General features: G+C 44.5%; 1 protein-coding gene and 1 non-coding gene across 2 annotated transcripts; both read left to right on the top strand.

The window, feature by feature from the left end:
* The first annotated feature begins 19532 nt into the window (after positions 1–19532).
* LOC144250242 (U6 spliceosomal RNA) lies at positions 19533–19638 on the top strand. The gene has a single exon (XR_013342427.1). It is a non-coding gene; the product is annotated as a U6 spliceosomal RNA (small nuclear RNA).
* A 21417-nt stretch (positions 19639–41055) lies between these two features.
* Positions 41056–46470, top strand: Znf703 (zinc finger protein 703). Its single transcript, XM_026404690.2, has 2 exons — positions 41056–42652; positions 43601–46470. Exons 1-2 carry the CDS (start codon positions 42404–42406, stop codon positions 45128–45130), a joined length of 1779 nt encoding a protein of 592 aa, XP_026260475.2. The 5' UTR covers positions 41056–42403; the 3' UTR covers positions 45131–46470.
* Positions 46471–72089: the final 25619 nt, after the last annotated feature.

Below are 72089 nucleotides of genomic sequence, written 5' to 3' on the forward strand. Positions count from 1 at the left end.
ACAGGCATGGGCCACTGCTCCTGGCCCAATCTTTTTCTAATATTAACACTGTTACCACATTGATATGTACATATAGATAGATAGATAGATAGATAGATGGATTGATTGATATATATATGTATATATATCAAGATATATATATATATATCTCAAAATGTATATATTGATATATATATTCCACTGCTAAAAGGTGGAGCATCTTCCCCAATTGTGGTCAGAGAGAGACTTAGCAGTAGAAGAAGAATCACAGAGATGCATTCCATCTGGCTTTGCAGAGAAGGAAGGGACCACTAACCAAGGAATGTGAGTGGCCTCTAGAAGCTGTAAAGGCAAGGGGATGGGTTTTCTCCCAGAGCCTGCAGAAGGAACACAGGCAGCCCTGCTGCCATCTTGATTTAGGCACTTGACATCCATGTTGGGCCTCTGACCTGCAGAACCCTAAGAAGAGACACTTCTGTTACGCCACTTAGTTGGTAGTAATGTGTTCCAGCACAAATATAAAAATCAAGACCAAAAAAAGAGAGTTAATACAAAAATATAGTCACTCAAATGAGCAAGTATCCAAAGACTATCAAAGAGGTGTGAAGAAGAGGCCAGTAGCCTGCAATGAAGGGAAGGGGAACACCTAATTGAGAAATTGCACCACCCGTATGGGAAAGATGATGGCAGAGCTGATTTTGAAGAAAAAAAAAATGTAGGTATTAGGCACAAGGAAATGGAGACTCCAAGTGCTGTAGCTGGAGGGAGAAACAAAGAGAAAAGAAAAGAAGGCAAAGGTCCTGAGAGCAGATGGGGAGGTAGGCAGGTGGGTTTCTTGTCAGCAGGGAGGGCACAGAGGAGGTCTGGGACACCAGAAGACAGCCCACCCTTGAGCCCCAGGTCTGTAGACTCTGTCTGGAGGAGAAGGACCCCATTTTTTTAGGAAGGCTGGCACATTCCTAACCCTGACCTTTGTCCCACAAACCAGACTCTGATGTTGTCCTGACTCAGTCAAGCCATCACGGAGAACCCCCCCTCCCAACACTGCCAGCCTCCAGATGGGACAGAGGAGACCACACTGGAAATGATCAGAGAACAAAACCAGACAATCTACAGCAAAAGAGTGAATATACAAATCACGGAGCGCCAAGTGTCCAGGTAGGAAATGCAGTGAGAGGTGATGGGGAAAGACATCACTGTTGGCTGTTTATTTGGGGAAAATCTTCTGGAGGAGATAGGACTTTAGTAGTGCCCCAAGGAGGGAGAAGTCTTCCTGGGAGGGGGGAAGGCAATTCAAGAAAGAGCACTACCATCCCCCAAGGCACAAAGGAGACAGTGACTGGGGACCGCAGGCCCTTAGGGTGTGGGGGAAAGGGCTATAGACTCCTTAGCCTGGAGGCACCTACCACTGTACTCCTTGTTCAAAAGGCAGTTGCTGCCATTCCTAGGGCTTCTCCCTGAAAAAAAAGGACATGAGGACACTTTCCAAGTCCTACTTTGAGCTCTCACGGTTGGCAGTTTCTAGAAGTTTGGAAAACCTGAGTTAGGAATGGTGTTCACCCTCCATGGTGTCCCCTGGGTGAACTAAGGGGCTGAAAGAGAATACCCCTGTGACCTAGTGGCAGCTGCCTCTGAGGAGCACATCTCCTTGGTTCAGTGTCAGAAGCAGCAGAGGAAGCGGTCTTAACATGGGGCACACAGGCTGCCCTCCAGATTCTGGATGTGGAAACAGGGAACCAACCAGAGGACCACCCCATGCCTTGTCTAGGAGGTTCCTTTGGTCCAGTCCCAGATTACTTGGCAGACAATACTAAGGGACACCCTGATATGAAGAAAAAAGAAAATTGCCCCCCAAAATTGCCCAGAAGGTGAGTTCATTCCAAGGAAGCAAGCCCAGGCCTACACTATTTGACCTGGAGTAGGAAGAAGGTAGGTGACTCTCTGCCATAGTGGTCAGAGATTGGTCCACAGATGGAACGCTAGATGATGTCCATGTTGGTTGAGTTCGACCAAAGTGCTCATGATCTTATTTGTTTGTTTGTTTGTTTGTTTGTTTGTTTTGGGTGGTGCTGGGGATTGAACCCAGGGCCTTGTACATGCAAGGTAGGCACTCTACCAACCCAGCTAAATCCCCAGCCCTGATTTTAAGTTTTTTTTATTTTCTGTCTTGATGAAAATGTTTCCATTTCCTATTTTGTTGTTGTTGTTGTTTACTTGGGGGTTTTGTTTGTTTGTTTGTTTTTGTATTTATACCATAATGAGATAAATACAACCATGACACAATACACAATGCAAACAATGATCATGTGCATTTGACAAGGCATGTGTCCTGCTGTAGTCATTTTTTCCCCCTATCTGGGAAGAGGGAGAGGAGTTGGGTTTCTTCTCACCACAAGCTCAGTCCTTCAAAGTCCTGTGTATGCCTCACTGGCTCTTCCACCCACCTCCCAGCCCCATCAAAGGGCAGTAAATCACAGAGGCTAAGCACCGGTCTCCTGTCAGCCCCTGTTGGTTCCCCGGAGGCAGGCACCATTAAGAGCTAAGACCAGCTGTACTCCAGGGCCCCCGCACACAGAAGGATGGACCCTCCGCCTTCACCACATGGATACATCCTCTCCCAAGCCTCCTAGAGAAGCTAAAACCCTGACCTCTGGGAAGAAGCCAGAGGACTACAAATAGAAAGACAAGCAGAGGACTGAGGGGAGGCTGAGGGGAGAAATGGAGGATCCAGCACATAGTGTCGTGTTTTAAACCACATGCCTTTTCCCAGACTGGGTTATTAAATTAATTCAGAACTTATGCTCACACTTAAAAGATTTCTGTCATATTTTATGAACACGATGATCTCAGAGTAATTTGCACTGGAAATGTGTCATATTAAATCAGGGGCACTAATAAACTTTATTACTTAAACTCCACATGGATCAGACATGGCAGATAAACCATCTTACTTTTGCACTTATATTCATGCCATTGAAATATGGCTCCTCCTATGGGAAAATATAAATAAACTTGATAACATTCCCTCTGCCCCACAGTAAATGTACCCATCTGGGCTAGAGGCATCACCAGCCTGTCCGGCTCTCCCACGTAGAAGCTTGATGAGAGGGTGGCGGGCATTGACCCAGGCAGAGATATTTCTTTGGGACTTTAAAATACTCTGACCTCCATGGCTTTATCACTTGCCAGTCACACTGGCAAGGCCTTTAAGCTGGGACAGTGTGTAACGGCTAAGAACTGTTTTACAGGTACCAGTGTGGTATACAAAGTACTGGATGATGAGTTACGAGATCCACGTTCTCCTGGTTCTGCTACCAGCTGGCTCTGTGATCCGAGCACAAATCAGACAAGACTGCGTAATCGGAAAAGCATAGGCATTGGGATCAGAAAGCTTCATTTCCATCGAACAGATGTTTTTTGAAAGCCTAGCATGATCCAGGCCCTTGGCAAGGCCCTAGAGATGCAAGAATGAATAAGAATTCAATTAGAATCCCAACAAGGTTATTTGGGAAACTAAGTTAAATTATTATAAAATATGTATAGATACATACCATTTTGCAGAGCGGAAATACTTCTGTGATATTTTTTTTTAAAAATTCATATTAAAATTTTCTGAGAATAGCCAAGAAAAATTAAGAATAGTGTGGAAGGATTTGCCTCATCAGATATTAAGCACAAATCCTATGGCATTGGCAAGCTTATGGGCTCATAGGCAAACTTTCAGCCAACAACCCTGTGGATGTGGGAATTGGGGTGGGGAAAAAAGGGGAAATGACTGGAAATCTGTGTCTGGAGGCTGTGGACTTCCCCGGAGCTCTCACCAAAGTAAGTAGCCACTTATCTTCCTATTCCTGGACACTGGATGTCTCTACTTAGAAAAAAAATTAGACCAAAAAGGTTATGTATTCAAGAAAATGGGTTCATCAGAGGACAGGAATGAGGCAAAGGATAAAGGTCAGGAATTGAGTGAAATCTCACACTTTCCTGAGTGGAAAGATTCCGGGTGCTTTTCAGCTATATTTTCAGAACAGAGCCGCTGATGACACCTTCATACACATCACCAAAATTTTGAAGCAGGAGCTGGTAGACACATCTCAGGTCAGGAGAAAAGACTCCTATGTCCTGACACTAGAGAACTGCAATGACAACCTGATGTCCCCAGTGAAGCCCCTTCCCCTCCCCCACACTCTCCATGTAAGCAAAGGCAGAGAACCCAGGCTCAGCAGAACCTTGAGGAAATCCTTCTCACAGAAGATACAATCCAAAAACAAACTCAAGGAAAAGGACCTGGAAGAAAAAAATAGACCAGGCAACCTATCCTCATAGAGAAAAGACGATTTCTCACCCCTAAAGCAAAAGTTACACGTCATTAAAAAGACACAACTTGAAAATAAGAGACAGCACTTAGAAGTTAAAATTGATAGCCAAAATAATGTAATTAAAAGGAAATAAAATGGAAAGTTAGGGAAATCTTCCATAAATTAGAAATAAATGACAATGAAACAGAAAATAGATGTAGAAAATATCTAAACAAGAATTTCATAGGGATAAAATAGAAGCAGTAAGAAGGAAATTGTTGATGGAAAAATTAAATAAAACTTCCCAGAATTAGCCAGGCGCAACGGTACATACCTGTAATCCCAGTGGCTCAGGAAGCCGAGGCAGGAGGATCACATGTTCAAAGCCAGTCACAGAAACTTAGCGAGGCCCTAAGCAACTCAGCCAGACCCTGTCTCTAAATAAAATATAAAAAGGGGGGTCCCCCACTGGGGATGTGGCTCAGTGGTGAAACACCCGTTGGTTCAATCCCCAGTACAAAAAAAAAAAAATCCCAGAATTAAAAGATATGAGGTTACTCCAAGTGATTAGCATAGTATAAAGAAAGGCCCATGCCTACCGTGGCAGCACACATCTATAATCCCCGCTATTCAGGAAGGAGGATCACAGATTCAAAGCCAGCATAAGAAATTTGGTAACACCCTCTCTCAAATTTTCACAAAGGGTTTAAGGGGTTGGGGGTATAGCTCGATAACAGAGCATTTGCCTAATATGTGCAAGACCCTGGGTTTAATCCCCAGTATCATCCCCCAAAAATTAAACATAGAATCACTATATGATCCAGCAATTCCAATTCTAGATACTTACCAAAAATAAGTGAAAGCAAAGAAACAAGTATCTATATTCTCAGGCTCATAGCAACATTTTTCATTATAGGTGAAAGGTAGAAGCAACCCAAGTGTCAAGTGATGGGCAAAATGTGATATATCCATACAATGGAATACTATTTCACAATAAAAAGGTGCAAAGTATCATTGCATGTAACAATTGGATGAATCACAAAAAATTACACTAAATGAAAGAAGGCAGGAATAAAAGAGTAAATGCTATGTGATTCCATTTATATAATATTTCTAAAGAGGGCAAATCAATAGAGACAGAAAGCAGATCAGTGGTTGCCTGAAACTGGAGAGTGAGAATGGAGACTATTAATGTGCACTGGAAGCCTTTTGGGGTGATGGAAATGTTCGAAAACAATTGTAATGATCATTGCACAACTGTATACATTTACTAAATTCATCAAACTGCGCATTTAATGGGGGCCAGTTTTATAGAACATAAACTATACCTCAGTAAAGTTGTCTTTATCTTTTTTAAGAAAAGAAGTTAAATTGATTGTTCTCTCCAATACTTACTGTATTACCCAAGAGCTTTGTTCTGAAATCCTGAAAGTGAACAGGAAGGCTTTTCAGGCCAAATGAAAATTATCAGATTGTCCACTGAAGTGCTTTCCGACACCAAGAAGAAAGGACCACAGGCTTTGGGAGCTGATCAAGAAGAGGCAGAGCCAGGGTGGACACAGGGTCCCTCCTCCTGCCATGGGAAAGCGCGCGCACACACACACACACACACACACACACACACACACACAGTCAAATCATGTACAGGCCCAGGAGATACACAAAATATAAAGTCCCATCACAATTCTATTGCACATTTTTAATTATAGGGAAAAGATAAGAAAGCAATATACTCAGATGCTATTCTTGGTTGGTTGTTAGTTTTTAAACTAGGAAATGAATGTTACTTAAAAGACAAAAATCTTGCATGTTTTACATGGGTTAGCCCACATGCAAATTGGCAGACAGACTACGTACAAGTAAAGAGAAATGCTGAAGTCAAGCTTTTGTGTAATGCAATTGATTTTAATATAAGATTTTAAAAAGGATAAAGGCAATCTCAAATATTAGTCAAATTTTATAGTTATTGAAAGAACCATTTGAAAACAGGGAAACAATTTTAAAACACTTTCATTGGGTTAAAAAAAGAAGAAGTTTTGACTACCTTAGAAATCATTTGTGCCTGGACAACAATCAGAGAGGATGATGGTTCAGCATCACTGTTTAGGATGCAAGAAGATGAGGAAGCCTGAGACCAGGGAAGCAAACTCCTCTGGGCAAATGAAAATCCTAAATATCATAGGTCCCCAAAGATCATTCTTTTGCTCATATTTCCCGAGTGGCCAGTTCCATATCAGATTAGCCAAATGTTTACAAAATTTCCACTTCCCCATTATGCCTTACAGACAAAACAAAGAGTATAGTTAGTTTGTATGGAAAAAGTTCATTGAAGTAGAATGTAATGTGAAGTCAAATGCCATTTACAGGTTATTGATCTATGTGTGTGCCAGTTTATGTGTTTAAAACATGGAGGAGAATTCCCACCTTGTAGGATTCTTTTGAGAATTAAATGGTATAATTGCTGACAATATACTTGTCTTAAAGAGGACATCCAGTGAATGGTATATCTTTTCCCTTCCATTCTACATCTCACCTATTGTTCATCACCCTGCTCATGCTCTCTGTCTCTCTCTGTCTGTCTGTCTCTCTCTCTCTCTCTCTCTTTCTCTCTCTCTCACACACACACACACACACACACACACACCACACCACACTTCACAAATCTTACTTTGAGAAGTTGCACTGATATATCCCATGTAAAAATTAAAGGGGACAATTTTCAAAAAGATAAAGGCCCATGCCAGGCTCAGTGGCACACATCTGTAATCTCGGTGGCTCGGGAGGCTGAGACAGGAGGATCTCGAGTTCTCAAAGCCAGCCTCAGCAATGAGGCACTGAGCAACTCAGTGAGACCTGTCTCTAAATAAAATACAAAATAGGACTGAGGATGTAGCTCACTGGTTAAGTGCCCCGGAATTCAATACCTGGTACAAAAAAAAAAAGATAAAGACCCAATTTTGCTCAAGAAGACTATAAAGGGAGGGAGCCAGGCACAGTGGTGCATGCCTGTAATCCCAGTGGCTCAAGAGGCTGAGGCAGGAGGATTGAGAGTTCTAAGCCACCCTCAGCAAACCAAGGCACTAAGAAATTCAATGAGACCCTGTCTCTAAATAAAATATAAAATAGGGCTGGGGATGTGGCTCAGTTGTCAAGTGCCCCTGAGCTCAATCCCCAGTACCAGAAAAAAAAAAAAAAAAGACTATAAAAGCACTTCTACTCCCAGGAAGAAAGAGCTGGTTACAAAGCAGCAATAGGACACCTATTCCCCTGCTCTCCCCGATATTCTGGCAGGAATACAATCTGAGAAGGCCAGAGTGCTTAGATCTGGCTAGGAATCTCCTGAGTGAAAGGCAGAGCCTGGTGAACTTGGCCGATGATGAGGTCAAGGTTGCATATTCAAGCCCCATAAGGAGATTCATCCTGGCCACAACATTTCCCCTAGTGTTGGCCCATTCATGGATATTTCCCACTGGACGAGAGAACTTTTTTATAGTCTGGAGAGAGTAAAGACTAAATATAACCTGTCTTTATTATAAAAACAATACTAATAAAATTTAAAAGATTAGTCTTATCGAGAGTGGGACCAGATGTCCTTTTCAAATATCAATACTTGAGAGGGATTGCAAAGAAGTAGGACTCTGGAGTAACGAGGAAAACTACATGAGAGGGAAAACATTCAGTTGCTATAACAAAATTCAGAGTAATGGTGGCTTCAACATGAGAGTTTATTTCTCTCTCACATAAGACTTCCAGTATAAATAATCCAGAGCAATAGAGCAGCTCCACAATATCGAGAACCCAGGATCCAGACAGCCTGAGCATTGGTTTCCACACTGCAAGGTAGCTGCTGTATCTCCACCATTATATATACATTCCAGCAGAAGCAAGGAGGAGGGAGCCAAGGAAAGGCACCACCCTTCCCTTCTGATCAAAGGCACAAGAAAGTCGCACACATACCACTATTAACATAGCCAAGATGTCAAATCAACACAGTGTCCATCAATGGATAAATTGACAAATTGTATGTAACATCAATATCTACATATGATGGAATTTGTTCTGCCATTAAAAAAGAATGATATCCTGTCACTTGCAACAAAGTGGATGGAATTATAGAATATTATGTTAAGCGAAATAAGTCAGGCACAGAAAGACAAAATACTGCATGATCTCATATGTGAAAGCTAAAAAAGTTGATCTTATAGAAGCAAAGAGTAGAATAGTGACCACTAAGGGTGAGAAGTATGGGAGGGAGGATGAAAACAAGGAAGCTGGATAATTCATACTAAAATGCAGTTAGGTAAGAAAAATAAGTTAGGCGATATATAGCACCAAGGGATGACTATAAGTCAGAACAGTTTGTTATATATTTTATGAAGAAAGGAGTATGGAATGCAACAAAATGAAACTGAATCCCTTTCTCTCGCCATGCACAAAAGTTAACTCAAAATGGATCAAGGAGCTTGATATCAAATCAGAGACTCTTTGCCTGATAGAAGAAAAAGTTGGCTATGATCTACATATTGTGGGGTCGGGCTCCAAATTCCTTAATAGGACACCCATAGCACAAGAGTTAATAACAAGAATCAACAAATGGGACTTACTTAAACTAAAAAGTTTTTTCTCAGCAAGAGAAACAATAAGAGAGGTAAATAGGGAGCCTACATCCTGGGAACAAATTTTTACTCCTCACACTTCAAATAGAGCCCTAATATCCAGAGTATACAAAGAACTCAAAAAATTAGACAATAAGATAGCAAATAACCCAATCAACAAATGGGCCAAGGACCTGAACAGACACTTCTCAGAGGAGGATATACAATCAATCAACAAGTACATGAAAAAATGCTCACCATCTCTAGCAGTCAGAGAAATGCAAATCAAAACTACCCTAAGATACCATCTCACTCCAGTAAGATTGGCAGCCACTATGAAGTCAAACAACAACAAGTGCTGGCGAGGATGTGGAGAAAAGGGTACTCTTGTACATTGCTGGTGGGACTGCAAGTTGGTGCAGCCAATTTGGAAAGCAGTTTGGAGATTCCTGGGACAGCTGGGAATGGAACCACCATTTGACCCTGCCATTGCCCTTCTCGGACTATTCCCTGAAGACCTTAAAAGAGCATGTTACAGGGATGCTGCTACATCGATGTTCATAGCAGCACAATTCACAATAGCTAGACTGTGGAACCAACCCAGATGCCCTTCAATAGATGAATGGATAAAAAAAATGTGGCATCTATACACAATGGAGTACTATGCAGCAATAAAAAATGACAAAATCATAGAATTTGCAGGGAAATGGATGGCACTAGAGCAGATTATGCTTAGTGAAGCTAGCCAATCCCTAAAAAACAAATACCAAATGTCTTCTTTGATATAATGAGAGCAACTATGAACAGAGCAGGGAGGAAGAGCAGGAAGAAAAGATTAACATTAAACAGAGACATGAGATGGGAGGGAAAGGGAGAGAAAAGGGAAATTGCATGGAAATGAAGGGAGACCCTCATTGCTATACAATATTACATATAAGAGGTTGTGAGGGGAATGGGAAAATTAACAAGGAGAGAAATGAATTACAATAGATGGGGTAGAGAGAGAAGATGGGAGGGGAGGGGAGGGGGGATAGTAGGGGATAGGAAAAGTAGCAGAATACAACAATTACTAATTGGGCATTATGTAAAAATGTGGATGTGTAACTGACGTGATTCTGCAGTCTGCATTTGGGGTAAAATGCACTTCAATCTAATGTATGAAATATGATATGTCATGAGCTTTGCAATGTTGTGAACAACCAATAAAAAAAAATTACAAAAAAAAAAAAGAAAGAAAGAAAGGAGTATGGAGATTCCTAACACAAGGAAATAATAAACATTTGAGAGGGGAATGTTAATTACCCTAATTTGATCATTACATGTTGTATATATGCAACAGATCATTACACTGTATCCCATAAAATGTGTACAAGCATGTGTCAATATTTTTAAGTATTATGTGAGAAGACGAAGTTGCACATATTCCTTGGGCTCACACCCAGTGACTAGAACAAATAACAAGGAACTTTGACACATAGCTGCAAGGGAAGCTGGGAAATGTAGTCCTTACTTTGGGTGGCTTTGTGCCTAGCACAATTTAGATGATGTGTTGGTTTCCTCGGGCTGCCATGACAAAGTAAAACAAACTGAGTAGCTTAAAACAACACAGGTTTATTCTCTCACAGTTCAAAATGCCAGAAGTCTGAAATTGGGTGTTGGCAGGGTCAGTCCCTTTTGAAGACTCTGAGGGAGAAACTCTTTGATGATGCTTTCCCAGTTTCCCATGGCTGCTGGTAATCCTGGGCACTCCTTGGCTCATGGCTGCATAAATATCTGCCTCGGTTATCACCTGGCCTCTGTGTGTCCACATCCAAATCTTCTTTTCCTTTCTCTTTTAAAGGCAACAGCCATTGGATTTAGCCACCCCTTTCCAGCCCAATACAGTATGATCTGCATACTCCAAATAGGGCCATATTCACAGGTACCAGGAGTTAGGACTGGACCCTATCTTGTGGGGAGACAATTCAACCCACCCAAAGGGGGTCATTTGCTAAAGAAAGAAGAGGAGGATGGATATTGAAGAACGCCCCCATCACAGGACACCAAGAAACGGCATCAGAAAACATCTCATGCCAAAACTCACACCCCTGTTCCAGGTTCCTGTAAGTGAACTTGGCCCACACCCCTCCTCCTCAGAACCTTCATGAAGAGTCCTCCAGATTCATCTGTTCTGCTCCTGTGGGTCCACATCTTGAAATGTCCTCCTATGCTCGCCTCCTTAGCCAAGCCCTAATGGCTTCAGGGGATGGCTACTCCCAAGACTTCTCTCTCTGCTCCAGCCCACAGCCACTAACAGCTTCCACCTTGAGGAGCAGAGCCATATTCTGGCTTTTTTGAAACCGAGGCACTTGCCTCCATGGGCCCTTTTCTCCAAACAAAAAAAAAAAGAAACAAACAATTACAAAAATCATTTAAAATCTTAGTTAAAAGCTGATCTTAAAAAGTACATTTTGTCATTTTGTACTTAAAACTCATACAAAATATTTTTAAAAGTACATTTTGTGACTGCATTTGTTCAAAGATAAATTTACTCATTTTTATACGAAAATATTCTACCTAAATGATTTTTTTCTTCATCATTAAAAAAAAAATTAAAAGGTTCTATGGATCCTTTAAAATGTTGTGGACACTAGGTGTTGTCCTACCTGTTTCCCAGGTACATTGAGAGGATGCAGAAAGCAACCCACAGAAAGAGTACCAGGCCACTCACACCCCAGACTTCTGAAGAGAGAACAGGGAGTGCTAAGTGTCACCTCTCCCCTCCCCCACAGCAGGTGCTCTCCTTATGTGCTCTCACCATTCAAGAATGTGCAACAAGGCACCCAACTACCATGGTTAAGTTGAAAGTGACAGCCTCCTCTCAGAGCTGCAAAATTAACATCCCTCGCCCCAACTGTGTTTGCACCATCCTTGGGACCCACAACATAGCTTGAAAAGAACAGCTGCTCATGTGACATGGCGGATGCAAAGCCTTTATCCAAGGGTGACAGAAACGTCCCATTCTTCAACACATGGACTATTCAATCCTTCCTCACAAGTCTTACAACTCTCAAAATACATCTCATCCCAAACTAGCCATCTTTATTTTATAACCCATATGGATGTCAAGCCCATGATTTCCTGATGCATTTCATTTCAACTCATAAACAGATTTGTCAGGCTTGTTTGCTAGGACAACCAAGTCATCCCAATTGACCCAGAACTTTTCTAATTTGGGCACTGAAATTCTTGCCCTTGTCAAGTCTCAGGCAAACCAGGCCCATTGATCAACCTATAATGATACCTAAACTTCATCCTCCTATAATGAATTTTATGTATTTAGACCAACAAGATGAAAAATCACTGAGGACATTTGTTTTTTTCCAATAACATATCCCTCACCAGTGGAAAAATTTTTAAAGTAGCGATTATAGCTCTGGGAAGTTCAACTAGGGTTTAATACTACAGGTCAGCAATATGAATATGGCACTAAAAGTGGCCATACCGAGTCCTCTGGCTCCTATAGCAACCCCAGTATGAAAAGGAACAGCTGTGAGTCACTTGGATACATGTCCCTCAAAGGTTCATGTGGTGAAGGCTTAGTCCCCAGTTGGCATTACTGGGAGGTGGTAGAAACTTTAAGAGGTGAGGCCTAGTGGAGGTCTGTAGGTCACTGGAGGAATGCCCTTGAAGGGGACTGTACAACCCGGTCTCTTCCTTTCTCTCTTTACTTCCTGGCAAAGAGAGTGGATCTGTTTTACCATGTACCGCCCCCTTGATGGGTTGCCTCTCCACAGGCCCAAAGCAACAGGGTCAATCAATCATGGACTGAAACCTCTGAAACCATGAACCCAAATAAACCTTTTCTCTTTATAAGTGATTCTTTCAGGTATTTGTTATGGTGACAGAAAGCTGACTAACACAGTCCATTGTGTTCTGGACTCACTGGAATGGTCTCTTTCATAAATATTTTAGATGAGTTATGAAAGGAGAAAAAGGAATCACACAATGATTCTCTAACCACAGTGCACTTAAGAAGAACCTGAGGGACTTGTTCAAAAGGAGATGCACTTCTGGGCCTCGGGAAGTTTGGCTTGGAGGAGTCCAAGAAGCATCCCTGTTCACAGGTGCTCAGGGTGGATCTTGATGCATGTAAAACATACTTTTCAAAACTCTGGATGGGGGTGGGGGGCTGTGAACTTTGCTTCATCTCTCATAGTAAGTAAAGCAGAACCAGACCATACCAGGAAGGAAGAAGAAACAGAGTACAGTAAAGAGGAAGACACTGAGTGTTAGGACTTGTTATCTAAAAAAGCACTCTTGTAAGTCTTGACATTGCTGGACTATCGAAAACAAAGCCTATCTGGGTTAACCAAGGCAGCCGTGCTTTGTCTACACACACATATACATGCTGTGTGGTATGTAGATCTACGAAACTATTATATATACAGAGATGATGGCAAAAATGAGATAACGGCCATCAAAGTGATTCGTATGTAACAGGCACTCATAAGTGTTTATTCATTTATATGCCATTGGAGTGTGTCTAATATATGTATATAAACAAATCAGTAGCCTCATTTTGGCTATTCTAAATCTGAGATGGCCAGAAGATAGCCAAATAGAGATGACAAATGGGAAGTTGGATATAGGAGTCCATATTCTTGAAGTCAAGTTAGGACTAAAGATATAGATTTAGGGAACTATCTGCATATGGCCTCCAGAGGATCAATAGAACATAAGCCACAGGGGTGAGGGGCTAATGCCAAATCAAGGTCATATGCCCCAGGGCCTTGCCAGCAAACTAGCTTCCCTACCTGCAACCAGAAATTGGAGAGTTAGCCGATCTATAAATAAAAATTAGAATGACTTTGTTCATCAGCTCAGAATACAGCTTCAAGGTCAAGTGTGGAATTCCCTCACCTCTCAAGGTAAAATCCCTAATTCAAGTTCACTCCATACAGAAATCCAGAGGCCACAAGTATAGCAAGCATGGGATTGTCCCCAGAGACAGGCTTTCAAAACCCAAAACATAAACAGGAAAACAAAAAAAAAATTCCCACATACAGCATCCCCAAGGGAAGACATACTCAGGAGGCCCAGACCACAAAATATGAGGAAGTCCAAAAGCAGCCAGGCAATTTACAAACCCACCATCACCTCTCCCAGAAAAAAAAAAAAAGGAAGAAATCACATGTCACATGTGTGGAGGTAGAGATAACAACACTCTGAATGGGACTTTGAGATCAGTGCAATTGGCAACAGAAAATCATTCAGTGATTTTGAAAAAAGGCAGAACATACTGAAATGGGTGTTTTAGGATGATCTGAGTGGCAATGACACACATAAAAACAGGGAGAAGGCTGAGAGTAGGGGCAGCAAGACCAGCCCAGAGGCTTCACACTCTCCATATGGGTGGTGTCCCCCAGCTTCTGAACCCTCATAAAATTTAACTGGCACATCTCCTATGCCCTTACGATCTCAATACTTTATTCCTTGTTTTATAGTTACTTTCACACATCTAATCCATATAAAGGAAATTGTAGAACTCAAGGCCCCTTGTAGGGGTTTTATGTGCACGCCCACATGCATGCACATATGTGGATATACATATATATGCATATACTCATATATATTTACCTTATATCATGTAAGCTTTCTGTATCCTCCATGGCACCTAACACAGTACAATGGGCACATGGAAGGTGTTCCATAAATCTCTAACAAATTAAGTAATCAACCAATGAATAAGAACCATGTCAAGATGCTCATTGATTGGAACCTTGCCCTGTGAAGCTCTACTTGCCCTGGAACACAAAACCAAGTTGATGGTACATCATTAGTTCATCTCCCCAGGACCTGAGAAGCTCCCTAAACTGGTTCTCTTCTTACCCTATGTGCACATCATCTGTCAGTGCTTTTAAAAGTCAACCAAATTCAGTGACAGCTTCAAGCCCTGTAGCACTGATGGAAATCCTCTGCTACATATGGATTTCCCTGGTGCATACTGCTGTATTACCTGTCTTCCTCTGCACATTGATTGTCAGTCTATGGGTGTTTGACTATATGTTACAGTAAGCCTTGCCCTAATCTTACTACCATACTTCTAATTAGGAGGAACCTTTTCCCCTCCCTCTTTGAGGATGAGGCCCTAAGCTAAGGCCTGAGCCTTGGAAGACAGAAATACCTTAATAACTTGCATAGAAACAAAAATGTGCCATACTGAATAGCAGAACAGCAAAAATTCAGGCACTCTTTGAGAGACCCAAAGCCATATTTATCTCCAGAGTTCTCCTACATGATGATGTTAACAATTGCAATATTGGTGGCAATGAAACAAAGATGTCTTTTATTGAATATCTAATATTACCAGGCTTGATCCAAGGCAGCTTTAGTACAATTTGGCATATAATCTTTTCAAGAATCCACTAAGTAAGGTTCTAGCATGACCATTTTGCAGATGAGAAAACTGAAGATGAAAGATATTAAATAAGTTATCCACTGTAAGCCCTTTAAATATCAAGGTCACAACTCAGACCCAGGTCAATTTAAATACTTTCTACCTCCCCGCACCATTTCCATTGCGGATACCCATGCTCCAACAAAACAGCCAGTAGCACTCAGCCACTTTAAATAATTGTCTCAAGGATTTCAGATGATGTACATGAGTTTTGGAGCTGGAATTTTTTCCCAGGAGATCATAAGCACACACAGGCACCCGCTTCCTGTGTTTTGATTCCAATCTCATCTGTGGCTTCAAGGGAAAGACTAAATAAATCCAGTCTTATCATGTTGCTTCCATCTCACTCTACAAGGAATGAGCCAGTCCTGCCCAGCTCCTGATTTTTGTGTCCTGAATGTAGAGTCAGCTACTTGCCCACATAGTCAAAGCAACTGCAAATAAATGGCACTGAAATATTAATGGGCTTCCTTGGGAATACAGAGTTAGGTCATAATAGAGAAATAGTATTCATAGCACATTCTAGAACCAGTTGAAATGCTTCATCACCAGTGAGGTCAAACACATTGTACTAGCTTGCTTTGTGAGCTCAAAATAACTACAGAATTAATTATTTGAAATGCTTTCAAGAAGCTTAAGATGAATGGCTTTTTAAAAAAATGATTCTAACAAACAGAATGACCTAAACAAGACAATGAGAGATATATTGTGGTCTGTTCCCACTTTGGAATATTATAAAGTAGTAAAAATAGATAGATTATGACTACTTGTAACAATGTGAGCGAAGCTTGGAAACATAATGTTGGGTGAAAAAGCAAATCCCAGAAATCTACCAACTATATGTAGCTAATTCTAAAACATGCTCAAAAATTCGTTGAAACCCAACCCTTCCAAAGGTGGAGACTAATTTCCCTCTTCTTGAATGAGAGCCAGATTTAGTGATTCATTTCCAGTGACTTTTGACAAAAAATATGGTATGTCAATCCAAGAATAAGTGGGGAAAAAAAAGAGCAGAGCCACTTTTGCCTTATTCTTGTGACCTTTATTTTGGAAAGCCAATCACCATCTTAAGGACATTCAAGAGCCTATGGAGAGGCCCATGTGGAGAGGAACTTAACTTTCCTGCCCATATCTAGCAAGAACTTGCCAGCCATGTGCATGAGCTACCTTTGAAAAAGATCTTCAGTCCCCCTGATATCCTGACTTCAACCTCATAAAAGATCCCAAGCCAAAACCATACAGTTAAACCATTTGCAGATTCACAATTCACCAAAACTTGAGACATCATAAATATTTATTGTCTTAAGACATCAAGTTTGGTAATTTGTTGTACAGTTATACAAAAGTAATACAACAATATGATACCATTTTTTATAAATCTCAAAAGCAAAAAGTTGTTTATACAAACTTATACAGATGATAAACTTTTTTTTTTTGCAGAGTTACAGGCATGAATTTATTAGGAGGGATAGAAAAGGGAAAGAGGGTACACTCTCAAGGGAAAGAGAGGGTCCTCTCAGAAAGGAGAGGGACACACATCCCTCATATTTTACAGTTCTATTGAGAGTCCCAGGGAAGTTTCCAGAGTCCTGCCCAAGTCCACCTTCTGACTTTCGACTGACAGAATAGGAACTACATGAACCGCCTCCAAGAGAGAATGGTATAAAACTGGTTTTTTGTTTTTGTTTTTGTTTTTGTTGTTGTTGTTGTTGTTGCTTTTATGGTGGTAGAGGTCAAATCCAGAGCCTGGTACACCCCCAGACAATAAAACTGCTTTTTAAGTAAAGGAATATCAGGCAAACTGTTAATATTGACACAGAGACACACTGATAACGAATACAATGTTTAGATTAAATGCATAAAACAACTGTGTAAAAGTATCTGAAAGAAACCACATTTGGCAGGAATGGTGGGACCAAGAGCACATAGGAAAGGGAAGTGAGATGAGATAAGCCATACCTTTGGCTCTGGTTTTTCCTTTAAATCATGGTCATGACATGATGTGGGGCAATGGAGTCTGAAGGCAAGGCAGCAGAGGAATCTGTAGCGGTCTCATTAGGTCGGGGAGTCAGAGATTGAAGTTCAAGTCCAAGTTCAAGTTCAAGGGATCTATTAAATACTATGGAATTTCAGTTGAGATCCCAAAAGGGCTGAACCTATAAGAAGTGACTTATGCATTACAATTAGGAGGAATATATACCCTAGGAATCTGGCAATAGGGACAATTTGGAATAGACCAACCACGACAAAGCCCTTAGACCAATCCTCAATGGCATCAGGAGGATTTATCCATACTCTATCACCCTCCCATAAGAAAATTAAATAATTTTTTGTAGGGCTGGAGATTCAAAAAAATCCTCTACCACTAGACTATGCCCCTAGTCTCTAAATAATCTTTAAAGGAATATATATATATAACATTACCCAGAGACTGTAATTTTTCATATATGATTTCTGGGTTTTACTTGAAAAATACCAAGCATGTCAATAAATAGGATCAAATGGCTAAACACTAAGAGAGGAAAAAAGAAAAACAGTGGGAAAAAATAGGAAAAACAGTAATATAGACATTAAAGTTTCAAACATGGACTTCAAGGAAATTATTATTATTAAGTTCAAGAACATAAAAGAAAGGATAGGTAATTTTACCATAGAATAGGAATCTGTTTTAAAATTGATAATCCAATGGAAATCCTAGAACTAAAACAATAAAATTATTAAAATTAAGAATTAAAGTTGGGCGCTGTGGTGCACACCTGTAATTCCAGTGGCACAGGAGGATTTCAAGTTCAAAACCAGCCTCATCAACTTAGTGAGGCTCTGAGCAACTCAGCAAGACCCTGTCTCTAAATGAAATATAAAAAAGGGCTTGGGATATGATTCAGTGATTAACTGCCTCTAGGTTCGATCCCCAGTACAGAATAAAAAATAAATAAAAAGAATCAAATAGGTGGATCCAAAAGCAGATTAGACATGTCAAAAAGAGGACAGTGAAGCAAAGAGAAAAAAAAAAAAGTTAAAAATGGAGTTGGGCCCAGTGGAATGTACCTGTAGTTCCAGCTACTCAGGAGACTAAGGCAGGAGGATCACTTGAGTCCAAGAGTTTAGGGCCAACCTGAGTAACATAGTAAGACCCCATCTCAAAAAAAAAAGAAGAAGAAGAAAAATGAAAGGTGGGGGGAAGCATAGGAGACATAGGAACATGGTTAAAACACCTAACATACTTGTAATTGGGTTCCAGCTGGAAAGGAAAGAGAAAATTACATAGAAGCAATTTTTAAGGAAATGCAAGCTGAGAATTTTCTAAATATGATGAAAGACATAAAGCCACAGAGCAAAGGATTTCTACAAATCCCGTGCAAGATAAATATAAAAAAGACCACACCTGGATATTTCACAGGAAAAATTGGTAAAAATAAAAAACCATGAGAAAAGTCTTAAAAGCAGACAAAAGAGGGAGGGAGGGGGAAAACCACATTGTTTTTAAAAGAGCAATAATAAAACTGAGAGCAGAGCAATAGGAAAAATGGAAGCCAGAAGATAGTCAAAGGCAATTGTTAAAAAAATTCTGAAAGAAAATAATTGTCAACTTAAAATTCTACACTCAGCAAACACAACCTTCAAAAACAAAGGTACAGCAAAGACATTTTCAGGCAAAAAAAAAAAAATGAATTTGTCACCAACATATCTACATTAAAACAAACACTAGAAGAATTTTTTCAGGCAAAAGATGATCCCATATGAAAACACAGTAATGCAAGAAGAAATAAACAGCACCAAAAATGTAAAATGTACAGATAAATCTAAGATAATACATACTGCATGTTAGCTAGGTGTGGTAATCCCTTGCGCCTGTAATCCCAGCGACTAGGCAGGCTGAGGCAGGAAGATCACAAGTTCAAGACCAGCCTCAGCAATTTAACAAGGCCCTAAGCAACTTAGCAAGACCCTGTCTCAAAAAAATAAAAAGAAAAAAAAGGGGGGGGGTAGGGATATGGCTCAGTGGTAAAGCCCTCCCTGGGTTCAATCCTCAGTATAATAATAATAATAATGTTAATGTCTATGAGAATCAAAATATAAACAGAATAAATTTATGTTAACACACCACAAATAAACAGGAGGAGGGTGAATAGGGTTAAAGCATTGTACAGTTCTTGTATTATTCAGTGTGATATTAGTACTAATTTAAGGCAGGTTATAATAATCTCTAGAGTAATCATTATGCTTATTTTGGCAGCAAATATGCCAAAATTGAAACAATACAAAAAAGATCATCATGGCCCTGAGCAAGCATGACATGCAGATTCTAAAGAATAATAAAAAATGTACAAAGAGCAAGCAAGAAGAGTAGGAAAATGGAGTAATGCATGATGAATCCAAAAGAAGGAAGACAGGAGAGCAAAATTAACAAAATCATATGGAACTTATAGAAAGGAAATTGTAAGATTGTAGACTTAAATCATAATATCTGTAATTACTTTAAAAATACATGAACCAGCTGGGCATGGTGGCACAATCCTGCAATTTAGGAGGCTGAGGAAGGAGGATCGCAAATTTGAGGTCAGGTTCAGCAAATTAGTGAGACCCTGTCTCACTATTAAAAATAAAAAGGGCTGGGTATGTAGCTCAGTGGTAAAGCACCCTGGGTTCAATTCCCGGTACTTAAAAAAAAATGTGAATCAGCCAGGCACCATAGTGCAGGCAAGGGGATTGCAAGTTCAAGGCCATCCTGGGCAATTTAGCAAGACCCTGTCTCAAAATAAAATAAAGGATGGGAATGTAGCCTAACATGCACAAGGCTTTGGGTTTAATACCTGGTACTGAAAAAAATAAAGATTGTGAAGCTAGACTAAAAATAAATAGCAACATACCTTAAACATAAGGATATAGAAAGAAAGCTGTGTGACAGTTTTAAAACATAGCCATACTATAGCTTTAGTACTCTCTCATTAAGAGGTTGGGTTTCTCTACTCCACAGTTTGGGCAGGCTTGTGGTTCCTTCAACCAATAGGATGTGACAGAAATAACTCTGTAGATTTTGATGCCAGGTCATAAAAGGCTATGCAGTGTTTGGTCAAACAGTCAATCTTAAAGTCACTGTATAAGAAGTCTAACTACCAGAATCTGCCATGCTATAAGGAAGCCCAAGCTACAGGGAAAGGCCAAGTGTTGGCAAAGATATAGAGCAACTGTTAACTCTCATACATCTCTGGTAGATATGTAAATTGGCCCAACTGCTCCAGAAAACTGCTGTGTATCTATTAACATGTACATACATATAACATAATAGTTATACCCCTGTTACACTCAATAGAAATGAGTACATTATGCATAGATAGAAAAGTTCATAGTAGGTTCATTTATAATGGCTAGAAAAAGGACACAATCACAAACATCCATTAACAACAGAATGAATGAATAAATCATGAACCTTATTCATAAAATGGAAAACCTGCCCAAGTATGATAAAGAATGTACTGATACATGATAAAGAACGATACTACTGATGATATATAATAACATGGACTAATCTTGCAATGAGAATGCAAACTAAGCCACAAGAATACATACTTACCAATTCCAGAGCTAATCTATATTGACATAAATCAGAACAGCAGTTATGTTGGGAAAAGGGGAAGGACTGATTGGGAAGAAGTGTGAGGGTGTTTCTGGAGTATCCAAAATACCCCATGCCTTAATCCAGGAATGGTTACATATATGTGTACTTTGTAATTAATCAAACTGCACATTTAAGATTTGTGCATTTGTCATTATATATGAATACTTCAATTTTTTTAAAAAAAAAGTTTTCTTTACAAGCAAAAGAATAACAAACACAAAATTCAGGTTAGTGGAGAAGAGACCAAGAAATGGGAGAGAAAAGGAACATACAAAGGCTTTAAATTTACATAGAAAATGCTTACCTCTGTCATATGTATCAAATATTACATTAAATGCTAATGAAAACATTATTTTAGTAAAAACAAAAATATTCAAATATTTACAACCCATGTACTGAACTCAGGATGAATTTTTAAAGTAAAGTTAATATAAACAACTCTCACCTATATATTTAAACACAGGAAGACAATTGCATGCATTTACTAAGTACCCTCCTTAGCATCACACTGATTGTTCCTTCATGAGACCACTTTTGTATGAGGTAGAGCAATAATCATGACAGGCATTATTGAGTACATACTATCTGTTGGGCACTGTTGTGAATGCTTTACATGCATTTAATTGTCATATAACCCTATGAGGCCAGGACTGTTATCACCCCAATTTAACAGATGGGGAAACACACACAGGGAGTTCAAGTGATTTGCCCGTGGCCTCACAGCAGGCAAGCAGCAGAGCCAACATTCGAAGCCTGGTTTTGAATTGCAGTCTGGTTTCAGAGCCTACTCACGCTGCCTCCTGTAAGGAGTGCACTTTCCATTACCAGTTCTCAACTATACCCCACACCTCTGACAGTTCCAGAGTGCTACACACACCTGCCTCATAGAGAGGGGTATAATGATGCGACCATAATTATGACAATGAATAACATTGGCATTACTGCCAATAACAAGAGACATTAAGCTCACAGGATATTATATTTAAGAGAATATTAAAAAGTTGTCACGATTGAACAATCACCATGTTATTTAATTCCAGACCTTTATAAAAAGGAATCTAGATAAATTATCCTCTCTCTCCCATCTTTTCCAGGTACATGGCACCTACCACTCTATACAATGCATTAGGGTCATTTAAGAGCTGTGACTTTTCTCTCCTCTAGAATAGGATTTGTTTCCGATTCTTTTTTGCCTCCTTGTGTATACATTACTTAGACATCGTACATGTTGTGTAAATATCTGTATAATGAGTGCCTACATGACAAATAAACAAAAATAAGAGAAATACCCAACATCTTTATAAAAGCTCCCACATATCCCTTGACCTCACTCACCGTATTCACTGCTGTATCCCAACAACTCAGAAAAGGGCCTGCAAGTTGTAAGTGCTCACTAGATACCAAATTTTGGTTGAATGAATGAAAGCAGGAGTGACGGATAATTCTTGCCCATTGTGAAGTATCTACATACTTCACCTCTGTGAAGGGTCTTGCTGACCCTGAGATGGGTCAATATGTCTCTCAACTCAGACAGATACAGAAAATGCAGCTGTACTGCTGGGGCTTGAAGACAGGATGAAGGAGTTTACAATGGAGTGAAAGGCAGCTGGCTTGAGAGAGACCCCTTAGAGAGAGTCCGTGCACGTGGTTGTGCTGGTGATGGCCTGTGGTATGGTTTAGATCTTAAATGTTCCCCAAAGGCCCAGATGCTAAAGCTTAGTCCCCAGCCTATGGTGCTGTTGGGAGGTGGTGGAACCTTTAGGGAGGTAGGGTCTGCAGTAAGGAAGTTAGGTCCCAGGGGCCATGCTCTGGAAGGAACCCCAGCCCATTCCTCTGCTTCCCACCCTCCACGAGGCCAGCAGCTTTGTTCCACCACACTCTCCCCACCATGGTGCTCTACCTCACCACAGGCCCAAAAACCATGGAGCCAAGCAATATGGACTAAAGCGTCTGAAACCGTGAGTCAGAATAAATCTTTCCTCCTTATAAATTATCTAAGACATTTTATCAGAGCAATGGAAAGCTGACTAACAGCCTGTCTGAAGGATTTGCAGCGAGCAGCTCTTACCATGCATGGGAGAGGATGGGGTTGAGTGTAAATGTCTCCAGGATCTTTGAGAATGTTCTTTTTTGGCTAATAAGAGCTCACTAGTCTGCGAAGCTGAACAAGCTCCCTGGTGGGGCGAGCAGAAGAGGTTCCCTTCCTCAGTTTCTCATGTTCCACTCCCAGCTCTTGTTTGCTTTTGAGACTTATTCCTCTAGCAACGGGGAAAGCATGTGATGGCCATTTTAAAATATGGAATATCCCAAGTCAAAGTAAGCTGTGTCTTGAGGCACCTCTGGAACAGCCTTTAGGAAAAGACTGGGTTTTTTCCTTTCCCTTCTTAAGCATGCCTTCACCTCCTCCCTCAGCCTCCTCTTCCAAACCTCACCTCCAACCCCAGCCCCTCCTTCAGGCCTAAGCTTCAAACTATCTCCCCTCCTTTTCTCCCTACTCCCACGTTTCTTCCCAGTCCACAGTGGGGCAAGCCAAAAGCTTGATCTCAGGGGAAGAAAGAACCTACACACCAACCCCCAGAGCCTAGGAGAACTGCCCTGGGACAAAGTGTTTCTTAGGGACTTGCTCAGCAGACAATCAGAACCTGACACTCTGGTCTGGTGTGTCTATTCATCTCCTTTGAGGGCAGAAAATCCAGTTCTGGCTATCATCGCTTTGGATGCCTGGTGTAGGCATCGCTTAGCAAACCCCTGAGTCTACCTCCTCCCTGCCACCATTCCCTTGGCTGTGTGGCACTTGGGGGACTGCCAGGAGGTGGGAGGAGAACTGAGGTAGCACCAGCCTGACCTTGATCACTCTGTGACTCTGAGACTCAGAACCTCGTGTCTCATCATTTCATCCAGAGACCTCCTTGTCCTCTAGAACCATTCATCCACTCATAATAATCCCAGTGAGTTTTTTATGGCACCTGCCTCAACACTTCTGTTCTCTTCCAAGTATTTCTATTCTGATCTCTCTTTCTCTCTCTCTCTCTCTCTCTCTCTCTCTTTCTCTCTCTCTCTCTCTCTCTCTCTCTCTCTCTCTCTCTCTCTCTCTCTCTCTCTCTCTCTCTCTCTCTCTCTCTCCCTCCACTTCTTTTCTCTCTGTCCTCATCTCCTGTCTATCTCATTGCCTCTCTTCCCGTGACCCTCCCAGTCTCCCAGCGGCTCCTGGGTCTCCGTCTCTCGGCCTCCTCCTCCTGCCTCCCTCCAGGGCACTCTGGGAAATGCCTGAGTGCGCCCGTAAGTTGCACCACGGCTTTCATCCCGATCCAGGTGGCTCCAATCCAGTACAGGATTTACGCTGCCCTGACCCTGAGCCGTCAAGAAGGAACAGCCAGATTAATGGGGTGGGCGGGCTGGGGTAATAATCGTTTGTTTGATGTGACAAGCCTGATAGGCGTTGATTTACTTACAGACTGATGGGCTTTTAATTGAGCACCTCCATCCCAGTCACTTCAAAGGCAGGGGAAGTTGACGAGGGGCCCCTTTCACGGAGGGTTCCCGGTGACTGACAGGCCCCCTCTGCAAACGCTCACGCTCGGACGAGGATTGGCCCGGGCAGCCCTTCCCCGGCCCTCTGGCAAAGTAACACATTTTCTCTGTAACTCAGAAATGGCCTTTTGTCTGCTGCCAAGGAAGGCAGGCCCTGCTTGCAAGGCCCAGCGTCTCGCAGAAGGGCCAGCGATGAAGAGGAGTGGGCGATGCCGAAACTGGTCCCGGGAAAGGACTAGAAGAGATGGGGCAGATCCAAGGGCCTCCATGTGCAAATGGCTGCTTTGTTCTTCCCTCCTTGGCTGGTCCAACTCTCTTCCACTTCCTTCTACTTTTCCCCATTTCTGGCTCTTTTCAACCCCCTTCTTTTTGCTTTACCCTTCCCAATGCTCAGGCCTCTTCTCCTCCTCTTCCCCTTCCTCCCACTTCCCTCCTCCCTGTCCTGGGAAGAAAGGCCAGACAAGGTGGAGTCAATTTCTGATGTCCCTGTTAACAGGAGTCCCCTCGTCCTGGACATCTGCTTTTCCACTCTCAGGCTGCTGGCTGTGAGGCCTACAGACCAGTATACCCTTGGACTTGAAGTCCAGGACCTCCAAAGTGGAACCTCCCCTCCTGTAGGCAATACTGCAGCGGTCCCCTGATCTTCTATTTCATTTTTCTTTCCGTGGTGTCAATTACCTGTGGTCAAAGGTATAAAAACATTAAATGGTAAATTCTAAAAATAATTCACAAATTTTAAATCAGGTTTACAGTATATTGTTATAATTGTTCTATTTTATTATAGTTTTTGTTGTTCATCTTTTACCATGCCTAGTTTATAAATGAAACTTTTTGTAGATAGGTCGTATAGGAAAAAACAGTACATATAGGAATCCACTGGGCATCTTGGAACTTGTCCCCTTTCATAAAGGGGCATCACTATACAATGAAGAGGGTCACACTGTCTTGCTTAAAGCCAGGGATTCAGGTCTGGTGGACTTGCTATACTCTTCTCATTTGGTCAAAAAAAATGCTTTAATAAATTAGGGTTTATTCTGTTTAAAATTTTAGAGATAGTTTTATTGGGGAAGTTCCATCAGAATGAATTTGCTTTGCTTCATTTGCCTTGTGAAGCCCTGATTTATTGACTGCTAAACTTTCCTTATTCATAGGAAAAGATAATGTGCTAACATCTCCTGCAATGTCAGCTTAAATTGAGTCCAGGACCTCACCCTTACAGCAGAGTCCCTGCAGTCTAGAGGTGGAATCCTCCAGAGCAGTCCTCAAGCTTCCTCACTAGGTCAGAGGGGGAGGGCCAGTGAGCCCCCCCAGGAGGAGCGGTGAATTCTAAGTAAAGCTCCTCGAGTGACTGCCTGAGACTGTGGAGAAGTCCCTTCCCCGCGTTCTTCTCTGTTCCCCTGTTGGAACTTTTCCAAGCACACAAAGCCAACACTAGGCTAGAAAGATGATAACAAGTCCCATTTGCATAGCATTATTTCATTTGGGAAGTGCTTTCACATCTATTATCTTAATTGATCTAAGTAGGTAAGTTCCATGTTATGATGCCTATTAGCTAAATGATCAAAATTGAGACTCCAAAGGATAATGTGCTCATAAGAAGCAAAATCGAGTCTCAAACCCAAGTATTGTCCCTCTAAGTTCAAGTTGGCTCCTTCTTTTAATACCCTTTGTGGGCTCCAAAGACTATTATTTCATTCTTTTTTTGGGGGGGAGGCAGTACTGGGGATTGAACTCAGGGGCACTCCACCACTGAGCTACATCCCTAGCCCTTTTTCATATTTACTTAGAGTTTATTACAGAGTCTCATTGAGTTGCCTATTAGTGCCTCACTTTTGTTGAGTCTGGCTTTGAACTCACGATCCTCCTGTCTCAGCCTCCATAGCTGCTGGGACTACAGGCATGCACCACCACAAGGCTTATTATCTCATTTTGTGTGTGTGTGTGTGTGTGTGTGTGTGTGTGTGTGCGTGTGTGTGTGTGTGTGCGAGCGCGCGCATGCTGGGGATTGAACCCAGGCTTATGCATGCTCAGCACATGCTCTGCCACTGACCTATACACCCTATCTGTCTTGTTCCTTTTGGAGCTACATTTTCTTTTGTTAATTTCCCTTCCTCTTCTTTCCCTTTGCAGGTTTTTCCCTCCTGTCTTGAGTGTCCAGAACAGAGCCTCCAACCCTAATATGTGGAGGCAAACCTCTCCCTTAGTCTCTGCCTCAAAGGTCACTTCCAAACAATACCCAGGAGTACCAGCCCGATGCTTTCCTCTACCACCCATAAGACTATAGGAGAACCACCTATGCTCCGATTCTCTCTGCTATTGAGAACATGTCCACTAAGGGCATTCACTGGCTGCCACTTGAAGATCCACTTGCCAGACTCACCTCAGAGCCAAGAAAACATGTATCTCTCCTGACCTGCTAGAAGGGCATTTACTACTACAGAGCTAAGCCCCACGGCTAAAGTTTGGGAGAAATTAATCACCTCTCCCTTTACTGCCCCTGTGACTTGAATATATCTCCACTGATGCACTTAATGCCTTGAGATGTTACAACTTGTTTACATGTTGGTCCCCTCACAGGAAAGTCAGAGCCTTTGGGAGCAAGTACTTATCTTTTCATCTAATGTCCCCAGTGCCCAGCAGTAAAAATTTTGGCTGAAAGGTTGGTTGCTGAAATATTTTTTTGAAGGACAGTATGGTGTCATTGTGTGGTCAAAGAGCATACGATCACAGTCTTAGCTCCACTGCCTGTCAACCTTTGGACAAGTCATTGAAGTTTTCTATGCCTCAATCTCAGCTGTAAAATGGAACAAAACATATTACCTACCTTATAAAGTTATTATGAGGCTCAAATGGGTTAATAACATATTTCTTCTAATTCATATTGCACCATTATTTTAGGTTCCACAAAGAAAGAAAAAAATGGTGCTAAATAATCAGTGACACAATGCTTTTTTTAAATCCATGTCAGAGATGTTAAAGATGTGAAAAAATGCATCTTAGAATTGATTAAAGATGTCTATGTAAAATACTTAGAACTGTAGCTGGCACACAGTGCCTGCCATGAAAGCGAGAGTGAGTGTCGCTACGGTTGGACCGAGTTCTCCCAAGAACCCTGTGATGAGCAAGTTAATCCTTGTTTTACAGATGAGGAAACAGAAATTCAGAGGGATGAAGTGGCTTGACCAAGCTCACACAGCCAGCCAGTCCGCAGCAGGCATTTAAATCTGCCTTTGAGGTACAATAATCTATAGTTATTACAATAGCTGGCAGCCGCCCACCAAGCTACCCTGGAGTTCCGAGCTGGGTTTTGTTCTCAATTGCATTAGCTTTCTTTAATCTAAGTTTTTTCCCCTCTGGTATAATTACTCTCCTTCTTCCTCCCCCCTCCTCCTTTGTACTTGGCTCTGATCTTTTTACTTTTCTGTTAATGGCTTCAGGTTTTACTGTATCTGCGTTTTGAATTGCAAGCAACCTCAACTCTTTTATGGAGGTAGGAGGGATATAAATAAATATAAAGATTAAAATTGGCTTTTAAAAATGACATGTAGCACGGGGGAAAAAATGAAAGACTGCACCCACATCTTGCATGGCAATATGTAGGTTCCACAAGGACACCCCTGAGGAACTGCCCAGCAAGTGACCACAGTGACATCCTAATCTCTGAATCCTCCAACCACCCCTGAGAGCCCCGTTATGAGATGTTGTAATAAAATGCAGGACGTCTACTTGCCCCTCGAGTCTGCCCCTATAGACTCTCTTTTCCCAAGACCCAGAGAGACAGTACAGAACAGAGGGAAATTGGGGGTGAGGGGTAGACTGTTAACTCTTCTAGGACCTTCTCTGGCTCATCTTGGTGCCCCCCGCCCCTAGAAGAAAACATATACTTGAAGAAGTGTATGTTTCTTGCTCCCAATTGCAGTGAATCTGAGGCCAAGGAGGGAATCTCATAGCTGCAAATGGAAAAGGTCTATTGCTGCTTTTAACATCAAAAAGGAAGTCCCCAAAATACACTATATTTGGGATTTTGACAACCTCTGTGGCCACCCAGGACCCATTTCCCCCAGCTGAAGAACTTTCTCTTGTGCCAAGCTGGTCATGATTACACTAAAAGATAATGAATAAACTCAACATCGTATTTGTACTGGTTTCTTTCCTCCCAAGCAAGCTAGAGGAGTATATTTGTGAATTTGCTTGGGTTTGTCAGAATGGGATCCGGGATGATCCAACACTTCCCTCAGCCCTCCCACATGTGCTGAGAGACCTGTTTGAGCAAAGGGTAGAGATGAAGGTAGGTGGGGGAAGGGATGTAAAGAGGACCGTTGCACCAGGGAGCTTTGCCATGACAAGGGAAAGCCTGCCATCCAGCCATCCATTGCTCAGCACCCAGGGATGGAGCCCTACTGCTCCTCCAGGAGTGAATGAAGTGTACTCTAGGCTCAGATCCACCAGACAAAGCAAGTCACATCCGCAAAGGAAGGAAAGGTGAAAAGGCTCTTCATTCACATACATGTAGTTCATTTCTGAGGCTCCACAGGAAAGCGGCCACACACCAAATCCCTTCTGACGCTGTCTGTATTTGAGCCTCTTCTGAGATAATCCTCTTAATGGAATATTTAAGGAATCAAATGTAAATCACAAACCTTTTATCTCACCTGGTTCATATACTATAGGACTTATTGTGTAAGCATCTACCTACATGTAGATGGTTAAAGGTGCTTTTCTGAGTGGGTGTTCCTATGTTTTTCAATATCTAACTCTTTTTGTTTTCGGGGAGAAAGGGGTGCAAAAATGTAAATTTTAGAGATTGGAGAAAATAGATATACCTAGAGATATTTCAAAATTAAAACACATCCTTCTGAAACCCTTTTTTGTCATTTGCAACCAATAAAAATGCCTATTGTTATTACTTGCTCATAAATAACTTGATTTTGGCATCTGCTTTCATACCAAACAAAAAATGAATAAATTACATTTGATTTACAACCTTTTTCATTTTTATTAGCACTACTCTGAAGAGTTTATGTAAGGGACATGCCAGAGCAGTTATGCCAAATGTTTTAAGGCGTTGGTATTGATATTATATAAATTAAGGTGTTTTAATTTGCATTCTTTAATTAACTAAATACTGGCAGAAAAATAAAACACAAGGGCAGCCCTGACTTATTGCCTCTATTAAATTGCTGACATCTCCAAAAAGATGCGTTAAGTAATCCAATTCATGTGGGGGAGAGGGAGGGGGAATATTAACATGCTTCTATTTGGCACAACATATTGGGGTTTAAGACACCAATATCCTGCTTTGCTTGCAGAGTGGTAAGGGGTAGTTGTGTTTTAAGAAAGTCTGAATTTGTGTCCCCAAGGAAGAAATAGACCAAATGCTTGACTTATCCATCCTGCCCAGGTCTGAGCATAGCTCCTGGGTACAGGACATGGCTCCTGCCTTTACACTCCACAGCAGAATCATGGCCCACCTGGGAAGAGTGGAGCTGGTAGAATTAGTCAAGTGTATCACAGATCAACATGATCACATCAGAAACCAAGGAGAGGCACAAAGACCCTTTGCCTGAGTTGCCATTTTCAGTTCCTCCTCTCCATGGCACCTGGGCCACCAACATACCACCAAAAAAGTGGGTTTGGGTTGTTTTTGTTTTGTTTTGTGTGATGCTTAGGATGAAACCCAGGGGCATTCGACCACTAAGCTACATCCTTGTTCGTATGCATTTATGTATGTATGTATTTTTGAGACACATTACTAATTTGCCTAGTCTGGTCTTGAATTTGCAATCCTCAGCCTTCTGAATTGCTGGGATTACAAGTGTGCACCACCAGGCCCAGAAAATAAAGACTTCTAAATAGAAGAGGCAGGAGTACTCAAATTGCTTTGTAGGGGGTCCTGTCACCCCTTCCAGAGATTTCTTCCTTTTCTTTCTTTCTTTCTTTCTTTCTTTCTTTCTTTCTTTCTTTCTTTCTTTCTTTCTTTTTTCTTTCTTTCTTTCTTCATCTTAATTCAGAATCACAGTGAAGAGCAACTTCTTTCAAATCTAAGGACATTTCTTTTTTTCTTTTTCCCTACTTTCCTCATTTGTTGAGAAAATTTTTCCTCAGTTTTCCTCATTTGTGCCTTAATTTTTTGCTCTCTGTTTCTCCTCTCCTACATGGTTAAACTCAGCTAATGCCTCATCTTCTGTAATGTCTCCTTCCCCAGACTTTTAGGTAGGAGCAGCTCTAAGGACAAGATGACCATTTCCACCTGTTGGCCATAAGAGAAGGATTTCTCCTTAAACACAGGCTGAGAAAACCATATTTCTCTTCCCTAAGCCTACCGGGTCCTCAATGAGCTATTTGTTCCCTGTTCTTCGTCTGAGGACATGTCTTGCATTCTTGGCCGAGTCTGGGAAGAATTGTGTTGAAGGCAGAGATCTGGGGGCTTCATTGATCCCATTAAGCTGACTGGTGCGATCATACAGAGATGTGGGGCTGGGGTTCACCTCTCTCCTGTCCCCCATACTACCCCTTCCCTCTCACCCAGCATTCTCCAGGGAGCTCAGTGAGAAGTAGTTCAAGGGAACTGGAAGCCCAATTGCCAGAGGTCTCTGAGTACTATCACTTTCTAGCCTTCTCCCTGAGTACTACCCTAGCCTTCTCCCTGTATGAGTTCCTTTATTTGCTCAAGGAATAAAGAATGAATTCTAACTTGTAATAAGGAAAACACTGCTCTCCTTTGCCAGCTCCCCATCCCCCTCCCCCCCTGGAAAAAAAATCGCACTTTCTTGTCGTTTCCCATCTTGCAACTCTGTCAGTTGTTTTAAAACAACTGTTTTAAAACATGTCTCCTGTCATAAATAAAACCATCATTATGCGTTTTGACTGCAGTAGTGAAAAATTCACCCAGCTTAGAGAGGGGACAGAGACCTGTGAGAGTCTCCTCCATCCTGATATAGAATGGGAGGAAGGAAACACGAGGAAAAGAACACATTCCACTCAGGGTTTTTAACTAATGTGGCTTTTCTGGTTTGGGCTGTTACTATGATTTGGATATGAGTTAAGTGTGTCCCCAAAGGCTCAGATGTTCTAACTTTGGTCCCAGTGTTAAGAAATGGTGGTCCTTTCAAAGAGAGATCTTTGGGAGGTCTTTAGGTCATTGAGGCCATGCCTTTAGAAAGGATTAAAGTAGTTCTAGTTTTTTTTTTCTCTCTCTCTCTCTAGTCTCTCTCTAGTTTCCTGTCTTGCCATGCTCATGCTCGCTCTCTCTCTCTCTCTCTCTCTCTCTCTCTCTCTCTCTCTCTTCTCCATCATAATGCAATCTGCCATGATGTCATGCAGCCAGGGGAACCCTCACCAGAATCAGTACCATGCTGATTAGACTGTTGGTCTCAAAAATGTGAGCTAAATAAACCTTTTTTCTTTATAATCTACCAACCTCAGGTATTGCACTAAATAGACAGAAAACAGACTATTAAGGCTAGGCAGAGTGGCATATGCCTGTAATTCCAGCAACTTGAGAGGCTGAGGCAGGAAGATCACAAATTCAAGGCCAACATCAGCAATTTAGAGATACCCTGGCTCAAAACAAAAAATAAAAAATCATGGAGTTATAGCTCATTGGCAGAGAATTCAATCCCCAATACTAAAAAAAAGAAAGAAAGAAAATAGACTACTAGTATGTCTGTTGGCTGTGGGTGCTTTGTTTTTAATCACTTGTATACTGCTTTACTTAAGAAAATTAATGAGAGAAAAAAAAAAAAAACAGCTTGACAGAGAGCGTTTGCATTGAACTTTTCAACGTCAGGCCTTTGGAGATGTACAAGGGATACCTCAGGATGCCAGAAAAAAAAGCTCTCCAACACATGAAGCAGGAGAATGAGAGAGATATACTAAGAAGGAATTGAAATTCTTGTTTTGAATTTTGAATTTGTTGACCCCCCGGAATTTAAATCTGTCTTGATTCTACAAGCCCATCAAGACCCTGACTAGTCCAAAGCCTTTTTCCCAGCATCACAGGGTCAAGGTCGATAACAAAGGGTAACCCAAGGAGGCCAAGCTCAGGGCCAAAGGTGAGGAGACAAAAGTTGGGCACAAGCTGTGAGTCTTTGCAGTGAGAAGCTGCATGAATTAAAATCCCTAGGAAGTAGGACACTCTGCTTCACTCTTTTTCCCCTTTGGCAAATGGTTGATAAAGCAGAAAACTTTCATCATCTCAACCCTTGCTCAGAAATTGTAGAGATGTGCTCTTTTGGAATTCTGAAAGTTATACCTATTCAAAAAATAAATAAATAGAAGAGCAAAATAAAGATGACTTTTCTGTTTTGGTGGGTGCTCTACTAACAATAATCATTTATTTCACAACTTGATGTCATCCAGTGCTACAGGGTCTTCATTCTGGAAATTCATTATGATCAGAGCTGGGGATGAACCTCCAGTGACATGACCAAAATCACTTTACATTTTGTCTTGCCTTTTCCATCAGTTCTAAAATAATGCAAAGTCCCCATTAGGGTTCACTTGTGTGAATTTTGCCTATATTATGTTTGTCAATATCCAGGATGCTTTTAGGGCAGACTGGATTATGCTTCTACTTCTCTTGCTAAATGAGGGACAGGTATGGGTAGAGGGGGAACATCAGAAACATGCATGTTTTCTTAACTCCAATGATGGAAATGGAACCCCTTTTTATATTAATTCTCTGAATGGATGTGCCAGAATGTTCCAGAGGTCTTTCCTATGTATGCCTGCCTGAGTCCCCCAGCTGAACTTTAGACACGCTCCAAAGCTATCTTACTAAATTTCTTAAAGGGGACTTATTTTCAATACATATAGCTTCTGTTTTTTTCCTAAGAGGCAGGGTATCACTGGGCACAGTAGCACATACCTGTAATCCCAGCTACTCATGAGGCTGAGATAGGAGGAATGCAAGTTTGAGGACCATCTGGGTAATTTAGGGATACTGTGTCTCAAAACAAAAAATAAAAACAGCTAGAATATAGCTCAGTGGTAGAGCACCCCTGAGTTCAATCCCTAGTACTGCAATAATAATGAAAAATCCCCAGTACTACAAAAAAAAAAAAAAAAAAAAAAGAGGAGGGTATGAATCTTACTAAGTTGCCCAGGCTGGCCCTAAACAATCCTCTTGCCTCAGTCTCCTGAGTAGCTGAGACTATAGGCACATGCCATCATGCCCAACTATATATGACTTTTGACTCAGCAATTCTACTGCTAGGAATTTATAGTCATGCTAACACACATGGAAAATGAATGACAGATAAATATTTAATTTCATTACGAAAGCAAAACATTAGAGAGCATTTAAATGTCCATTAGTAGGGGACTGAGGCACATCATGAACAATGCTGTGAAAGTAGAAAAAAATGAATAAATAAATAAGGCACAAAAGCCCATTATGCAATCTCTAAAATATATTATTTTTTAAAAGCAAATACAGCAGAGTTTGTAGAGTATGTCCCATTTGTACATAAAAGAGGGAAATAATATATATGTATTTGCTAATATATAAACAAAATGTCTCTGGAAGGATAGACAATAAACTCATTGCCTTAGTGTACTAGGAAGGGAGACTAGATGGCTGGAAGGAGCTTCTTTCACTTTATATTTCTCATAGCTTTGGAATTTGGTGCCATGGGAATCTGCTTCATCATAAATAAATAAATGCATTTTGCAACTAGATAAAAAGCAATTTCAATCACTTTTAAAGGGAGTGTATTATGTAAATTCCCACTCTGAATGGCCCTTCTACTTCTGGCCATTGTCTGGTCTGGACCCTGCTCCTCGGGTACTACTCCATGTAGAGACTGGCAGAGGCCACCAGAATAAACACTTCTTGAATTTCTCTGACATCTTGGAATTTGCTTTTATAAAATACAACTTGAAATAATCAAGCCACTACCAGAACAGCTCTCCCATTTTTTGAATGTTGAAATGAGTTTGGAAGCCGCACAGCCGCGCATACCATTAAACTCAGGGACTTCGGAGGCTGAGGCAGAAGATTGCAAGTAGTTTGAGGCCAGCCTCAGCAACTTAGAAAGGTCCCAAGCAACTTAATAAGACTCTGTCTCAAAATAAAAAATAAAAAAGGGGGCTGGGGCTGTAGTTCAGTGGTAGAGCGCCTGCCTAGCACGTGTGAGGCACTGGGCTTGATCCTCAGCACCACAAAAAAATAAATGAAATAGGGGTATTGTGTCCAACTACGATTTAAAAAATTAATAAATACTATTTTTAAAAAATAATAAATAATAAAAATAAAAAGGGGCTAGAGATGTGACTCAGTGGAAAAATGCCCCCTGGGTTCAACCCCCAGTAAAAAGAGAAAGGAAGGAGTTACTTTGGAGCTGTGCATCCCAGCTAGTTGGAAACCCAGCATAGGAAAGAGTACACTTTGGGCAAGTTTTGAGGCTTATCTGCCAGAAAAAGGGATCATACAAACCTCTTCACCTTCATAGCTGAAATTCATGGGAAGGTTCAGAAGCAGGTGTGACACTAGCCCTGTGCAACTGAGATAACAAGGACCTCCACCTGCCGAGATCTTCCCAGAGCCTGGGAAGCCATTGGTTCCAGCTGGTTGTAGCTCAGCACATGGGGGCGCAGTGGGGGACACAATTCCATAGGGGAGGCATGGTCTCTTCTTCTCACTTCGGGGTCTTTCGCTCTACTCCTGTATTTCCCTCATATCCAAATGAGAGGAGGTACGTAATCATACCTAGTGTGGGGCCTGTCCCAGAAGGGGCAGTAAATGTTAGAGATAATCTGAATTTAACTTCAAGAAATGTCCTTAAGAACAATCGTTTTTACTTATGGATACTAAACAGGATTTAAGGTAGGGCATCCTAATTTCTTAATTATTATTATTAATCTGCAAGAACACACAGATGCCAGAGGAAAGAACTGCCCTGACTTTTGGAAGACCCTGAACGTGCCTAAGAGAGATGGGAAGCCTGAGATGGCTAGCTTGCTGTCTCTACCCACCAACCGTGGGGTTCCATCAGGTCTATACCTACCAAGTGACTGACTACCAAGTCAATAAACAGTAATTGAATAGAAGACTAATTGAATTAATCAACCCAATCTAATTCAATTAATTCAATGAATGAGTATTCCCCACTATGCTTTCTCTGCCTCAGTTTCCTTTCTACCATCTCTTAAGACAAAAAGGAAGATCCTGATGGAGACAACCAGTCCACAGAGAAATGATTAATATGTCTTTGATGTCTCCCCACCTTAAATCCCACAAGGTCCCAGGTTTTCAATTAATTATTTTAATGAAATCAATTAATTATTTCCAAGTTACCGTAAGCATTATATTTGTTGCTCAACTTAGGTTGTTAGAGGTATTCCACATCTGGGGGCAATGGGACAAAATGGGCTTAAGCTTCTCTCTCCTTCAGGTCTGTACTCTGTAGAGTAGTTCAGGAGCTAACTACCTGGGTTGGAATCCAAGCTCTACCATTTTTTAGCTGTGTAATTTGGCAAGTTGTTCAACCTCTCTGGGCCTGAATGCCTCATCTATGAAATAGGCACATCAGTAGTACCCACTTGGTTGGTTTGCTGTGAGAACCCCATGAGTTATAACAGGCCCTGTGCTTACAAGGTGTCTAGCATACAGTAAGTGCTCAATAAGTACCATCATTATCATGGGTGGAACACTCACTGTTAACCACCACTGAAGTGTCGGCTGGCAACAAGGTTGAGATGCCTCCCAGCAATATTTGCAACATATAAAAGGAATCTCTGGGAAACTTGAAGGCCCAAGAGAACAAGTAGTCAAGGGTGAATGCCCAGGGCTAGGACTGTATCAGGGCAGGGCAGGCAAAGTGAGGAGAACTTCAAAAGCCCACCTACTGCATTCCCCTCACCCAGGCCTGCCTGTCTCCCCAGGAACTGATAGGAGATAAATGAAACCACTCTTCAAAGCACACTGCTCAAGGACCCAAATCAAAAGGACAGGCTTGAAGATAAGCTTCAGTCTACTTTCCTTTTGTCCCTCCTTCCCACCACATCTTTAAAGGAAATTCTAGGGGGATGAAAAAGAGTTAATTCCCCCCTCCTTCTACTTCCCCATCCACGTGGCATTGGGCAGTGACAGAAGTTAATAGAGCCACAACCAGGAAGGGAGTTCAGAAGCCCTGGTCCTTTCTTCACTTAGCTGGATGTTTGTCCTGTGACAGTCCCCTAAGCTCTTAGTGCCTGTTTCTTCATCTGTCAAGCAGGAATAATAAAACCTGCCCAAAGTAACTCCAAACACTGTGAGATGAGGGACACAAAGTACATTTGGGAAAAGATACTTTTGTGTAGTTATACAGGCAACATTTTTAAAAGCAGTCACCCACCTTACATTTTTGGGAATGAGGCAAAATGAGATATAAGTAAATAGCCCTTTTGTGTAAATGTAATATTCATTCATTAACAAACATTCGTTGGACACTTATTGCACTGAAGCTGCCTGAATTCACACCCCAGCCCCATCTCGAAGCATAACAGCTTGAACCTAGAGCAAGTTGCAAAACCCCTCTGTGCTTCTATTTCCACCTCCCTAAAATGAGGTGATGGTTAGACCTACTTCTTGGGGTTTCTGTAAGGATGGAATAAGAGAATGCCTACAAAGTGTTTAGAAGGGTGCTGTGGCTCAGTGCTGGCTTCTGCAGTGATGGTTAAACACTCGGGCAATAAGAACTCAAAGAGGATGAGGAAACAAGGAAGCATCCAGCAGGAGATCAGACAAGTAAACAAATACAGGCAGTTGCCCTGGGATAAGTGTAATAGCAGAACATGACAGGAGCCCTGAGAACGCAGAAGAGGGAGCCCCTTGAGTCATTTGCGGAGCAGGCTTCCTGCAAGGCTGGCTGGCCTGGCTTTCTTCTGTTTGCTCCCACAGGTCCTTGGTGAACCTCTCATGCCCCAGGCTGTATCTGAAGCCCAGGAACCGGGCAGCCTGAGGAAGTGCCTCTGGGTGCTCTGAGTGGGGAATGCTAAATCAGGGCTCCTGGCCAAGGCCGTAATTGCTGGTCTGCTGAAAGATATTATGCCTAGGGAGGAAAACCAAGTTCTCTGTGAGACAGACTTTTCAGAGTTCTTATAGTGTTTAAAAAAAAAAAACGTAAATAGTTACCCAGTGAGATATTATTTTGTGTTGTTGCCATTAGGGTGTGAGTGTTATGCAGAGAGGTGATCATTCAGGCAATTTCACCCCAGCCAGGAGTGAAAACTAAACATGAACCCCACACAACAAATCTATCACCTCTCCTCCCAACCTGACTCAGGCCTTTTTCTCCTGGGCGGTGAATTTTATGTAAATTGAAGTCATGAAAACAAGTCTATAAATATTCCACAATTTCATAAAAGATTTTCCTAATGGCTGCAGGGGTGGGAGGGCATTTTTATTTTTTTAAAGAAACATGGAACTGGAGGCTGAGGGAGGGGTTATTCTCACTTCCTTAGAATTCCCAGACAGCCTGGGCTCTTCCGGTTGGTTCCCAGGACTTAGTTTTTCTGGATTGGGCTGAAGACGTGTCTGCTCCCCAGAGCAATGGTCCCATAGATGCAGATGATGCAACACATCACAGCCATTACCTGGGACTTTTTGTCCTTAGCACTCACTCAGCATGTGATATGTATTGTCTGCTTGCAGCCTCTTAATGATGGGTTGGCCATTCCCACATGTTACAGTAGGAAACCGAAGCTTAGGAATTTTGTTTTTTTGAGAAGGTTAACCTGCCCAGGGTCATCACTGCAGTGTGGTTCAGAAGTCTGGCTCCCAGAGACCCAACTCCAGGTAATCACTCTACCTCTTAGTGTCCTGTGACTTTAGGTGACTATCCTTTCTATTCCTCATTTCTTCAGCTTGCTTGAGGATGAGAAGAGAACTTGCTGTTTATTAAGCACCTGAAATACAGAATTGTAATTCTTTTCAACAATGTCATGGGGACATCCTCAAGCAGCCCTTGTTCCTGTCCTGTTTTAATAGTGGCTACTCATTACCAGGGCAATCTGGGAAGGGTTTGCATATAGGAAGTCCCCTTAATCATACATCTGCCACTTTTTTGCAAGGGAAGGACCTCTGCCATATGCCATGTACAGCAAGGACTTACATAAGCTTTTCAACAACACCCTAGCACAATGCTGTGCCCACAGCTTGCCATCAATAAACATGGCCCAACTGAATACTGAGTCATATTCTCTCCCAGGTGACAATCCTTTGAAAAGTGAACTTCCTTTCAGGCCACTAGGGCCCCATTTAGGGCTCTGTATAGGTTAGTGATCCAGCTAAGTGAATGTCAAATAGTGATTGTAATAATCATTCATTAGTGTTTTAATTAGGCCTCTGGCCTGGCTAAATATGGTTTTTCATTTTTTTTCTCTTAAGGCGATGGGATGCATCTAGCCAGAGAGACTATGCTGCCCTCACCAGCACCCCCAAAGTATTTCTGTACTCCTGTGTGTTCCCAGAGTGTGTCCCACTCACTTTAGGAGAGAGAAACAGGCCTGGCCTATAGTGCATGCTGTTTGGCACCACTGTCCCTAATAGTGACTATTGCTGTGAGCTTAGGGAGTGAGATTTTTCTAAAAGGACAATGAATTGCCAGGTGCAGTGGCACACACCTATAATCCCAGAAGTAAGGAGGCTGAGACAGGATTGCAAGGTGCTGAGGCGAATCTCAGCAACTTAGAGACAACCTGTCTCAAAATTAAAAATTAAAATAAAATAAAAAGGATTGGGATATAGTTCAGTGGTAAAGCACCCTGGGCTCAATCTCTAGTACCAAAAGACAAAAATGATGAATTATTACCTACACAGATTCCCCATCCCTACCCCCCAACCTGGCCAACCTCTGTTCACTTCTTTTCTTCTTTTCATTCACCACTTCTTTTTCCCTTCTCTTTTCCTCTCCAAATAAAAAAAGCAAATATTTATTGTCCTCCTTTCTTCTCTCCTTTTTTATCCCCCACCCCAGGGTGGGAATTGACCCCAGGGCCTCCCCACATGCTAGGCCCCACCTTCAGTCACTGAGCTACATCCCTACATCCCCAGCCCTTTTTTATATGTTTTTTGGTTGGTTGGTTGGTTGGTTGGTTGGTTAGTTGTTGTTTTGTTGTTAAACCCAGGAGTGCATAACCACTGAGTCATATCCCCAGCCCTTTTTAAAATTTTTTCTTCTGAGACAGGTTCTCACTAAGTTCCTTAGAGCCTCACTAAATTGCTAAAGTTGGTCTCCAACTTGCAGTCCTCCTACCTCAGCCTCTGGAGTCATCGAAATCATAGGCATGCACCACTGCACCCAGCTTTTTTATACTTTATTTTAGGTCTCACTAAATTGCCTGGGTGACTTCAAATTTGTGATCCTCCTGCCTCAGCCTCCTGAGTGGCTGGGATTACAGGTATGAATACAAACCCCAGCTTCTCCTCTTTTCTACTGCCTCCTGCCCCCATCCACATTCCTAAATGCCTTTACTCTCTTCCCTCCCTTTTTCTCCCAATTTATATTCCATTAATCATTTCTAATACACATCTGCTAAGGTCCTAGAAGGATTTCTTGGCTTGTTCTCAGCTGGGCTGGTTACAACAACCAAGTAGTCTTTTATGACCTCCTAAGTCTTCCCTCTTTCCAGTTCTTTCTCCTTTCCAAGGTGTCTCTACAAAGGCCAGCCCTTCTACATTGGCTTTCTTCTGCTGTTTCTCTCTTTATCAGTGTCCCAATGGCCTTGGAGGTGAAAGCAATCCTGCAGTGGAGCTTTAAAGGTGGTGTTGAGAGGTTGCTGTGAGCAGAGCTAAGGGTAAAAGAGGGATAGTCCACAGCAATAAGGGAATCACCTCCCTTCCCTTCCATGCCTGTCCCTCTTGCTGCAACATGGGAGATACCTCCTATCAGGGCATCCCTTGTGGTTTGTTTTAACTTGATATTACAAGGATTAAAATTGAGGAAGGAAAAGCTGTACAATTTTTTTTTTCACCAGTACTGGGGATGGAAAAGGAGAGGGGTCTACCATTGAGCTACATTCTGTATCACCAAGCTACATTCCCAGCCCTTTTTAACTTATTTTTATTATTTTCATTTTTTTTTTTTTATTTTGAGACAGGGTCTCACTAAATTGCCCAGGCTGGCCTGGAAGTTACCATCCTCCTGCCTCAGTCTCTAGATTAGCTGGGATTAAAGGTATGTGACACCGCACCCAGCTAAATTTGTGCAATTTCTAAAAGAAAAAAAAGCAGTATTAAAATACGTTTAATATAGTAAATGATATGGCCTGGGAGCGGTGCCTGCTATCTCTTGTACTGAACAGGATAAAGGTCATGGTTTTTTTATTTCTATGATAGTTATTTCTTTCGGTTTGAAGAACCCTTTTGAAATCTCCTACCCCGTCTCGGGTTCTCATGTTGTCCCAAGGCGTTGGTCAGCACGCAGAGTCAGGAATGGGTAATCCCAGAGCAATATGCCTGGAGTGACAGGCCTGACAATAGAGTGATGGATTGGAACTTGGGAAAGTGGTATCCAAATGAGATGGTGACACCAGCGCGCCTCCACTGGCCGCTTAGAGCACGGAGAAGTGGTCACTCCGGAAGACCAGCTTCACCTTCTGATGAGCGGCAGACACGGAACTTTAACGTCAGGACGATGACTACGTAAAATCTCTACCAAGAGAAAAGCTGGCAATGCATATTTTATCCAAAAGGCGCGGGAAATCGAGGAGGGTATTGTTATTTTTAATAAAAAGTTTTTAAATTTTCCTGGGGAAAGCTAGTGCATTTCCCCCTGCTTGGGGGAAAAATAAGAGGTATATCTCTGGAGTCAGTGTCGTTCTGCCATGCTTAGAGAAATCCTCACCTGCTCTGGGATACCGGCCTCTCCCATGACCCCACGTTTCCCCCCAAACAACAGTAGGGTGCGGTACCTTGAGGAAACTTTACCCCTTCAAACAGGACTGAACAAGAAACCCGAAACACACCCAAACACCGAACCTATAAATCAGAGCGAAGACACTGCGCTCCCGGCGCGTCCGAGGGGTGCGCACAGCCCGGCGTACCGCACCTCACCAAGACTATCTCACCCCGGAAGGGAGTCCTCAAACTTGCAGTCTTTGACTGGACAGGCTCAAAGTAGTCTTTGAGCGACCCACGTCGCGCCCCGAGAATGGTGGATGCCTCCGAAGCTCGGGCACTTCCAAGTGAACACACCCGGGAAAGGCCAATTCGAATTGGGAAGGAGAACGGCCAGAGCTGCGCCTGAGAAGGACCCAGGGTCCGGAGGCTTGGCCAGCCCCCAGGCGACCTTTGGGAGAGACTCGGACTCCACCGTACCGGAGCTGGCTCCAGGCGCTCCTGCCCTACCCCAACGCCGCCTTACGGGGTGACAGCCCCCAGCCAACACCACTCCCCAGCGGTGGAGAGGGAGAGAGGAGATGTAGACAGGAAAGCCCAAGGAGAGTGCGCACAGCCCAGGGTCCCGGAGAAGTCCGGTCCCCAGAGAGACCTCGAGGCGAGGACAGCGCAGTGGGGTCCGGGTGGGGGAGAAGGGAGGAGTACCGAGAGCGGTGAAGGCCGAGGCGGCGGCCGCGCGCCGGCGAGGGCCCTTTAAGACTCTCCCCTCCCACCGCCGGCGCCGGCCTCCGCCCGCCGTTCTCCCCGCCCCAGGGTCCCGGCGAGAGCTGCGATTGGGTGGGCGCGGCGATCCCTTTGAAGTGTAGCTGCCGATCGCGGCTATTTGACGTGCGGCTCGCGGAAGACCAAGGTTTTTGTGTTGCTCGCCGGGGCTAGCGGCGGCGGCGGCGGCGGCGGCGGCGGCTGCTGCGGCGTCGGTGGAGGAGGGGAGGAGGCGAGGAGGATCAGCGACTGCTGCACGGCGCTCGACGCTGCGGAGCGAGCCCACCCGCCCCCGGAGCTCGCCTCCCCGGTGCTCCCCCTCCCTCCCCGCCCCCCCAGTGGCGCTGCCTCCTCCAAATGAGCGATTCGCCCGCTGGATCTAACCCAAGGACACCCGAAAGCAGCGGCAGCGGCAGCGGCAGCGGCGGCGGCGGGAAGAGGCCGGCGGTGCCGGCGGCGGTGTCCCTCTTGCCCCCGGCGGACCCCCTGCGCCAGGCGAACCGGCTCCCTATCAGGGTCCTGAAGATGCTGAGCGCTCACACCGGTCACCTCCTACATCCGGAGTACCTACAGCCGCTGTCCTCCACTCCCGTCAGCCCCATTGAGGTCAGTCTCCCGGGCGCTGCCCGCCCCGCACCAGCCCCGTTCCGATCGCCACTGCTGGGCTGGTAGCCTGCTCCCTGCACCCCCCCCCCTCCCGGGCTTGGTGTGACACCCAGGTCTGGCCACGCTGGCGGCCCGAGTGAAGAGGGACGGAACAACGAGGGCCACCAGGTTTCCCTGTAAAAGGTTCTCCTTCCCCGCTTGTCCTTTGGAGATACGCGTTTTCTCTTGGATTGAATTTGCTCTGGAGTTCCCACTGAGTCCTTTACTTTTTCTCTGGCATTCAGTTTGCTGTCCAGAGGTGATCTCTGCTGGACCCACCCACCCTCACCCTTAGCCTTACCCCACCCCCGCTCCGGCGTGTTCTTTTTGAAGCACTGGCCACCCGGATCTCATTCCGCTTCTTTCCCATCCGGTTGGGGCACACTACACCCAGGCCCTCTCGATCCCAAGTCTTTCTTCTTGCCACTTCCCTGGGTGCCCTCTCCGGAAAGGAGGGAGGGGCTACTCAGTATGCCAGCTGCAGCCCTGCCTTTAGAAATCACCTCTCTCAGTTCCTACCCCGCGGGCGCCATCGCCAGAAACCCGTCCCAAGCGAAGTTCCCTCAAACTAAAAGCATAAGTTTTTCCCTGGGCCTAGAAGAGGGGGGAGATGACAGGAAAAAAGTCAAGTCACTCTCCCAATTCCAAAAACGGCACCTTTTTTTCCTCAGTACCCCTTCCCCTGCCCCATTCCCCAGTCTGGGCCTGTGGCTCACTCCCGAACCAACCCGCAGTGTGAGCGCAGTTCCGCCCATCTGCCCCGCCCGAGCTGGGGCCTCGCACCCAGACCCTCTTGCCTAGGCCCTTCTCACTCCGTCTTACCGCAGCCTGTGCACCAGGAGCCCCCCTAGCTTGGAGGGTCTCCTTGTCTCACCCCTTTCTCCCTCCCCTTGCCACTGTCTCCCACAGCTGGACGCCAAGAAGAGTCCATTGGCGCTTCTAGCCCAGACCTGCTCGCAGATCGGCAAGCCTGACCCTCCGCCCTCGTCCAAGCTCAACTCAGTAGCTGCGGCTGCCAACGGGCTGGGAGCAGAGAAGGACCCTGGCCGCTCCGCCCCAGGCGCCGCCTCCGCGTCCGCGGCCCTCAAGCAGCTGGGGGACTCCCCCACCGAGGACAAGTCCAGCTTCAAGCCCTACTCCAAGGGCTCTAGTGGCGGCGACTCCCGCAAAGACAGCGGCTCCTCCTCGGTGTCCTCCACTTCTTCCTCATCCTCCTCGTCCCCCGGAGACAAGGCAGGCTTCAGGGTCCCCAGCGCCGCCTGCCCACCCTTTCCCCCACATGGAGCGCCAGTCTCCGCCTCGTCGTCCTCGTCCTCGCCTGGCGGTTCCCGCGGCGGCTCCCCGCACCACTCTGACTGCAAGAGCAGCGGCGGGGGTGGTGGTGGGGAGCTGGACAAGAAAGACCAGGAGCCTAAGCCCAGCCCAGAGCCAGCGGCCGTGAGCCGCGGCAGCGGTGGGGAACCCGGTGCACATGGCAGTAACGAAGCTGTGGCCTCTGGGCGCAAGTCAGAGCCTCCCTCAGCTCTTGTAGGGGCCGGCCACGTGGCGCCAGTGTCACCCTACAAACCAGGCCACTCCGTGTTCCCGCTGCCGCCCTCCAGTATCGGCTACCATGGCTCCATCGTGGGCGCCTACGCCGGCTACCCATCTCAGTTTGTGCCTGGCCTGGATCCTACCAAGTCTGGCCTCGTGGGAGGCCAGCTGTCTGGGGGCTTGGGCCTGCCACCCGGCAAGCCCCCCAGTTCAAGCCCACTCACTGGGGCCTCCCCGCCCTCCTTCCTGCAGGGATTATGCCGCGACCCCTACTGCCTGGGAGGTTACCACAGCGCCTCGCACCTCGGAGGCTCCAGCTGCTCCACTTGCAGCGCGCATGATCCTGCTGGGCCCAGCCTGAAGGCTGGAGGCTACCCACTGGTGTACCCCGGGCACCCGCTGCAGCCTGCCGCGCTCTCGTCCAGCGCCGCTCAGGCAGCGCTTCCCGGCCACCCACTCTACACCTATGGCTTCATGCTACAGAACGAACCGCTGCCACACAGTTGCAACTGGGTGGCAGCCAGTGGGCCCTGCGACAAGCGCTTCGCCACCTCGGAGGAGCTGCTCAGCCACCTACGGACTCACACGGCCCTGCCTGGCGCCGAGAAACTTCTGGCCGCCTATCCTGGGGCCTCGGGCCTGGGCAGCGCCGCTGCTGCGGCTGCAGCCGCAGCCTCCTGCCATCTGCACCTCCCCCCGCCCGCCGCCCCTGGCAGTCCTGGATCGCTGTCATTGCGGAGTCCACACACTTTGGGGCTAAGCCGGTACCACCCCTATGGCAAGAGCCACTTATCCACAGCTGGGGGCCTGGCCGTGCCATCCCTCCCTACAGCCGGACCCTACTACTCGCCATATGCGCTGTACGGACAGAGACTAGCCTCAGCCTCGGCTCTCGGATACCAGTAACTACAACTCTGACCCCTACCCAACCCTCCTCTCCTCCCCTCCTCCCTTGTCCCCCCACCGCCTCCGTCACCGCTGAAGCCTCCACTACTGCTTATCCCTGCCGGGATTCCCGCCCAGACCCTCCCCACTGGACTGTATTTATTTACTATAATGTTAGCTTACAAGCTGGGAATATAAGTGCATTAACGGCCCACACGAGTCAATGGTATGCAAAAAGTCTATGTTCCCCCAAATAATAATATTAACCACGCAGATAACTACATGACCCTGCCCTTTTTCCTTTTATTTTTTCCTTAGATATAAGTTTTAAATTTTTAATCCTTTTTTATTATTGGTTTGGTTTTAGGGAGAGGAGGGACAGTTGGGGTTCTTGGATTCTTCTATATGTTTCGTTTTCCCTTCCTGGGGAGTTTCTTGCATGAGTCTTAACCATTAAAACTACATATCCCTTCTCCTTTCCCCTCTTTCCCCTTCACTCCCTCTTGTTTCTTCAATTTGAGGTTGGTTTCTTTCCCCCCTTTCTACAAGTAGCAAAGAGGAGTTGTTTTGTTTTGTTTTTAGTAACAATTTTGGGGTGTGGAAGGGGCAAGCTTGGTGGCTGGAGGTCTTGAGCTCTATTGATCCCTCTGCAATATCCCTCCCTCTTCTTCGAGGGCCCTTGGTCTGGGCCCCGGCCCCCAAAATACAGCCTGGCCCCCTAACCTTGCGCTGAGCCCGGTGTGCCCCAACTCCACCAGCAGGCTTCCCCCATCCGTGAGCCCAATGGTCTGGACAGAGCCTGCCTGCTCTAGGCCCTAACACCCCGTATTCACACTGCCGGCTGGTGAGACACCTGTAGGGCTCATCCTATTCAATTAAAAGTCCTAGAAAGCCCTGCTGGTGTGAAACTTTGCTCTTTATATTTTGCGAAGTGCTTTATCGTCATTGTTTTTTCTCTCCCTAATTGGGGCTGTACCCCTCCACTGACGGCAGGGGCGGGGTCGGCGATCCTCTATGGATCCCTCCAAAGCAGACCAGTCGCGAAGTCAGCGGATGGTGCAACCTCACTAGGTCCAGGGGGGTTGGGGGGGAGTTGGGGACTCAGGGAGCACTCGGATGGTAGCAGCCCCCCCGAACTCTCCCAGGCCCGACCCAGCAATCCCCAAAGTTGGCTGTGGGTTTCCGTGGGTTCCGCAGTGACTGGGATGGAAGACTCTGGCCCCTGTGTCTTCTCCCCCCATTCTTTCCTCCCTCCGGGTCTCATGCAGCAGTGCGAGGGCTGCGGGGCCTGTTTGGGGTGAATAGAGCTCTCCCTTGGTAAGACTTATTTTGTTAATAAATGGAATACTTGGCTATATTCACACCGTGGTGTGTTTCTCTCTTGCCTCACCCACCGTCCCACTTCCAGACACCTAAGCAGATGCCCGTCTTTTATTTCTGTTTAAAATGCCTTAGGGTTTCCTTCTGAGATTGCTGTACAGGGAAGAGTTTAACGCCCTTCCTTAAATGAGAGAGTAGGGGCCTGCCAACACATTGCAAATTACAAACCCACCTTTATTCTTTTCCCACTTGGTTATTTAGCTCTCGGCCTCACTTGAAAGGCCTTGGCATTTTCTGGGGTCGGGGTGGAGGGCATGTATAAAAATGGATCTTCCTCTGGGCCCAAATTCTAGGTGCAAGGGGCTAAAAGGGAACCATGATCCAGGGCCCAAACAGCAGCCGCAGCACTGTCCCAAGCCCGGCAGGAGCGCAGGTAGAGACGACGTGCCTCTGGCGCCACCTGGTGGCAGAAAGATGAGCGACAGGCGGAGAGAAACTGACTCCCGCCCCGACCACACACCTTCTGCGCTTCGCATTCCCTAAATTCGGAGGACTTCTACTTGCCATTTTTGTTAGGGGTTTCCTCCCTTACCTGAGCAAAGGGTGAATACACATTCTGAGAGGTTGTTTCTCTAGGCTTGGAAGCTCTCCTCGGCCAGCGCTGGTTTATGGACCTGGGTCATCTGCGAGTGTGAAAACTCTGGAACTGGGTTTGGGTTTTGCTGAGAAGGCGCGGTGATTATTTGGGACTTTGAAGTCATTCTTGTCCCGAGTACCAGAATGGCAGCCTGGTTCCTCTTTCTTGAGCTCGATGACAGATGCTAGCTTCTACAACCTCTGGCAGTCGAGGGTGGAAGTGCTATTTGCTAGGGTATTTATTGACCAGTGCACTTGCCCATTGCATGGGATAAAGGGCCCGCAGTGAGTGTCGAGCCCTGGCGCTGAGCCTGATCGTGCCTAGTACTGACTTGCTCCCCTCCCGCCCCAGGGGCGAAAGTGGAATGTTGCAGCAGAAACCTCTGGGCTCGGACCCCAGTTGCCTGTCACCCGAAGCCTGCTCCAGCAGACCGCGGGCGCTCGCCCTCGGTACGGAGGCCTCTGACCAGACCCGTTGCTCCCGCGCCCCCTCCTGGCTGAGCTTCTCTACACCCGCACCGCGCGGCTTGGGGATCTTTTGGTGATGTTGTGCTTTGCTTTTTCTGTGAGGGGTATGACTTATTAAGTAGTTTGTGCTAGGCAGACTGCGTAGTTCTGAAAACGTCTGTAACCAGAGGTCAAGTTCGGAAGGTGGCACTGCTCTCAGCCTTGCTGTTGCTGTTGCAGTTGCACACAAACTTCGACCACAGAATTCTAGGGTGGGTCTTGGCTGCGCTAGCTTCGCTGGGGGCCGCGCCACTTCAGGCTGCTGGATACCACCTCGGGATTCCACAGGGCCTCAGCATAAGTCGTGTGTGTGTGTGTGTGTGTGTGTGTGTGTGTGTGTGTCCCAAATCTTCATATGTGCGCAAAACTCCTCCGTCATTCAAGAGAACATCAGGATTCCGTTGCAATGTCAGTGCTGGCATATCCTAGAGAAAGGAAGCTGGACTGCGGTGTCACCCGGCACCGGGAGGACCCCAGACCCAGGGAGGCTGAATGCGCTGAGAAAGTCATCCTGACCTCAATCCAGGACATTCCTGGGGAATCAGCATTGTCTGATTTCTCAGGGTCCAAGCTGGCCTGAATTTTTAAAAGACCAGGAATGTAGAGATTCCTTGCCCTATTTTTTTTTCATTTTCACTTTTTTTGTTGTTGTTTATTTTTTATTTTCATCTTCCATTCAAATCCCCCCTTTTCCCCAGTCACACTTTTTGTTTCATTTTCAATGCCTTCTAAAATTGGTGGAAATTGCTCCCGGACCTGCAGGATCTCAACTTTTGTCTTTCTTGCACTTCATGGTCTTCAGACCTTTCTCCCAAAGAACAGAAAGGTCTTCTTGGCAAGGGAAGTAGGAAGACATAATATCGCCACAGTTAGAAAATTCTCCCTGTACCCAAAGAAAGTTTTCTAATAACTGCTTGGTTCACACTTCAGGAGTGAAAATGCAGGTTAGAAAACTTAACTATTGAATTTCCCCTACAAAATGTATTGACAGCCTGGACAGGGAACAGTGCTGCTGAATCAATCTGGTTGAGTTAAACTGTGCCCCCTGCCCAACTACTATAGTATCATCAAAAGAACAGGTAATGTAGTCGGGAGTGTCCACCTCCTTACCCTGACACAACAGCGCTCCCCACTGGTAAATTGGTAATATTCCTAAGAAACATGGCTGTGGCCATTTTAATTAGCTGGTGGGAAGTTTGCTACTTACAATGGCTTATTCCCATTAACCAAAGTTGCCATTTTAATAGAAAGGGTACTCCCCCACCAATTGCTTATTTGCATAATTAATTCACACAGCAACCCTTTCTCTGAAATTCACCTCCACCTTCTGTCTCTTTGCCTCCTTCTCTTTGCAGCTTTCCTCCCACCCACCCCCCCTCCTAATCTCTCCCAGGTGCCAGAAACCAGTCCTGTGTTACCAAGGCACCAGGGTGGAAGCCACAGAGCTGGAACTTGAGATACTGGACGTTCCTGGCTCCAGGTCCTATTTTCACACCTCTAGCTGGGTTATTTTTGTGGCCTTGTGGGTAGCAGAGAGAGAAGTAGAAAAGGAGGGGAAAGACTCCACCTCGGATATAGGTTTGACTCAAAACAGAATTGTATGGCAGTGTTTTACCTTCCCAACCATCCACCCCCAAGCCCATCTCCTGAGAAATCTGCAGCCCAAGCACAGCACCATCTCTATGCAGCCGTAATTGCCTTGCCCTACCCAGAATACTGTGATTGTGTCTCTCAATATATGAACAAACTCCCTCCTGGTGTACGTCTGGGTAACAGTGGAATTCGTCTTACAATAATCCTGTGGCTCTGAGCTTTATTAATCATTCTGTAGGGGAAGCTGCACTCCAGTTTTCTGTTTGATTTGATTTCATTCATCCTGTCTTTTTGCAAAATAGATGGTTGAGTGCATCCGATAATGTATGGTTTAATTTGGAGCACTATGGGTTTGAATTACCATTTTCATAATGTGCTGTGCATTAATGTGTTACATCATTTATAAAGAAGAATGTGCTGGGTTTCAAACTTTCTCCTGAAAGACAAAGTCACCTAAAGGAAACAAAGCCAAATCACACCAACCCATCTTCTTATCTCCCTGCCAGAGAAACTCCTACCTCCCCAACTCAGGTTAAATCTGCCAAAGTTCATAAAACGCGACCTAAGGTTTTTGTAGTCACATAATGCAGGTGGGTGTGGAGGTTTGGGGGGAACTTGCACAAGGCTGCCCGGGAGCCATCATTGGCAGTACAAAGCTCCCCCTCATTATTGCCTAACAACAGCTTTGCAGCCAACTGCGTTTGCGTTTGCAGAGACCTCCAGTGGATGGCTCTGGGTCGACCCTAATCCCAGCACTCCCTCCCCAATGGCTGTAATAACACCAGCTGTCTGTTACTCAAACTCTGACTGAGGAGGAAAAAGCACTGATTATCCAAATACAGTCATTAAAGGGGAAATGTGTTTTTAGGACTGTCAGAGTGATTAATGAGGGCTAGCCGTCTTTGCAAATGCACTTGTTTAGTCTAACTGGCAGCTTCTATTTTCCTATTGATTTATTGCAGCCGTTGCCGGGCCTTGGTGTGTGCGAAGTCAGGGCACTTCACAACTGTGCCCTGTTTAAACAGGAAAAGCATGCACCATTTTGTCCGGGAGGGAGGGAGCAGCCTAAAGTCTCTCCCTTCAGTTCAGTCTCCAGGGGCCCAGACCAACAAAGAAGACATTAAAAACCTGCAGCCCAGAGAGAGAAGGAAACTGCCTCCCCTCCTCAGTCTTCCCCAGTCACTCAGATCCACGGCTGGTGGAGTCTGGTCTACCATGGCCCTTGGACAAAGTCTGCCCTATTGTAACCCACGATTCTTTCCTCCAGTACCTCCAAACCAGCTGTCATCCCTGGGTCCAAGTACAGGAAAGCCCTCCCCCATTCTCAGCGGAGGGAAAGGCAGGGTAGGAAAAGAATGGAAAAAACAGAAGCCAAGCAGTCCCTGTAGGGGTTGGTGTGCATGATACATTGATAGACACCAACGGTTGGTTTCAACTTTTAAAAAGAGGTTGGGGGGTGGGGGCACATAAAAGTGATATATCTACTTCTCTCCATTTGTGTCTTTCATGTTTTGATAAATGAGGTATCTAATGACCAAAACAGAGAAATGGCAGCCTGAAAAGAGTATTTGGGGATTATACTTCCAGGTGGTCGATCGTCAAAGCAAACAGAGTTCACAGAATTCCTGTTAGTGCCCAGCACAATGCTGAATGCCACAAGATACAGAATAAACCCAGACAAACTTCTTGCCCAATTTAGTTGGAGGAGAGAAGATATGCCCATAAGACCAGGAGCAAGCTGGGCCCAGAGGTACACGCCTATAATCAATCCCAAGATGAGGCAGGAAGATTGCAAGTTCAAAACCAGCCTCAGCAATTTAACAAGGCTCTAAGTAACTGTCTCAAAAAAAAAAAAAAATTAAAAGGCCAGGGATGTAGCTCCATGGTTAAGTGCCCCCAGGTTCAATCTCCTGTGCCAAAAAAAAAAAAAAAAAAAGACAGGGAGCAAGATAGCATCATACATAACTGCATTTATGTGGATCCAATAAAGTGCTAAATCATACTGTGCAGACAGTGAAGAGCAGGACAGGATATATTAAGGTGCTAATTGTGCAGATCAGATGGTGGAGCCACAGGAGCTGGAGGAAGGAGAGCTCATGGGGGCTGGTGGAGGGAACCTGAGCCTCCCCTTCTTGCTAGGCCTATGCTCTTTTGAAAGCTTCGAGATGGATGGGGACTTCATTCTATAGTGAAGAGAGGGCTGAATTGGAGGCTCTGAGCCAATAATTTCAGTTTCTAGAACAGATCAAAGAACAGGCTTCACCAATATTATAAACAACACATATAAATTTTCATCCATTGGATCTACCCCTCATCAGCTCACACCTTCCACACAACATCCCAAGCATGGAAATGGTTTGTATGCCTTCCCTAAATGAAGTACCTTTCCGAGCTTTCCTGGGGTGGTGGCCTCTCATCAGCATTATTAACACTTCCTCTGATAGGAAAAGCTATCAGTGGATTCTTGATCACAGATAAAATGGGAGACTTAAGAGAAAAGAAGCTGACGACCTTTTATAAACTTCAGAATGGAGACAAATGGTATTTATCCTGGAAAGTCCAGAATGTCTGGTTATTAGGCAATAGTAGAGCATTGAAATGGAAGTCAGAGAACCTAGATTTTGTTTGAGTTCTAAAATCTAATTGCTGTGTGATCCCGATCAAGTCATTTACTCTCTCTGAGCCTGTTTTCCCATTTCTGAAATGAAGTTGTTGGGCCCTATAGTCTTTCAGCCCTTTGCAACTGTAGTATTCTATTATTTTGATTTTTAAAAAAATATTTATTTTTTAGTTTTAGGTGGACACAATATCTTTATTTTACTTTTATGTGGTGCTGAGGATCGAACCCCATGCCCCATGCATGCCAGGCAAGCATGCTACCACTTGAGCCACATCCCCAGCCCTATGATTTTGATTTTTAAGAGGCAAGATATCTATGTTGCCCAGCCTCTAACTCCTGGGCTCAAGCAATCCTCCTGCTTCAGCCTCCTAAGTAATTGGGACTAAAGGTGTATGCCACTTTGCCCAGTTTCTATGAATTGATAAAATATTTTTAAAGTGAAGCATCACAATGGTTGGCCCTCATCAAGTACAATTCTGAAGTTCCTGTCAGAGCTGGGGGTAGAGTGTGTGGTTAGCATGCACAAGACTCTAGATTCCATCCCCAGCACCAAATAAATAAAAAGTTCCTATCAGAACAGCAGATGGGATAATCCGGTAAAAGAAGTACCATGACCTCACCTGAATATCAAGGAGTAGGAAGGGGGTACATAAGAAAAATATTATAGTGTAGAATTTTTTTCACCCAAAAAGCTGACTCCAACAGAGTAAATTACTAACATACTTTTTTAATTTGGTGAAATGCTGAGCATAGATTGATGCAGGTATTTCAGAGACTGCATGGGGTGCTTAAGTGGGTTAGAAATTATTTTAAATAATTTTGAGAATCCTGCAAGGTTAAAGCAAGGTCTACAAACAGAATCCAATTTTTTATAGCCTACAGCCAATTGCTTTTGGAAAATGGGACTGGCAGGAAAAGAAATGAAAAGCAGATAAAAATCAAACCACATTGGGGGGACCTTTGCTCTGAGTGGGCAGTGGGTATCTCCACGGCTCTTTAAACATAAAATCAAATGGTTCTTCTAGAGCTTAAATCAGAGCCAGACTTTAGAATGGAAACAGTAATTTGAAAAATGCCATGGCTCATCCCCCCACATCCTGTTTGCTCCCTGGGTATGTGGACATGTAAGTGTATGCGTGTACATGGTGTGAGTTACACATGGGTTTATGCTCATCCCATAATGGAAATCGTTTGTGCTCTTCCTTCTGACTTTTGACAACTTCAAATATGGGCACCACCAAACATACCGAAATGACACGTCAGGCATCATTTTGTGTGTACCATGATGGTTAAATAAAATAGTATATGGCAGGCACTTAACACTTATAATAAATAATCCTCCAATTCTCTCTCAGGATGAAATTCATAAAAGGTTTAAATTACTCACAATCTCACAATTAATCATCTATGGATCCAAAATTCTAACATGCTTCTTACTACAAATCTTTGCACAGTGGTACACATCTGTCAGCCCAATGGCTCAGGAGGCTGAGGCAGGAGGACTGCAAGTTAAAAGCCAGTCTCAACAACTTAGCAAGGCCCTAACCAACTTAGTGATACCCTGTCTCAAAATAAAACATAAAAAGGGCTGAGGATGTGGCTCAACAACCCTGAATTCATCCCTGGGATGAAAAAAAAAATCTTTACACTTAGACAAGTAGCTTCAGACTTGTATCTTAAGGGGTGTGGAGGTTACAGATAGAACAAGGGACCTGTCCATCAAAGAGTATTATTAACTGTTGAGTGTGTTGGGACTATACTAGACTACACACAATTCAAGTGAAGTGGGTCCTGCCCTTCACTTCCAAGAGCTAAGATGCTGGTCAGTTCATGAGTTTAACACATTCAGTGAATATTTTGAGTGCCCACTAAATAATAAGTACAATTGTCCCTCTGTGTCCTTCCTTGGGTTCCACATCCATGGATTCAACTAACCAGAACAAAAAAAAATCCTCTTGAAAAAACTGCATATAGGTCGGGGGATATAGCTCAGTGGAAGAGTGCTTGCCTATCATGCACAAAGCCCTGGGTTTGATACCCAACACAACATACACAAAACAAAACCAATTGCATCTAAACTGAACACATTTTTTTTTCTTCTCATTATTCCTTTAACAATACAGTATAACAAGTATTCACATAATGTTTACATAGTATTAAGAATTATAAGTGACCTAGAGATCATTTAAAGTTTAAGCAAAGATGTATCTGAGTTATATGCAAATACTAGACTGTTTTATATAAGAAACGTTGAACATCTGTGGATTTTGATATCAGAGGGAACATCCTGAAATTCACCTCGGATAACCAAGGGATGACTGCACTATTATCTGCTCTGGGAATTCAAAAGATGTGAGAGGTGCTGGCCTTGCCTCTAGTCAGCTGAGTGGGAGACAGATGCATAACTGACGCATAATGTACTAAGGGCTCTATAAATGCTATTGCAGTTGTCAGTTTAGGCCTGATTGTGCAGTGACGACAAATTAACCCCCAATTCTCAGTGGCTTGACATAACAAAGGTCTTTTTCTTTCTTACTTACACTACATATATACTGCAGATTGGCAAGGATTTCCATCAGTTATGGTTCAACCAGACAAGCAGAAACAGTGATGTGGTAAGGAATTTCTTAAATATTGGTTTATGCAATCCTGGTGGCTTATTAAGCAAATCAGAAGTCTGTAAGGCCGGCAGGCAGGAAGTGAAGTTCACAAATAGGTTACAACTCTCTTGGCAGGAGCCATGTGAAGTCTCTGAGTTAAGGGAAGGCCTAAACCCTCCCTTCGACCAGGCCCACCCCAAATCATCTTCCTTTTGACCAACTTCAACTCCACTGATTAGGGATTTGGATCACATCTGCAAAATCGTTTCACTGAAGCACCTAGATTCGTGTGGGGACTGTATGTAGTCCAGCCTTAACAATCTGACACATCAGAAAGCATCACACAGTGCTATCTAATTAATCAGGCCCACTGACTGACAGAGGGGCAACCAAGGGACACCTGCATGAACTGTTACATGTTTCAGGCCCAAAATGGCATTTGTCACTGCACTCATGACCTTCTGGCAAGCCCTGGTTCAGCCCCTCCTAACTGCAAGGATGGGACGTTGACCCTCCCAGGTACCTAGAGGGAAGAACTGGACGTGAATCCACCTGGGTGTTGTCTGAGACATCCTGCTCCCCTTCACACACACCCCATTTTACACAGGGGAAAGTGCGTCTGTGGTGAGATGAAGAACACCAGTGACCGCCAAGGGCCCCAACAGGAAACTCACTTTCTCCCTCCACACCCAGCTCACCCTCACCTGCTTCCTCAATCTTCCCAATAGAAGCTCCTCAAAAGTTTACATTTGAAATCCTGGGGAGCACAGGAACCCCCAGGGAGGGACCACTTCTCTGGCTTCACTGAGGTTAGGACCGAAGGCTCAGGACTATGAGGCCTTTGAAGTCCAAGGAGATTTGTGACCTGCATACTTCATAGAGCTGAGCCCTCCACCTGGTGGCTTGCAAAGAACCACAGATTTGAGCATATTGATGAGCCCTTCTAACAAGAAGGACAGGGACCTTTGATGTTTTGGACTCTAACGCTGCTGGCATATGTGAAACACAAAAAGCTAAGGATTGATACACAGTGATAATGATCAGTGGTCACTGACAAACAAGAGCTGTCAATAGAATGTGCCCTAAGTTCAAATGAAAGTGTCTGGGCCATAGGAAACAAACGTAAGCGTTTTCCTTCTCAAACATTTCTTGAGCACCTGCTATGTACCAGGCACCATGCTAAGCACTTTTAATTCATTTAATCCCAACAGCAATTCTCTGCCATGTTATGTGTCATGGAACACATTTTGCCTAAGGTCACAAAGCCAGTAAATGGTAGAGGCACGACCCCTACCAAATCTCTCTGACTACAAAGCCTATGTTCTTGCTACCCGAGCCACCACATACCGTTCTGCAAGTGGTGCAGCGCATGAGCTCATCTAGCTATGGGAGCAAGTCCTCAGTGCCCATGAGACCTAGCCTGGGGCTGCTTCAGCCTTTTATTCTTTTTTCTTTTTAGCTGGGAATTGAACTTTTACCGTTAAGCTACATTCCCAGCCGTTTTTTTTTTTTTTTGTTGTTGTTGTTGTTGTTGTTTTTCCCTCAAGACAGGATCTCACTAAGTAGCTTAGGGCCTCACTGAGTGGCTGAAGCTGGCCTCGAACCTGCAGCCTCCCAAGGCTCTTGGATTACAGGCGTGCACCACCATACTCAGCCTGCCTCAACCTATTTCTTAACCTCCAAAGGCTCCATGTGGGTGCTCACCTCCGGCCCTCTCCTCCTAACACCATGAATCAGACAGGAAAATTCTATCTGCTGATCCTCTGATCACAGGCTCACCTCCTGATAGCCACAGCTGAGCCTTACAGTAAGCAGAGATTGTGGAATGCTAACCATGAATCAAAAATTTTTCTGGAGAAACTTCTATGTATGCTAAATGCTTTTGGAGCATAGAAGATGCATAGGACACAGCCGCTCACATCAAACTGCTTACAATCTAGTAGGGGAAAATAGTACAAGAACATACTAATAATGTAAAGTATGATGACAACAAATGAAGAGGACCCTGGGAGCTGGAAGGATTCATTCAGTCTCTCAGCTCTAAGAGGAGGAAGGAGAGAGCTTTGAGATTTGGTGGGGTGGGCAGCCTAAACAGGGCCCAAAGTAGAACTGTACAAGTTCACACCAACCAGCTTCCATTAACACAAGCAGAAAGGCAGGCACCTGAAGTCAGTGCGGCCACCCAGCAGCCAGCCAAAGAGGTTCTGAGCAGGGAAGTCGTATTGAAGGGCGACAGCAGGAGAGAATGAAGGTGCTTGGCAAAACATAACTGTAGCTCGGGGCTTGGAATTGAACAGTGTACCATGCCTGCTGCCTGACTCTCCCAGGCACAGCTGCCCACCCTGGGCGGGCCTCCTTGCAGAGCCTTCCTGGCTCTGATACAGTGTTGGGGCCTGAGCACAGTGAGGGAGGCTGTGGAGCCTCTTGAGGGTCTCACTGACAGGTGAAGATGTCACTCCCATCCCCCTGCCTTTTTGTTTGTTTGTTTGTTTGTATTTGGGAACTGGGGATTGAACCCAGAGTTGCTTTGCCACTGAGCTACACCCCCAGCCTTTTCAAATATATTCTTTTTTTAAATTTTGAGACAGAGTCTCACTCTGAGGCCATCCTCAAACTTGTGATTCGCCTGCCTCAGCCTTTCAAGTATCAAAGATCATAGGCGTTGGCCACCATGCCTGGCTCCATCTCCTTCTTGGTGATACTCACCTGTCCGCCTTCTTCTTTAGGAGTGTTGGAGAAGAGTTCTCAGAGACCTGGCTCCTTTGCACCTTGCTCCTAACTATAACCTCCCCCTTCTGTCCCTCCCCCAATGCCATCCCTCCCCCCAAAACACACTACACACACACACACACACACACACACACACACGCTCCCTCTCACCCTCACCTCCCTTCCCTCCCCCACCCCTTCCCCTCCATTTGTTTCAATGAACAGCCCCTTTTATCTATTCTGTAGGTACAAATGAAGCTGTCAAATTTGATCAGGCGCTTGATATGACAGGCTGTGGGAGTCAGGACCCCTTGAACAGAGTGGGCCTTGTCTGTCACAGCCTGCCTGACACTTCCCATAATGCCCAGACTGATGAGATTCTGAGTAGGGCCCAGCACATTTTCAACTCTATTTTGGGTGAAAACCCTTCTTGAAAGATCTTGAAAGGAGCTGGCAGTTCAGCCGCCCGGATGATTAATGAGGATTGGCTCCGCTGGATGGATTTCTCCTGGTGCCAACAGCCGTCCTCCCAACAGGCTACAGCGGATTGCCTTTGACTTCCCCCAGCACTTCCCCCTCGCGGCGACACCCCAAAAAAACTTTTCCCACCAACCCTCGGATGTTCCCCCAAGCCCCTCACTCCACTGTAAGCCGCCCATCTCTCCCCTTCCCCTTCCGTTTTCTGTTGCCCCTGCAGATGGAAAAAGTTAAGCGTCCTAGAGGAGAAGGCCTGACTTGAGTGAGCAGGGCCCCTGGGCCGCTCTGCAGAGGGAGGGCTGAGCAGGGACTGCAGAGGACAGAGACTCGTGCTCTCCCTGAGTGGATGTCACATGCCCCAGTGGTCAGGGATGGGGCTCTTTGCTTTTTCTCCATGGATTTAGGAGCTCTGGGGACAGAAAACATAGGGTGTCTAAAGCCCCGGAGGATAAAGCATCAAATGTCTTGAGTTGTTTTGTTGTTGCTATTACTGTTGTTGTTGTTTTCTTATTTCAGAGTGTTTCAGAAGAGGCCTCATTAACATTTGGGGCAGGACAACACTTTAGGAGACAGGATCCTCCTGTAGAAGACAGAAAGTTTAAAATCCTTAGTCCAGAGACACTGATGGCTTATAACACCCCCCACCAAGTAGATAACTAAAACCATCCCCTACAACCCCAAATGCCCCTGGGGGTGGCACTAGCCATGGCTGAGAACCACTGTGAAGATAAAGACACTCCTTACCCCATGTACCTTGGGAGCGATGTCTACCTCTTGGTCTCCTTGCTCTTACTTACACCCCTTGCACTTGCTGAGAAGAGCACTGAGAAAGAGGGGAAGAGGGTGTCCAGGGAGAGCTCCCGTCCACCCTCAACGCTGACCTTTCTCCTTTGCTGATGCCTCACACCAGCCCTGCTCCAAGCTCTATGGTGTTGCTGTTTTCCCCAGAAGATTTTAGGTCATGTTGCTTAGGAGAAAGAATGGGCCCCAAAATGTCTTTGGGGATTTCAACGTCAGAACCCTTCAGGGACAGGCAGGAACAGTCAGGGTCAGGAACTCACTGTTTCTTTTTTAAACATCCATAGCTTTATTTTTCAAACCAGGCTTAGGTATGTGGACTCTGTCGGAGAAGCTAGATCCCTGTAACCAGGGTGGTCACCCAGGACCTCTGGTGTGGAACAGGATAAGCACATTCTTGGGGCCTGTTCTCCTCAATAACTATTTTCTTTTCTCCTTTTCCTTTTTAAAAGAGAGAAGGAAACTACAGAATTCACCCACCCCAGGCCATTTGATCAATGCCTAACCAACTCTGAGATCATCCATGGACCCAAGACCATAGTTTATTCCTTCAGTACCATTTCCCGAGCATCTGCTATATGCTAAGCACTGGGCTAGACTCTGGGGAGATAATAATGAGCCAAAAACAGGCTTCTCTGGCAGACAAATAAGGAGACAAAAACTAAACAAATCAATATATAATCATAAATTGTGAGTAAAGATGAAGGAAAAGTAGAGTTTGTATAGTATGCACAGAGAGGGTTGTGTGTTAGCTTTCCACCACTGTGACAGAATACTTGAGAAAATCAACTTTAAAAAGAAAGATTTCTTTTGTTCCATAGTTTTAGAGGTTTCATTCCATGGTCCACTGGCTCCATTGCTATGGGCCTGTGATGAGACAGAACATCATGGTGGAGAGGGTGAGTTGGCTGCTCACTTCAAGGTAGCCAAGAAGTAGGGGAGATTGGGGTAGAGAAAATATATGCCCTTCATTGGACAGGCCCCCAGTGGCCCATTTCCTCCAACTAGGAGTTTCTACCACCTCCCAATAGTGCCACCAGCTGGGAACCAAGCCTTTAACATGAGACTGAGGGACATTCCAGATCCAGACCACAAAAGATAATATGACAAGGAATCTCCATCTCAGAACTAAGCTCTGGAAAAACCTCTTTGGGAACATGACATTGAAGCTGAGATCTGAAAATTGAGCAAGATTAACCAGGTGAAGAAGGAAGAGTGTTTCAAGCCAGGGAAAGACACACCTGAACATCAGCCAAACTCCCCTGTCATAGAAGTGCTGTCCCTATTAACAATATCTTCGCAAAAGGACAAAAACTCAGTAACTCAGCCAAACCCGGGAAGAACCAGAAGAGCAAAGAGTTGGGAGGAGAAAAGGAAATCAAGGGGTGCAGAGTGAAACTGAGAACCAACCACTTGTCCGTAGGCACCCAAGAACAGCCTTGGGCAAGGTATGACCTCCACACACCAAGTCAAGCAAGAGGGAGGCCTGAGCTGAGCTTGTGCAGGAAAAAGGTCTCTCCAGTGCATTGCAGGGAAACTCTGGGGAAGAGCCTTGGGAGCTTCTCATTCCTGAAGCTATTAATGGACAGCCACTGATGGAAAGAAAAATTCAATGAAAAATCACACAAGTCAATATATAATTACAAGGTTCTTATGGGAATACGAGGCTCAAGGGAAGTTAGCCTTCCCTCTTCCAGAAAGCTAATTTTTAAATAAAATATGAAAGACTATGTTTCTTACTTTTGGAAACTTGTAGGCTGTGTGAGTCTGCTTTCCATTACTATAAAAAATACCTCAAATAACCAACTTTAAAAGAGGAAAGGGGGCTGGGGCTGGGGCTCCGTGGTAGAGGGCTTGCCTACCACATGTGAGGCACTGGGTTCGATCCTCAGCACCACATACAAAAAATAAGTAAATAAAATAAAGGTATTGTGTCCATCTACGTCTAAAAAAAAATATTTAAGCAAAAAAAAAAAAAAAGAGGAAAGATTTGTTTTGGCTCACAGTTTTGAAGGCTTCTGACAATGGTCAGCTGGCCCCATGGCTTTGGGGCCTACAGTGAGGCAGCACACCATGGCGGGGAATATGTGAAGAAGTGAAGCCACTCAATTTATGGCTGGCAGGCAGAAAGTGAAGGGACCCACATCTCCTTCAAGTCACACTCCTGGTAACCTAAGACCTTCCACTGGACCCCACCTCTTAAAGTTTCCACTACTTCCCAACAACATCAAGCTGGGGACCAACCTTCCAACACATGGGCCATTAGGCGACATTCCAGAACCAAGCTAGAGCATAGGCTTTCATTGGATCCTCGTTGTCTAATGAGAGCAAACCTTTACCTTAGCTTCAAGTCCTCCCCAGGTGACCCCAACGTGCACTTCCACTGTCCCTACCAGAACTCTTCACAGGTACCCAAAGGAACATCCCACTGTTTCCTAGACATTAAGATCTTACAGCAAGTTGTTCCTTCCTCCGAAAAGAACTATGACCCTCTCACAAATGTGCTGCTCTCATTTTTTACCCCAAGCCGTTAGCTTCCCTTTTGCTTTAAATATTTTCAACTCCTTATTTTTATCTCCATAGTCCTCCATATGAGTGACTCCCGCCTCCTCCCACGGGAGCATGGGGTCCCTAAAGGCAAGAAGAGTATTTTATTTATCGTCATGTCCCCCATGCCTAGGACAGTGTCAAGCACATGATGCACCATCGATAAGTGCTTGTTATGTTCCATTAATTGACCTCTACAGAGCCAAACATTTGTCAATGCCTTGCAACCAAAGTCATTAGTTGAATGAGAGAAGAGCCCTAGGGATGAAATTGAAAGGAAGGACAAAAGAAAGAGCAGCCAGGAAGAAGAAATAATGTACCTGTTGTTCCAGAAAGATTCCTTTCTCTAGTCTGTCGCTCTATGTCTGGATGAGGCTGGATGGTCCTAAGGAAACCGGTGCTCGTTCTGAGGACCCTTGACTATAGCAGCCACCTGTACTATAGAAGCAGGCAGAGGAGACCCACTGGATGGGACAATCAGCAGCCTCCTTCCCCTACCAATATGCCATGATGGCTGGAATGGCAAGTCATTCCTTGGAGTTAAGGAATGAAATCCTAGGAAAACACCATAAGAATGTGCCCATAAAAGCCAAAATTATAGCTCTGTACTAGGGCACTTTCTTAGCACACACAAGACTCTGGGTTTAATGCCCAGTAAAGGAAAAAAAAAAAAGTTCAAAAGAAAGTTGGAAGGGAAAAAAAAAACAACTCTGTTAATACATCAGTGTCCATCAAACATGTTAGAAATAGCATCTAAGTGCCAGATTTAGCAGTGCATACCTATAATCCCAGAGACTCAGAAACTCAGAAGGGTGAGGCAGGAAGATTGCAAGTTTGAGGCCAGCCTCAGCAACCTAGCAATGCTATAACCAACTCTCTCAAAATAATGCCAAGACCCTCTCTCAAAATAATAAAATAAATAAAATAAAAATGGCTGAGGGTGTAACTTAGTGGTTAAGCACCCCTGGATCAATCCCATTACCAAAAAAGAAAGAAAGAACACCTAAGTAAACAAGAGATAGAGTCTGAAGGGAATAAGACATGAGGCCACTGAGGGTGAGAAGAAGTCAGGTCAGGAAATCTCCACATCAGGAACACTTTCCCAAGAAAGGAAGCTCCAGGTTAGCATGCTGGTAGGACCTGGCAGTTGGTCAACACACACTCCAAGAATCTAGGGCAAGAGCACTTCCCCACTCCAGCGCAAGATTCTCTAAGAGATACTTACCTACTCCACTAAAAACAGCCCCCATGATGGCAGAGACCTTGACCGTGTGTTCCCTGATGTAGCCACAGTGTCCAGTCTGTGCCTGGCAGGTAACAGGTGCTCTCTGGATATTTCTTGGATATAATGGATAAATGAATGAGTGCAGAAGGAGGCTGAGAATGTACCCCAACCAGAAACTAGTCCTGGTGAAGTTGAGACTGGAGTTCCTGTAAGCAATACCTGGAACCAGTTCAGGGTCCCTTCTAGAAGACACAGGTCCACACCTGAGCAGCTTGGGAAGGACACACACAAACACGTCCCAGCATTTGGGATTTGGAACAGAAGCAAGCCCCCTCCCTGTCTTTCAGGATTTCTTCAGGGAGAAAAAGAATTTTCCTGCCATCGGGCCAGAATATAAAAACAAGGCTACATAAAACAGGCCTAGGAGGGAAAGAGTAGGCCAAAAGCAATATGCTCCCTCTCTCCTGTTTTTTTAGGACCTCGACTTCTTTTCCCAGTGAGGGGGAGAAGAAGAGGGGAGCAAAGTTTAATGACCCTCTGCCCCCTGGCCAGGACAGAGGCCCTCTCAGGCGGGGAGTCAAAGAAAACTTTTCCGAGACTGATTACCAAGAGGGTAACTAGGTACACAGAGCACATGTGAACAGGCTCCTCGTTTCCAATTCAGGACTGTCAGATGGTGATTAATGACTAACAGCCACAGAGCAGCCTTGATTGCCAAGTGCCGTATTGTTAATCCTGACATTTAATGAGGCCGGACACAACTCTAGCACAATTCCACACCATCATCTGCAAATAGCGCTCGACGGACTTAATTGGTTAAGTATTTGTGTGTGTGTGTGTGTGTGTGTGTGTGTGTGAGAGAGAGAGAGAGAGAGAGAGAGAGAGAGAGAGAGAGGAGAGGTTTAAGGGCAGAAGAAAGGGGCAAGACATTCAAGTGTGAATTTGCCCTGTATGGATGTCTCTGTTTTAACATGTCCATCCAGGTTATCACGTGCGTCAGTTGATACAAAGGTCCACAGGACTGAATCTGTCCACCTATACTATAACCCCAACAGAAAAGTCTCTGAAGTGATGCAACCTCCTCCCACTGTGACCCTGCCCATCTGACCCCTGCTGTGGGCTCCTTCCCCACCACCCTCACCACCCCTGCCTCTGAAGGGCAGCTGGGAGCTAGCATGTTTGTGAAGTTAAAACACATGAAAGGTGGGCTGGGGATGTGGCTCAAGTGGTAGTGCGCTCGCCTGGCATGCGTGCGGCCCAGGTTCGATCCTCAGCACCACGTACAAAGATGTTGTGTCCGCCGAAAACTAAAAAAAAATATTAAAAACACTCTCTCTCTCTCTCTCTCTCTCTCTCTCTCTCTCTCTCTCTCTCTCATATAAAATTTTTTTTAAAAAATCAAAAATTTAAAAAAAAAAAACACATGAAAGGAATTTGAAAGAAGAAGTTGTCCAGAAGTGGGCCAGGATCCAGGGCTCCTGAGAAGCCACTTTTTCACTGGACTCAGATCAATGGTGCTTTGGCCCGACTGACTGGGCGGTTCCTCCTTTGCCAAGAGAGAACTATGTCACCCCCATTCCGGAACTCAACCCTCTCTTAGGAAGTGAACAGAATCCATCTTATTGTTCTAGAAACAGCATCCCAGGCAATAGGGACAGAGAAACTGGCCCAGCAAGAATTATCCGGGCCAACTCAGCAAGGTGACAAAGGGCCTAGGAGAGGAGGTGTTGGCTCCAAAAGGGCACATCAATCAAAGGAGCCGGTATTCATGGCACACTGGCTATCCTCAGTGTTGTGGCTGGGCCTTACAAGGACAGAAGGAAGTGAGTGGCACACAGGTAGCTGGCCATCTAGCTGGAAAGCAGCCAATGGGCATGTGAGAGCAGCCTAGACTTTGAATGCTAAGGGACACGTGAGCAGCACAGAGGTGCCACAGGTGTCTAGAGAGGCCAGCAGAAGCTGAAAATGTCCAGAAAAGGCAGGGAGCATACACAGTATTCTGAAACACAGGAAACACTCAGGTACTGAGAAGGCCATTACCCAACAAGAATTCAGGAAAAAATGATCCCCACTAATTACCCCTTAAAGGCTTGAACCACAAAGTATGGCCCTAAAACCAGCAGCAAGGACATTACCTGGGAGCCGGTTCAAATGCAGACTCTCAGGCCCCACCCCAGACCCATGACTCTAAATCTGCAAGTTAACCAGAGACCTTAAGTCACATTGTGCAGGTGACTGTTAAGAGGTGCTGCTCTAAATGCCCTGACCAAAAAGCCACACAGAAAAGCAAGGCTGGCCTAAGGAACCGATGCCTGGCAACCCCCCAGCAGGTGCCCACTGTACGACTACACCAAAAGATGCTGCCTGGACAGCCTGGGTTCTAGGCCTGACCACAGGAGAGAAGGCTCCGGGTGGCTTTGCAAGGCTCCACCACCGTGTTTGTTTAAGGGCTCAGGTCATAGGCAGGGGCAAGTGATGTTCTCCAGCGGGTGTCCCAGGCTCAGGCCTTTGTTCCAGTCTAGTGGTTGGAACCTAAAGGCCCCATGCTGAGGAGTTCAGTTCATTACTGAGGCCTGGTGTAATTACCGCCCTGCCAACCCTCATTCCGTTCAGCATTCCTAACCTCCCTGATTGCCCTGCTCCAGCCTCTCTAACTGTGGGAGGGTCAGCCTCAGAAAATAATAATTAAAAGCTAACATGTCCTCTTCTGACTCTGGGTTTAGGGGTCCCCTGCTGTGACCCAATCCACCCAATCCTCACCATGAACCAGATTCTCCCCACCTAGACCTCTCCTTTTGGAAACCACAAATCCTTAGGGGTTCTTCCGACTGAGCATCAGTGTTTTCTCCCCCTGCCAAATTCTGCTTTACCCCCACTTTCATCAAATGCTCCTGTGACTTCAATCCCATAACCTCACCCCACTTTGAAAGTATAGGAAAGAATGTGGGCTGAAAGCAAGAGACCTGGGTTCCAGTTCTAGCTGCTTTGCCTCCACGGTGACGCAGGGCAATGCACTTCCCTATTCATGCCCAGGTTTCCCCCTTGTAGAATGGGGGGATTAGAGAACATGGTTGATCTCTAAGGTTCTTCTCAGCTGTGACACTGTGATTTTATTTCAGAGAATACTGTGAGAATTAACTGAATTGATATAAGGATATTATAATACATTGAGGAGCTTAAAAATGTATGCAAACATCTAGAAATGAAGAGATACCTATCCTTAGGTCACTCATCTCTCTCTCTCTCTCTCTCTCTCTCTCTCTCTCTCTCTCTCTCTCAAAGTGTCCTCCTGTTTTCCTGGTTCTTTTTCCCCTGCCAGATAGGGAGCAACATGAGGGCAAAGATTGAAGTTTCTATTTCTTTTGTATCCTCCGTCAGTGACTAACACCCACAGAAGCTGCTCAATAATATTGTTTACTGGGTGACAGACTGATTGCCCTTCTGGCTGCTCATTCATTTAAATAGACTTGTAAGAAGCTTAACAGAAAAGTGGTCACCTTTGCTTCTTTGGAAATAAAGGTAAAGAACCTCTTTTAAATATGCCTGCCTCACTTCTCTTAAGGAAAAAGGACTAGCTTGTCTCCTGAAAATTAACTGGATTTGGACAATCAAATGGAATTTTTAATACTGCCTTACACATGAGCACATACCAACATGCCCAGGGCTTAATTTCATTCCCCAAGCTCTTTCTGAGCATGCAATGTCCCAAACCCTGGCTCAGGTAGAGGGAGATACAGAAGAAATACTACAAAACAATAACATTTAAACAGAATTTAGAAATCAAAATAAATACGATCCCATTCAAAATGGTCACTTTCAAAGCTATGTATTTTGCTATGTTGTCTTGTTCAAAACTCTTTGAATATTTTTTTTTAATCAGTGCTGGATAGTAAACCAAAGGCCTAGTGCATGCTAGGCAAGTGCCCCACCACTGAGCTACATCCTCAGACCTGTCCTTGGAATTTTTTGAAAACCATCTTCAAAACCTATCACTGGGGCTGGGGCTGGGGCTGTAGTTCAGTGGTCGAGCACTTGCCTCACATGTGAGACACTGGGTTCAATCCTCAACACCACATAAAAATAAATAAGTCAATAAAATAAAGTGTCCATCTATAACTAATAATAATTTTTAAAAACCCATCATAAGATTTTCTATTGAAGCTGATATTTTTTTTCCTCTTCTTCTTCTTCTTTTTCTTTTTGCAGTGTTAGGGATGGAGCCAGCACTGCACATGCTAGGCAGATGCTCTACCACTGAACTACACCCCCACACCACAACATCAAGTCTTTTTGTAAAAGGGGGTTAGAGTATCTTTTGAAGCCAACCCTGGTAAACAAACTGAATGACCAGGCTCATTCCGTCAGGTCAAAAATCTAAATAATGTATATAAGGAAGTTTTTTAATGAGTATATGAGAAGGGGCAGCCTTCCAATGTGAGCACTTTGAAGATCCTTTTGAGGATCAGTTGCCTCTGTAAAAATCAGTCTGTGAGAGATCTCCTTGCTTCTACTTTGGTCCTACTCTCCACTTCTCAGCCCCCATGATCTGTTCTCAGCATATCAACCTCAGAGACCTTCTAGAATCATAAGTCAAATTATGTCACTCATTTTGAAACCCCACAAGGGTTCCTGTCTCATTCAGAGTAGAGGCCAAATTCCCCAGGGTGACTTATGAGATCCAGCATGATACAGCTCCCTACTCCTCTGACTCCTCTCCTACCACTGTCTCCTTCACTTGCTTGGCTCCAGTCACATGCTGTTCCTCAAATATTCCAGGTATACTCTGACTTAGGGCCTTTGCTCTAGCTGTGCCCTGCCTGGAAAATTTCTCTTCCAGGTATTCACTCCCTCATTTTCTTCATATCTTTGATCAGTTCTTGCCTTCTCAATGAGACTTATTCTGACTTATTTAATATTTATGTTAATAATGTCTCCTAGCAGGGAACAGTGGCACATGCCTGTAATTGGGTATCTGAGGAAAGAGGATCACAAATTCAAGGCCAGCCTGTGTAACTTAGCAGTACACTGCCTCAAAATAAAAGGTAAAAAGAGCTGGAGATGTGGTAGATGTGGTTCCATTTGAATACCACCAAACAATAAAATTTTTTAAATGCCTTATTCTTAGTACATTCCATTTAATAACTCTATACACCTACACACATACTCCTTATCTCATTGCCCATTCTTACCACTTTCACCATACTATATAATTTATCTATGCATTATTTATTGTGCTAACTATTGCCTATATTCCACTATGAGACTCTCAACTCAAAAGGGCCAGAATCTTTGTCCATTGAGTTGAATCCCAAAACCTAGAATTGGCACATAACTGGCACTCAACAAATATATGTTGGGTTAGGTTGGGTTGGACTGGATTGGGTTGGGTTGGGTTAAGTTGGATTGGATTGGGTTTATTGGGTTGGATTGGATTGGATTCATTTGCATTACCTTGCCTTTCATTGAAAGATGATCCCAGCTCAGAAGAATATAGTCTCTTTCTTCCAGAGACTAGAGACATACATATAAAAGCATCTGAACAGTGCACAACAGCACTGACCAAATGGAATTCCGTGATGCTGTAGAAATCCTGGAGGGATCTGCATAAGATGGAGGAGAAGAAAGGGCTTGGGCTGACCCTTCCATCTAATCAAGCACATCTTCTTGTGCCAAGTTCATGTCCTTATTATTCCAGCCTCCACTCACTTGCTCATGCTGTCCTTCTGCCCTCTTACCTAAACCCTACCCACCCATCAAATCTCAGCCCACCTTTTCTTCCATACAACTTTCTTGAATTACCGATTGATTCCTCTCCCCTCCGAGCTCCTATAACACCTGTGTTTGTTTTGTTTTGTTTTTACGGTACTTGATTGAACCCAAGGGTGCTCTATCACTGAAGAAGAAAAACTTGGGGAATGAAATTAAGCCTTGGGCATGTTGGCATGTGCTCATTTGCAAGACAGTATCCTTAGTCCTTTTATATTTATATATATTTTTTTGATATAGGGCCTCATTAAGTTGCCCAGGCTGACCTCAAACTTGTGATCATCCTGTCTCAGCCTCCCAAATTGCTGGAATGACACACATTTGCCACAGCTCCAGACCAGCACCTCTATTCTGTATCAGACCATTTAGCCTTTAAATAAAAACTTTATGTATGTGCATGATGTTCCCAGCTAAGAACCACATCATTTGCATCTTCTCACATTTGAATAGGCCCAAGCACTATGAAGGTAGTGGCACTTCATACAAGTGGCACTAACTGATTGATTAATAAGCAGAGGGACAAAGGAAACAAAGATACTATGGTGTGATGTAATATGCCTCATTTAAAAATACTACACATGGGATGGGTGTGTGACTCAGTGATAGAATGCTTGCCTACACCGGGTTCAATCCCCAGCATCACCAAATAAATAAATAAATAAATATATGACACCAGTAGTTCTTAGTCTGAGTTAAATGTTGCAACACCTGAAGAGCTTTTAAAAATATCTTTAAGCTGAGCATGGTGACACACACCTGTAATCCCAGAGGCTCAGGAGGCTGAAACAGGAACCCTAAGCAACTCAAGGCCCTAAGCAACTAAATGAGACCCCTTTCTCAAAATAAAAAATAAGAAGGGCTGGGATTTGGCTCAGTGGTAAAGTGCACCACCTGGGTTCAGTCCCTAGTGTGTGTGTATGTATGTGTGTGTGTGTGTGTGTGTGTATTTTTTTAAAATATATATATCTTCAAGGCTGGGGTAAACATGAGGGCGGGCTCAGTGGTAGGGCACTGCTAAGTATGTTTAAGGCCCTGGGTTCAATCCCTAAGTACCAATAAAAAAATAAATAAATAATAGAAAGAAAGGGAGGGAGGGAGGGAGGGAGGGAGGGAGGAAGGGAAAGAAAGAAAAAATCTTCATGTAAGAGCTCTATTCCAGACCAATTTTATCAGAATATCCGGAAATGTGCTCCAGGTATCACTATATTCCAAAAGTTCCCCAAGTAATTGGAATGTATAGCTAGAACTAAGAAGAACCCTAGTGTGAAGAAAAAACATAAGGGGCAAGGTAAAAGGTGGGTGTTCAAGAAATCGGAAAATAGGCCTAAAATGCTATAATTGGCCCTATCCTTCTTTTCCATTTTGTTCCTATTAATTTGTCATGGGGATTCATCTTTGTCAGAGTGGGCTGAATGGATCAACTGTGGACAGATTCTTCTGTCCTCTGCCTAATGCTATAATGAGTAGCAAAAGGTCAGAGAAGCCATGGAGAGAACAGACAGCAACAACAAATGCGGCCAAAGCCAGGATCAATCTAGGCCCAGAGGATACAGAAAAGTGTGGGGAAAGCAGAGGACTATTTGAGATCACTTGGCAAGTTGTGATTCAATTTCTCCCCTTCCCGGGGTATCAGCATTCAGCTTCCTCTCTTATGCCTGCCCATCAAAAGAGCCAAAAAAGTATGTTAAGTATTATAGAGGCTACTGCTTCAGAAACTCCTGGCAAATTCCTCACACCCCTCCTCGCTCTATTTCCTATGAAACTGAGCAGAAGTTGAATCTCCTCTCTCTAAATAGTAACCTGGCTCAAGAGTACTGAAGAGCATGCAGGAAACTTGAAGCACTATGAGTCTCCTCGTGGGATGGTCCCTAGACATTCTGTAGCTCATTGTCTTTCCCCCTCTGGTCCCTCATTTCTCTGTGTACAAAACTCAGAGAGACAGACCAAGCAGACAAAGGACACTTCCCATGAGTTGCTTTCAGGGGGCACCTGTGCTAACCAAGCCTCTCCACCTATTCCATCCCTGACTGCACCTGTCACCCACCAAATATCACTATTCACCAAATACCACCACTGGGGATGTCTGAAAACACAGGTACCGCTGGGGAAGGTAATCCGACTTCATGCAGGGCTGGATGTATAGGATCAAGGTGAAAACGTTTCCTGAGAGCAAGATCTGCTTATTTGGGAATGGAGGGTAGGGGTAGGAAAGGAACACAAAGGGAAATATGTTGGCACTCAGTGGTTGAAGGAGGGAGAGAAGGATGTGCCAGGGAATGAGGGGGAGGGTGCGGAAAGACGGCTGGAGCGTGACGACAAACTTCCCCAGTTCTACATGCTTGCCAAGGCCCAGCCCTAGATCCCAGAGGGATCAAGTCTCTAGAACCACCATCTAGAAGCCACCTCCTTTCACTTTCTCACTCCTCCCCCATCCCTGTGCACAGAACCACCAGCTGCCTGGTTTGGCCAACCCTGCTGCCTCTTAAGTCTGAAAAGCTCAGGGAGAAGGAACCAGCCCACAGCAGTGAGCCACATATATACCAAGAGCGAGAGGTAACTGTAAACTCCGGCTCTCGGCCAGGGGAGGAGGGGAAGGGTAGAGGGGGGGGGATGAGGTTTTTCCACTTCCATTCGCAACTGTCAAGCGGGTGATTAATGACCAACAGGTTTGGAATCGCCTTTATTGCCAGATCAGTATTGTTGCCCGTGACAGCTAATGAGGTTGGACAGGCTTCTCCACACTGAGCTTTATGGGGCCGGCTCCCTCCCCTGCAGAGCTCATGAGCCCTGCCAGCTTTTGTGCGCAGGAATGTTCAAGTCCCACCACCCCCCTCATTCCTCCAACGCCACCTCCCCCCAACTCCCTGAACCACGTCTCACCCAGAACCTTGCCCATCCACAAAGCAAGCTGGGTAGTAAGTCTCTAGAACCACAGCCCACACAGAGATACCCATCTTGACACCTATCCCCCAGGCGCCCCCTTCCCACCCTGCTTGAGTTTGAGCAGCAGGACTAGAAAGAAAAGGAACAAAAGCAAACATTGAGGCCCTTGGGGTTAAGACAAGGGAGGAAGCTCCCAAGCAGTCTGGCCAACAACCTTAACAAGCCATTCCATGGTCAGCTGTAAAATTCAAGACATATTTTACACACTCACCACTTGGATCTGCAAATGCGTTAAGGCGGTGACGGGGGAGGACTGAAGGAATTTAGGATGGAGGTTCAATAACAGTTAATAAAGATTTTTGAGGCTGGGGATATAGCTTGGTAGTGGCGTGTGTGCTTAGCATGCATGAGGCCCTGGGTTCAGTCCACAGCACCACATACAAAAAAAAAAAAAAAAAAAAAAAAAAGGAGGAAGAAGAATGATCTTTTTAACCAACCCTAAACCTAGATACACAAATACACAAAGCCAAGTTTCAGTGCAGAAATCAAACTGGTCCTAGGTCTAAGGGTAAGGAAATACAGACTTTGTTTTCTGCTCTCTTACAAATAATATTTACCTTTGTTCTAGTTCACATCTTGATACGGTTAAGCATATGTTTGCCTGTGGTTTAATATTTGAAGGAGTTGGAGCAATGTAATAAGCAAACAGCTTAAAAGGCCCAGAAAGACCCCCTCAGCCTAAAAATCTATTACTTTTCAATGTGATATAAATGTATTTTGCTTCTGCTCAGAGCAATTTCCTAGTTTACTCTTATTAAACCAGGAGACGGCTTAGCAGAGTTCTTGATTTATGAAACACATACTAGATTCATTAAAACCTTAAAAGATTTAATACATTTTATCAGGACATTAAATCTGTGCAGGCTTTTTAAATCAAATACCTGCCATATTTCATCCCCCACACCCTGCACACTTACTTAAGAACACTAAAATGTGGACTGACAAACATTATGGGTGTTTCAGGCCTGATTTCTAAGTGCATTAAAGTCCTCCCCTCTAGGATTTATAGCCAGGCCGCTCCCCATGTTTGATCTTCCGAGGAACAAGTGATTCCTCTCTTTGGAATTCAGTTCAGTAGGATAAGCTGAGATCTATGTTTCATGCACACATACAGATATTCCACCTCTCCCATCCCATAGCCAGCGGTTTCTGTTCTCGTGGTTTCTAGAGGAGCCCCCACCCACTGCCCATCTTCCATCTTCCTCCATAACTCCTCCTGGCCTCCAGACTTTAGTTTAG

The sequence above is a fragment of the Urocitellus parryii genome, chromosome 14, assembly GCF_045843805.1.
Source record: "Urocitellus parryii isolate mUroPar1 chromosome 14, mUroPar1.hap1, whole genome shotgun sequence".
Lineage (NCBI taxonomy): Eukaryota > Metazoa > Chordata > Mammalia > Rodentia > Sciuridae > Urocitellus > Urocitellus parryii.

Excerpts from the sequence above, each read along its gene's own strand:
- Znf703 (XM_026404690.2), top strand. The coding sequence starts at position 42,404 with ATGAGCGATTCGCCCGCTGGATCTAACCCAAGGACACCCGAAAGCAGC. Across the intron at positions 42,653-43,600 it reads CTCCCGTCAGCCCCATTGAG|CTGGACGCCAAGAAGAGTCC; the intron begins GTCAGTCTCCCG and ends TGTCTCCCACAG.